General features: G+C 37.6%; 1 pseudogene; it reads left to right on the forward strand.

The window, feature by feature from the left end:
- Positions 1-7,424: 7,424 nt before the first annotated feature.
- LOC143680529 (palmitoyltransferase ZDHHC3-A-like) lies at positions 7,425-54,372 on the forward strand (annotated as a pseudogene).
- Positions 54,373-72,089: the final 17,717 nt, after the last annotated feature.

The raw sequence follows: 72,089 nt of genomic DNA on the forward strand, positions 1-72,089 counted from the left end.
TCCACCTGGATAACATGTCACCCATACCATGCCATACCCTAACTGGGACCTGAATTAGATCTTGGCAATGAAAAATCAGAGAATCTTTCACTGTTATTGAGGGCTAAACTGTCAAAATTCTGTTTTCTGCAATTCCCAAAGTCACCAACCTCTTTAGTCTCCACTACTTTTTTTTTTTCACTTCTCTCTAACAACTTTTTTTGCTTAGTATTGAAACAATGATGAGTTGCTTGGAATATTGCCTCCTTGAAATATTACCTGTTTGATACAACCTGCTAAATGCCCTGGGCCTACTGACAAACTAAAATTATTCCTAAATCCTGTACCAGGTCTGTTTCTGAATGCATGTCATATCCTAATAATTGGAGCAGGTGCAAAGCATCAGCACATTGCTCTCTCTCTCTAAACTTCCTAATTAGTTCAAGCCCAGTCACAATTTATAGTTTCAGAAGTCAGCTCTGGCTGCTGGGCTACAGTTTATAAAAAATCCTGTCTGGTGCTTTTTTATGGTGGATTAATACTTTCTCTTGGTGTTGAGGCTAAGACTTAAAATAACCCAATCTGACTATGATTGTCTTTGTCCATTGCACTACGCCATTTTACTTGTGTCACATAGAGGAAGTGAGACCATTTGCTTGCTCAGGTCCTGAATTTCATTGTGCTATTTTTTTAAAGTGATTAATTGTACAGGGGTCTAGAACCTGTATGCAGACTAGCCTTGCCTCTCTTCTTTTTCCAGGCAAAACTGAATATGTGAATTCAAAGTTAGAAATTTGGCAATAAGAGGTAAGAGACTAGTTTTAATGTTGAATCTAACGCACATATTCCAATCAAGCTTTTGCTATAGCTTTACTCTTGACCCAAAGGTTTTTTATTTCTAAATGCCTTTGTTTGAAAACTTTTGTAGGGGAGAATTCTTGTTTGGCACATAAATTCCAAACCACAGCAATACTTAGGAAGACTGCTGTGTATAGAACATAGCTTGAGGATTGATAGTAATACTAATCAGCAAGGACAAATGCAGGATACAGATACAGGGAGAGCAGTATTCATATTGGGGTTAATGTTTTAGAAGAAAAATAAATTCAAAGCCAAGACTTTAGCCAGTTTTCTGAATTACATTTCAAAATAAAAACAAACAAAAATGACTGCACATTTAAACTAAAGTTGTGTAAAAAATTCCATGACTAAAATACCACAACCGAAAAATATTAAGCTATAGCGATGCAGCATAAAATGAATATATCTGCGGTCAGCAAAATCATGTGAGATGTTGTTGCTAAGCAGATTTCTTGTAGGAAAGCAACAGGTCTAATTCAATTTGCTATCTCTAATTCTGTACATAAGAACTGGCATGCTGTAGGATTCCACAAACCTCCTACCTCAAAAACCAAGCACAACATTGTCAAAAGGAAGAATGTTAGTCAATGTTTATCAATATTTATGTAAAAAAACATTTTGCTAAGTGGAGGAGATGCAAATTTTAAAAGTCATTGTTCTTTCCCTAAAGTCTTCCAATTTTACTGGAAAAATAAAGAACAGAGGTACAAGAGATAAGTATTGAATGAACATGATGTAGAAGTAGAAGTGAAGCATGAGAAATGGAGAATGTGTGATAGGGCAGCAATAGCAAAACTGATAGGAAGAAAAGGGAAAGAAACAGGAAGAGAGGAGAAGATCCTCAAAGAGAAAGACAAATAAATGCAAGTGGAGAAAGAAGGCATAGAGAAATAAAAAAGAAGAACATGAAAGAAAAAACGGACTGGAAAGGAGGAAAAGAGGGCACAGGAATAAGGAGCACAGGAAAATGCTCCTAACTGTGTTGTAATAAGTTCATTACAATAGATAATATATGGTTTTACTCCAATATGTTTAGTAGTAACTGATTGAAATTTAGATACGTACTTTCAAATTTTTTTTCAGCATGTAAGGTTGTTGGTGATAATCACCATGTAGAGTAATATTGGTCAAAATAAAAGGGAGTATATGCTTGCTAGAAAATTGCTGCAATAACAATTTTTACTTATATAACAAACACAGACCTTCCATTAACTCCAATTTAAATCAAACTGACAGATTTCACTAGCAATTTGTTAGTAACACTGAATATTCTTGTAAAATTATATAAGAATTAAATCATCCATTAAAAAATAGTCACCATATATGTGAATAAAACACATATACTAAAATTTTCCCATTAGGATTTGAAATTAGTTCAAATGTACGTGTACATGTATAATAATGTGATTTGCATTTATAGATACATTCTGTCTTTCCCACCGTCCCTCTCTTTCTCTTTTATATACATAATATATGTGTATATATATATATATATGCATACACATAACACAAACACCCCTAGACACAGATACACAGCTATTGCGTCTGGATAAATTAAATTGTTGCTACTCTTTAAATTGCCATTACCTTTATTTCTTCTTCTCAATGACTAATTGCTCCCCACTATTAGAATGTAATGAGGTCTTTTAATAAAAAAGACCAATCTCCAAAGTTTCTCCCCCTCATCCCTCATCAAAATCCACTCGAGGTTCTAACGGTAAGGAAAACTGATTAGAGAGCTCCTCTGTCTCCTGACTGCAGCAATCTGCGTTGAGCATTACACAGTAAAAAATATCAGATTGGCCCAGTCCTCAGCCATGCTTATTTGTATAGCCTTGGCCTCCAGCACTGAGTACCAACTAGCCCCAGGTATGATATTGTCCCAGGTGGATTCAAGTGTACCTGCTGAATTTTAAGAGATTCTGAAGTTAGAAATGCCTAGTGAAAAGGAAATTCATGAAATCTAGGTCATTACCTTTAGTACATTGTTATTTCAGAATGCTAAAGCATATGGAATGAATTGTTCATTAATATCAAGGATTGACAAAGTCTGGAAATGTGCCTATAAATCCAAATCTATCATAATGTTTCTATAAAAATGAGGACAGGAAAATAATTAATATTGTGTTGAGAAAAATAAATGCATATTATCATTTGCTGAATCTTAATCTGAAGTATTTTATAAATAAAAATCTATTGACTTGCAAATGATTCTTATAATTGTAGGCAAAATCCACAAATTAAATTATATTGATATGACCTGAATCAAGACAATGGGCTAATTATGATATACTTATTACATGTCTGTCTCTGTGCATAGTATATTCATATATGTAAAGACATAAAAAAGACAATAGGATAAGCCAGTATATGTTCATCAATACAGTGATAGAAATGCATTTTTTTGGTTTCTCAAGATTTGACTGAGTTTGCTAAATAACCATTTGGAGGTTTTAGGCTGCAAAGAGGGATAATACAGGAGGAGACTAACTATGTACTAGCCCATATTAGTATCCTATTCCATATTATCCTTGAAAATCCTGAAAATGAACAATCACTATGCTCACTTACACAGATATCTAGCCCATATTGGTTAACTATTTTTACAAATTTAGAATGTAATAACAGGGGTTACAAGGGTAGATCAGTGGCAGAATTCTTGCCTGCCATGTGGGAGATCTGCATTCGATTCCTGGTCCAAGCACTCCCCCCCCCCCAAAAAAAAAACAAACAAGCAAAACAAAGAAAGGAAAATTCAACAAAGAATACTGTAATAACAGGATATTCACTTGGAAAAAATAATGAAATGTGAACCTGACATATAGCATACAAAAGAAAAGAATGCAATATCAACATGAATATAACACACACTTCTCTGTCTAAAAAATAATTTAGCCTCTCTCTGATATTTATCTCCTCAGAATGTGGTAAACATGCATTTTCACCATCTAAAAAATAATTTAGCCTCTCTCTGATATTTATCTCCTCAGAATGTGGTAAACATGCATTTTCACCATTCTTCTTCTCTATTTACCTGAGCTGCTAAACCATAAACTATTGCCTGTTTCCTGAGTATGCCTCTACTTTCTACCCCTGAGTCTTTACCAAAATTGTTCCCAAATCCTTAGAATAACTCATTAGTGTCTATGATACATGGATATTTCTTACTCCTCCAATCTTGCAGCATCCATTCTTTCTCATAAATCCTATATGCTTAAATTTTTATAAATCTTCTATTTTTCTACAACCCTGACCACAATCCTGATTGCACTTGGTGTTCACTATTCATAGCATCAAATTGAATATGCATTGGGCATATCAGAATTAAAATGGACAAATCTGTAGCTATAATTGAAAAAAAATAGAAAAACTTCCTTGAGAAAATTGTATTATAGCTCTTTGAAAAAGTGTGTGGGTATTGTATATAGTGGAAAGAAGTTTTGTTTGCTATTGATTTTTATTTGTTTGATTTTCCTAATGTGGAGAAGAATTTATAAGGCATGTACATGAGTGAAAAACTAAGTACGTAAAGGAATCACAAAGGTGTCATTAGCAGATTAGATGAAATGTTCAGGAAGATTAGGAAAAGAAAGGCCTTTTTAATAGAGAAGTAACAACTGAAATTTGGTGATTTTGATATGAGAGAGGAATAGGTAAATATGAGATCCTGCTTAATTCTAAATAAAATTTGAGAATGGAGGATCAAAATAAAATTTAGGCTTCCAGAAGAGACATATAAACTGAATACTTGCCTTGCAAGTTATATTGGCATCTTTATGTTCTATGTGATGAATAAAGATGAGAATGTGCAGATGACAACAAAAAATATCGAATTAAGAAATATATGTATCATATATCTATATCTATTCATATCTCTCATGTATATTTCTATATTCACACATATATAATACATATAAATTCACAGTATGTATTATATAATATGGTATACACATACACATTAAATATCATATGAGGAATATATATCATTGTATATCTTTTTTACTCATTATACATTTGTTTGCATGTCTTTTAAAATAAAAGGAAACAATGAATTATGGTAGATTATATATAATATAATGTAATCTGTATTAGTTATAAAAGCATGCTAATTTATAAGAAATTTAAACTGAGAGGTATTACTTTATCTCCTAAGTGTTAAAGAAAACATGATGTGAAGGCATTAATGAGGAAGATCAAATTGTAAATCTAGCCTCTTACAATCTTTCTACCAAACTAATTTATAAGTGCTGTGTTTTAAGGAAACATCATATGCAGTGACCAGAAGTTTGAAAGTAGTCAAAAAGAAGGTCTAAAATACCAATAAAAAATAAACTGTTGCATATTTACTTAAATGTCAAAGACAGTTGAATGTGATTACAAAGGTCAATAGAGTGATTCAATATGAGAATAAAATAATACGAAAGATTAAAGAAATAATTAAAATGTCAACAGAATATTTGAGAAATGGAGGCCCTTTATGAAGATCCTTCATAGGTACATACTGACCTATTTTACAGAACCAAAGAGTGTAAAAATATAAGGAACAAACTAGTATAAACAAAACTGAACACAGTTAAAGGAAAAGAGTGTTGTCATATTTTTATCTTATATCATGGTGCTCAACAATTTCTTGTGTTGATAATAGTGTAAATCTTCCTATATTTTCCAGGTATTCTTCAATTTCTAGCATAAACATAGATGCCATTCACCACTTCTTAAATAACAGAAAAAAAAATACAAAACTTATCTTTGTCTGGTTGAAAATAATGTAACTTCCATTTCTAGGCTGAAAAAGAAAAGGTCTACCATACACTTGAGCACAGTGGAATTCTAGGTGAATCAGGGTCAGAGATCAAGTAAACATGCTTAGAACAGTTAGTTCAATCAGCCTTCTCAGTAGGCTGCACTCTTCCTTGTTGAAAAACAGTTTCAAAGATCACCTCAAATCTTTTCATTTGCTGAGAATTGCACTTATTACATATAGAAAATATTCTCCTACCCTGATAATTAACACATTTCTTGGTAGCAGCCCAATAAGTAAAAACAGTTTCTTCCTTTATTGTACTGTGGATTTTATCTCAACAGGATGTCCCTCCCTGCCCACCCTAATTAAGAAAACTGGCATATGAAACTTTCTGCAGATGGATTAACAGCAGGGGCTGCATAGATTTTCTTCCTGGACTTAATAGTTCTATCTGCTCTCCACATCACTTGAAAATCAGTAGTGCTATCTGCACTCTGTAGGTCTTCCTTAGCTTCCAAGTTTCCTGTCAATGCTTCCGCTACAATCACTGCCCAAATTCCTCTCAAGGTTCTCCAGAACATTTTTTCCATATCAATTTGTGTGTATGACACCATTTTCTCCTATTTTTGTTTCCCCTGGCTCCCCTGCACTGTTTTGAGCTTGCCAAAACACTATTCCTAAATCTTAGTACCCATACTTCAAAATTACAAGCCACTAATCAAAGAAAATGAGCAAAATGGAACAATGTCTACTAAAAATATTCACCTGGTTCATATCTGATTTTTTCAGTATTAGAAAGCAATTAATATACTTCTGTTTCTTATTGGGAATCAATGTATATGTTTCTCACTCATGCAAAATTTACCCTGACTTAGCTCTACCTAATTAATTTATATTTGTCTCTGTTTTAGTTCCCAGCTGTTACAACAAGTACCGTATGTGCCAGTTTGAATCTGTTGTGTACTCCAGAAAAGCCAAGTTCTTTAATCTTCATTCAATATTGCTGGGTGGGAGCTTTTTCATTGTTTCCATGAAGATGTTACCCACCCAATTGTGGGTGGTAACTTTTGATTAAAATCGTTTCCATGAAGATGTGTCTCCACCCATTCAATGTGGGGTTGCTTACTAGAGCCCTTTAAGAGGGAGCCGTTTTGGAAAAAACTTTAGAACAACCAAAACTGAAAGAGTCACCAGAACAGACAGGGCAAACAGAATGGACAGAACCCAGGGGAAGTCTTTGAAGAAGCCTTATGAAATGAGGAGAGAAAGCTAGCAGAGGTCATTGTGTGCCTTTTCGGCTGAGAGAGAAACCCTGAACATCGTCAGCCTTCTTAAACCAAGGTAACTTTCCCTGGATGCCTTAATTTTCACATTTGCATAGCTTTGCCTTAATTTGGATATTTACATGTCCTTAGAACTGTAAACTTGCAACTTAATAAATTCCCCCTTTAAAAAGCCATTCCAGTTCTGGTATATGGCAGTCAGGCAACTTACTAACTAGAACACCATACGATGGGTTGGCTTAAACAATAGGGATTAATCCACTCACAATTTTGAGGTCAAGAAGAAGTCCAAAATTGAGGCATCAGTAAGGCAATGCTATCTCCCCAAAGACTGTGATTTTTGGTCCCTGGCTTTTCTGTCACATGGCAATGCACATAGCCTTGTCTGCTCCTTTCTCTTCAGTGGTCCCCATTGCCTTTGACTTTCTGTCTCTAACTTTCATTCTGCTTATGAAGGATCTAGTAATCCAGATTAAAGCCCACCCTAACCACCCTGTACCTTAACTGAAACAACCTTTTGAAGAGCTCGTAGGTACAATGGGTCTACACCCATCAGGATGCAGGCCAAGACCAAGAACATGTTCAGACTGGCGTACACAATTCAGTCCACCACAGCGTACTACGAGAAGGTAGCAAAAAAACCCAAGTGTCCCGATTTCCTTCCAGCTGCTGGGTATCTCATTCTTCTCTTCCCAATTTATTTGTGAAGACCGAACAAATGCATGCCTACTCTGGTTTTCTTACCTCTTGCTTATGTGTGGGGCCTGGTGGGCGGACCACGGTGGCTCAGCAGGCAAGAACGCTTGCCTGTTGAACCAGAAGACCAGGATTCGATTCCTGGTACCTGCCCATGTACAAAAAAAAAAAAAAAAAAAAAAATGGGGCCTGGTGTACGATAAGTAGAAATGGTGAGAGCACAATACTTATGGACCAAACTCTCATTGCCTCAGTGGCACTTTCTCTTCACTTACAAGCTGTAATACAAAAAAAAAAAAAAAAAAAAATTAAGAGAAATATAGATGTAAAGATCAATCCTCTTTATTTACGTTTTCATATATCAATAACAACCCTTAGAAAATCTTGAAAGGCTTCTGCAAACAATGTATGAGGACACATTTGCAGTGATTATAGTTGGAGGGAAACGTCGTTTAGGAATTTAAAATAAATTAAGAGGGTGGTGCAATAATTGCTCAGTGGCAGAATTCTTGCCTGCCATGCGGGAGACCCGGGTTCAATTCCTGGTGCCTGCTCACGTAAAAAAATAATAATAATAATAATAATAAAATAAATTAAGAATATGTAAGGTGATATCAGACAGAACTCTTCAAAAAGAAAATATATGCTAATTGGCAAAAGAAGAAGTTTTAATGCTCACAGATTCCAGGAGGGCCAGAGAACTGGATTTGGAGATTGCACAGCATGTATAGATATGCAAAACCCGCAAGTATAGTTCTTGTGTAGTGGAAGGTCCGATTCTCCCTCTCAGAATCAGTTGCCAGCATTGTTGGATGCAGAAGCTTCAAAGATGTGTCTTTCCCAAGGAATTGCCCTCAGTTAAAGGGAGTGCTCTTACCTAAGTTTATCCTTACAATTAGCCCATACCCACTGCATGGTTACTATAGGATAGAAAACTTGGCCCTTTTATCTCAATTTGGAAAAACGCTGAATTGCCTTCCCAGCTTCTGTGCCCAACAGTATAGGCTGAGGGCATTGCTGCAATTTCATGGCAGTTCACCTTCTTTTGAATCCTGCATCTTTCACTCCTTTCACTCCTGTGGTTTCTGAAAGTATTCTCCAAAAAACTTCTCTGTCTCATGTTTAGTTTCCCATAGAATTCCACTTAGATTCGGAGGGATTATGCCACCACTGACTGCACTGATATTGTGTTGAGACATGATGGCTGGCATCACTACACTGCTCAGTGGATTCCAAAACCTCCACCACTGACATGCCAAAAAGCCACAATTTTCACTAAAAAAAATAATAATAATCACATGTCACTATATTCCCAGACTGCTAACTTCTAAATAAAAATCTCCACTAGGATTTTAGGAATTGTTCCATCCATTTTCTTTCATGGGTATTGGTAACATGCATGCTTTGTGGTTTGCCACTATTTTAAGGTACACTTCCCTTTGCTGGGAAATTTACTACATATAAATCCTTCTTCTCAAAGTTATAAGCCAGGACCCTACTTTTCCACCCTCCCTTGCTGCTAAAGGCACAGAAATATGACGTATACAACAGTAGTTGAAGATATTCAAGTGAAATATTTCTTTTAAGGAGCGGGTATACTGCAAATTTCAATCTATAAGATTTTAAATTAAATTTTGAAATATACCTAAATCATAAAGATGAGATACCTATTTATTTTCTATTATATTATATTAAATATGATTTGTATAAAGTAACATTTGATCATTACAGAATTCCTGTAAGCAAAGAAAACTAAACTAAATGAAATCCTACTTGTGCTTTACTTGGAGAGTGTTCCTTAATGGAATTACTGTAGAAATGAAAACATTCATATTGGACCAAGGTAGGGCTCTGGCTCCATTTGGTTTCTAAATTCATTTCAATTTGAAAAGATGATACAAGAAATTTACAACTTTCTGTCACTTATAAAGTTTCCAAGATTATCTATATTTGGTCAAACTAGCCATTTGTTTTCCATTCTAAATACAATAATATCACACAAAACCAAGGGGATTTCTTACAGGAAATACCTCCTAAGAATAATAGTAGTTATGCAGTACAAGGAAATTTAAAGATACCAGATTTGAGTAAGAGTTTCTACACTAATTGTTAAGCAGCTATGAGTAAGTAAAATAAAAATTATGGGCAAGTTTATTCTTTGGCATAATGTGAATACATATAGTATCTGCATATATATCTGTTTCTAATATTTCTCCATCCTATGATTCCAGATAATGTTGTTGAATTTATGTAAACTTCAGGTGAAGCAACAATATAAACAAGTCTTCAATTTCCCCAGCAACAGAATATAAGATTCTTTCAAGACAGAAGGAAAAACCAGCACCCTTTAAACAATAAATATTGACAAATTTGCTTAGCAATAAGAGAGGTTAGAAGCAACATTGAAGGATCTACAGCACCTATCTGGCATGCCTTCAATTCTTCAGTTTCTACTTATCTGCTCCAGCATTTTGGTCAAAATAATCTTTCCAGCTCCAGGCTTAATCATATCCAAGCTTCTGAGTAAATTCTGACTTCAGAAAATCATAATTATACCCAAGAAACTGACTTGTGACATTGCATCTTGTCCAAAAGTCCAGACCCAAGTATGGATTTCTGGACTCCGGCATTGTCCCTTTATTGTCATATACCATTTATGCCATTTATCTCTGAAACACAGCACTCTTTCCCTTCAAGTATCTCATTTCTCAGGATTGGGTTTCTGTCTGTGTGCATTCTCTCATTTACCTTGCTCTTTTTTTCCCCCATCACAGGGATTCATCTGTCTATTGATAGAAAACTAGCTGTTATTTTTCTCCCAACTCGCTATTCTCTAGAGAAAACATTTAGAAGTACCTACATACTGAAACATCACAATAGTCACATTTTATACAATATCTGATCTAAACATTACAATTCTTCTATAATGTATGAGTTTCATTCTCATGAGCCAGATAAGAAATATCTTCAGAGAAACCAAGTAAGTAATCCAGTGGTTTTTAATGTTAAGCTTGGATTAAAAATATATATATATATTTCTGATTCTCAAACTATATTCCTAAAACATTCATTAGTGTCACAATTACTTATCTTTTTCCCCTACTGAAACAAATTGTTTTAATTTTAGCTGAGACCACCATGGTTTGGATATTGTGATTGATAGGAAGTCTCCATAGCTGGACTGTTACCTCAATAATTGTGCTGCCCAAATCTTGGTAAACTTTAGCACTTCCCTTTCACATCCCAGAGCAAATCTCCTATTAGTCAATCTCAGTTGATAATGTATATTAAATTCCAGCCTATGTAAGAATCACCCAGCAGCCTCCACACCAGTGGTCAGGCATCACTCCCTAGAACCTCAGACATGAATGATTTTGTCAGTTGCCTGTCCCGCCCCTCCCACATCCAACCTCCTTTAACATCTTTCCTTCCCCAGGACGTAATCTTTCTCTTGCTATTCCTCTTTTGTTGTTCCTCCTTGCTCTTATCAGTAAAAAGGAAACAATTACTTTAATTTTTAGAGGAATGTTGGAATCCTTCCTTAGGAATCCTTCATTAAGGATTAAGAATGTTTAAAAGATGTTAAAATAGCTGAATTTAGATTTTATTACAGAAACTTTAAAGCATATACAGAAGTGAAAGGATAGTAAAATGAGCCCTGATTTACTCAACAACAAACTTCAAAAGTTGATTAATTCATCAGTAACATTGTTTCATGTTTACTCCCTAGGATTATTTTGATTCAACTCCCCCAAATCATAAAATTCATTTGTAGATAATTTGGCACATAATTCTTTAGGATTTTTTATAAAATATAAACACAACACCATCATCATTCAAAACGTTAATAACAATGCCTTAGTATTGTAAATTAACCAGTGGTGGCTTTTGCTCTATTATGTCTTTAATTTATTTCCTTATCTTTTTGTAAAGTTGGTTTGTTTGTATGAGTATCCAAATAAGTTCACAGATTACATCGGATTTAAATGTTTAAGAATATTATTTTATCTATAGGTTCCTTTGCCTTTTATTTTCTCTTGCCTTTTTTTTTAAATGAAACCAAATAATTTGTCTTGTATGTATCTCCTATTTTTCATTTTGCATCCCCTTGGTGACAATTTGTTTTGTCAATTGACTGCACTTCTAATAAATGATAGTTTGGTTTATTGGCTTCATCAAATTTAGATTTTTGGGGGGAGGGGAGGAGGGCTGTAATATGCATAGGTTGCATTGTTTATTTCCTGCAGCAGGAATATTGTGTGTGGTTCTTTCCTTCTTTCATCCTTTCTTCCCTTTCTCCCTTTCTCTCTCTTGCATCTCTCCTAACAGTCTTAGCAACCATTGAGAACCATTTGCTATATCTATGATTTCAATAGTGATTCCAATATGATGATATTGAAATTTGATTATTATTTTGTCCCTTTATTGGCTGGAGCACCTAGTTTTAGCAATTCCTTCATCGATTATATAGTGGTAGTCTGTACAAAACTGCTGGGGTTAATGCTTGAGATTTTCCCCTTATTCTCAATTTTCAAGATTGATTGATTACCTAGTGCTTAGCAAAGGTGAGCAAGGTGTCTTTCTTTTTGAAGTGTTATATACCAATTCTTACATTTATCATATATCATTAACCTTAATCAATCGAATCATATTCGTTTCGCTTCTCAGATAGCCGCATTCAAGGGGAAAATGGGAATCTCATCAAACTGGCCCCTTAATTCTCTTGAAATGCTCTAGGTGTTTTTTTTTTTTAAGCTGCCTTGCTTTTTGCAATGATAAGATGTCTAGGGCTAATTTTGTACATTTTTTCCTTCATATCTAGATTTAGCCATTTCTTTAAGACCCTGATTCACATTAATAGAAAATGCTGTCTAAAAGACCACACTCTCTTTGCGAAGATGCTCACTGCTATGGAGTTGTCATTGTTAGCATATAAGACTGGGAAATACATGTTTAAAATGGAAAAATATATTTTGAATTCATTCTGATAGCTCCATTTTCATTATAATTTTCTAATTTAAGGTTTTTACTTTATTTGATTTGATGTTTTCATCTGCTTTCTCTTTTTAATGCAATTTTATTGAGATAAATTAGAAATTCACATACCATATAATCATTTAAATTGCACAATTAGTGGTTCACAGCATCAACATATAGCCATGCATTTGTCATCACTTTGAACATTTTATTACACCAAAAACTAAAAATGAAAATAAGAATAAAAGTGAAAATAAAAAGCAAAAAAGAATACCCAAAACATCCCATGTCCCCCCTCCCTATTATTTATTTAATTATTGTCTTTTTTTTCTTATTCATCTGTCCTTACATGGATAAAGGGAGTGTCAGTCACAAGGTTTTTAAAATCACACACTTTAAAAGCACTATAATTATTCAATCATAGTCAGTAATCAGGCTATAAGATTACAGTTCAACAGTTTCAGGTATTGCCCACTAGCTACTCCAATACATCAAAAACTGAAAGGGGATATCTATATGCTGGATAGGAATAACCTCCAGAATGATCTCTCAACTCTATTTGAAATATCTTACCCACTGAAACTTCATTTTGTTTCATTTATCTTCTTCTTTTGGTCAAGAAGTCTTCACATTCTCACCATGCCAGGGCCAGGCTTGTTCCCTGGACTCACATCCCACCCACATCCCACTTTGCCAGGGAGAGCTTCACCCCTTGGAGTCATGTCCCATGTAGAGGGGAGGCCAGTGAGCTCAGCTGCTGCCATAAACACCATGTACAATTGCCCATTCATGCCCAGCTCTCAGTTCCTCCAAGTATACACCTGTGTTGCAGGATTATATGGCAACCCCACCCCTACTCTCCTGTGGAGTCACCACAGAGGGACTGTTGCTCTCTGCTACCCTACAAAAGTGAACAGATTAATCTTTTCCCATTTTCTCCAGCACTTATATCTCTTTTTTCATTGTTAAACTGTTTTATTCAACATGATACAATCCATCCTAAGAAAAAATCAGTGGTTCCTGGTATGATTACATAGCCATGTCTTCACCATTATAATCTATATGAGGATATTTCTATTTATTTTGCAAAGAATCCCATACCTCTCCACATATTCCCCACTCATTGACATTTAGCTTTGGCATATTGCCTTTGTTACATGAAATGGAAGTCTAATACAATGTTCCTGTTAATTACAGACCCTAGTATGCATTGATTATGTATTTTCCTTTATACCATCCAATTTTCATTACCTTGTAATGTTGTCATTTATTTGTTGTCCCTCATGCAAAAGCAATCTTATATTTATACATTTAACCATCATTGTTCACTTTAGACATCGCTAAGTTATACCATCCTAGTCTTTATCCTCTGTCTTTCCTTCTAGATTCAAGTATGCCCCTAGCCTTCCTCCCTCAACTATACCCATACTCAGCTTTGTTCAGTGTAGTTAGCATGCTGTGCTACCACCAGATAGTATTGTGCTATCCTTTTCTGGATCTTTACAATCACTCCTGTAAAACATTCTGTAATCCTTCAGCATCAAATGCTCAATCTTTGCTCTCTTTTATGTCCTGATAAACTGTGTTCTCAAATTTAACATTAAAAATTCACTCAATGTTAGCATGTATTAGTGAGACCATAAAGTATTTGTCCTTTTCTTCTGGCTAATTTCACTCAACATAATGTCCTCAAGGTTTGTCTACTTTGTTACATGCTTCATGACTTTATTCTGTCTTACATCTGGGTAATATTTCATTGTATGTATATACCACAGTCTGTTTATCCACACATCCATTGATACACATTTGGGCTATTTATATGTCTTGACAATAGTGAATAATGCCACTCTAAACATTGATGTGCAAATGTTAATTTGTGTCCTTGCTTTCGTTTTCTCCAAATATATGCCCAGTATTAGGATTACTGGATCATAGGGCAATTCTATACCTAAGCTTCTTGAGGAATCACCAAACTGCCTTCCAGAGCAGATGCACCATTGTACATTCCCACCAACAGAGAATAAATGTAACTTTTCTCCACATTTTCTCTAGCACTTGTTGTTTTCTGTTTTGATTTGTTTTGTTTTGCTTTAATAATGACCAGCTTGGTAGGTGTGAGATGATATCTTATTGTGGTTTTGATTTGCATTCCCTAACAGCTAGTGACATTGAGTATCTTTTCATATGTTTTCGAGCCTTTTCTATTTCTTCTTCTGAAAAGTGTCAGTCCATGTCTTCTGCCCATTTTTTAAATGGGTTGTTTGTATTTTTGTTGTTGAGTTGTAGGATCTCTTTATATATTATGGATATTAGAATCTCATCTGGCATGTGGTTTCTAAATATCATCTTTCATTGCATAGGCTGCTTTTTTACTTTCTTGGCAAAGTTCTTTGACATACAGAAGTGTTTAATTCTGAAGTGGTCCCGTTTATCTAGTTCTTCTTTCATTGCTCGTGCTTTGGGTGTAAGATCTAGGAAACCACTGCCTATCACAAGATACTTAAAAAAAATTTCCTACGTTTTCTTCTAAATGCATTATGGTCTTAGCTCTAATTTTAGGCCTTTGATCCATTTTGAGTTAATTTTTGTATAATGTATGAGATAGCACTACTCTTTCATTCTTTTGGATATGGATATCCAATTCTCCAGGCACCATTAGTTGAAAAGGCTGCTCTGTCCTATTGACTTGACTTGATCAACTTATCAAAGATAACTTGGTGATAGAAGTGAGGGTCCACTTCTGAACACTCAGTCTGATTCCACTGATCAATACACCTTCATTTATGCCAGTACCATGCTGTTTTGAACACTGTAGCTATGTATATACTTAAAATCAGGTATAGTGAGTTGTCTCATTTTATTTTTCTCTCTCAAGACATTTTTAGCACCTACTCTTCCAAATGAATTTGATTATTTGTGTTTCTATTTCAGTAATGTAAGTTGTTGGAATTTTATTGGGTATTGCATTGAGTCTACAAATCAGTTCGGGCAGAATGGGCCTCTTAACTATATTTAGCCTTCAAATCCATGAACACAGTATGTCCTTCCATTTCTTTAAGTATCCCTTATTTCTTTTGGCAAAGCTTTATAGTTTTCTTTTATGTCCTTGGTTAAAATTATTCCTAAATGTTTGATTTTTTAATTGCTATTATAAATCAGTTTTATCTTGATTTCCTCCTCAGATTACTTATTATTGGTGTATAGAAATACAACTAATTTTTGCATGTTGATCATGTATCTTGTCACTTTGCTTTTATTACCTCTAATAACTTTACTTTAGTTTTATTTTTTTACATACAGGATCATGTCATCTGTAAACAGTGAATATTTTACTTACTTCTTTCTTTCCAATTCGGATGTCTTTTTATTTCTTTTCCTTGTCTAATTGCTTCAGCGAGAACTTTCACCACAACCTTGAATAGCAGTGGTGACAATGGACATCCTTGTCTTTTTCCTGTTCTTAGAGGGAAAGAGTTCAGTCTTTCCCCATTGAGTATGATGTTAGCTGTGGGTTTTTCATATATTCCCTTTATCATGTTAAGAAAGTTTCCTTCTATTCCTATCCTTTGAAGGGTTTTCATCAAGAAACATTGCTGAATTTTAGCGAATGCTTTTCTGCATTAACTGATATGATCATGCATTTTTTCTCTTTAATTTATTGATACGATGTATTTCATTAATTGATTTTCTTGTGTTGAACCACCCTTACTTACCTGAGATAAAACCCACTTGGTTATGGTGTATGATTCTTTTCATGTGCTGCTGGATTTAATTTGTGAATATTTTGTTGAGGTTTTTTTTTTAATCTATGTTTACTAAAGAGATTAGTCTGTGTATAAGTTAGGGTTCTCTAGAGAATCAACAGGGAGCCCTCGCAAATAAAAAATTTATAAAAGTATCTCATGTAACCACGGAAGCACTGAGTCCAAAATCTGCATGGCAGGCTGTGAAGCCTATGATTCCGATGGAGGGTGTGGACAAATTCCACAGGAGAGACTTGCTGGCCGAAGCAGGAAGAGAGCCTGTCTCTTCTGAATCCTCCTTAAAAGGCTTCCAGTGATTAGATTGAGCATCACTCATTTCAGAAGACACTCCCCTTGGCTGATTACAAATGGAATCAGCCGTGGTTGCAGCTGACGTGATCATGACCTAATTCTATGACATGTCCTCATTGCAACAGACAGGCCAGCACTTGCCGAACCAGACAAACAGGTACCACCACCTGGCCAAGTTGACACATGAAGCTGACCAGGACAGTCAACCCCTTGTCAACTTGGCAGTTATATATATATCACCTTAAACCATACCTAATTTCTAAATAAAAAACATTAGAACACATTTTTTTCATTCACCTAACAATACTCAACTGTCCTACATATAAATGGAAGCACAGTAACTCTCTCCAGAACAGGGTGCAAGTCCTTGGGTAATATTCATTCTTAAACTTGATATCTTACAACTTAAATAGTATAACAGGAACACAACAGCATCATAGTCCTCATTTCTGTAACTATTCACGTGGTCATAGTTCATATTTATCACTACCTTCTTCCATTACCCATTCCATGTTCCCTTTGCCCTCAGCAAGCGCTTAAGCTGGCCATGGCTCCTCACCCGGTGGGGTGATTCAAACCTTCATTCCTGAAGTTTCAGACCCTTTGATAGTTCTGCCTGGATTGGGCTGTTGCAGTTTTCCATTGATTTTAATCACAGGATATGGTAGTATTAAAAGATGCACTAGAGAATCTCCTATATTCCAAGAAAACACTTCTTTACCTCCATTGTATAGTTGCAGTCCTATTTCCCCCTGATAGTCAGGGTGAATCACCCCAGACTAATGCAATCCCCTTCTTGGCTTGTTGATCCAGGGGTATGAGTAGCCCAAAGTGACCAGGTGGCAATCTTAGATTCCAGTTCAATGGAATCATTGTTGTTTGTGCTGGTGGAAGCACTCTCCCTTTTGTAACTAAAACCTGTAAACCAGCAGAGCTCAGGGTCGCAGGGATAAGAAGCAAAAATGTTCCTAGTGGATCACTAGGGGTAATAGTGAGTGGTGCCACTACCATTTCCACCCCTTGGTTCCTTGGTTTCCACCCATGGATCCTGGCTATGGGAGAAACAGCACCATATGGTGGACACTGATTCAGAGCATATACCATTTCCTGGAGAAAATTACCCCAGCCTTTCAAAGTATTGCCACTTAGGTGGCACCGTAATTGAGTTTTCAAAAGGCCATTCTGTTATATCAATCCAGCTGCTTCTGGATGATGGTGAACATAGTGAGACCAGAGAATTCCATAATCATGTGCCCATTCCTGCACTTCATTTTCTGTGAAGTGTGTTCCTCGATCAGAAGCAACGTTATGTGTAATACCATGATGATGGATAAGGCATTCTGTAAGCCCACAGATGGTAGTTTTGGCAGAAGCATTGCATTCAGGGAAAGCAAACCCATATCCAGAGTATGTGTCTATTCCAGTTAGAATAAATCATTGCCCCTTCCATGAGGGGTGTGTTCCAATATGATCAGACTGCCACCATGTAGCTGGCTGGTCACGTTGGGGAATGGTGCCATATCAGGAACTGAGTGTAGGTCTCTGCTGCTGGCATATTGGGCACTCAGCAGTGGATGTAGTCAAGTAAGCCTTGGTGAGTGGAAGTCCATGTTGCTGAGCCCATGCATAACCTCTATCCCTACCACCATGACCGCTTTGTTCATGAGCCCATTGGGCAATGGCAGGAATTGCTGGGGAAATAGGCTGACTGGTATCCACAGAACGGGTCATTGTATCTACCTGATTATTAAAACCTTCCTCCTCTTAAGTCACCCTCTGGTGTGCATTCACATGGGATGCAAATATGTTCATATTTTTAGACCAATCAGAAAGGTCTATCTACATATTTCTTCCCAAGACCTATTTGTCACCAATTTTCAAATTATGGTCTTTCTAAGTCCATGACCATCCAGCCAAACCATTAGCAACAGCCCATGAGTCAACCGCACCTCTGGCCAGTTTTCCTTTCAAGCAAATGAACAGCCAGGTGCACTGCTTGAAATTCTGACCACTGGGAGGATTTTCCCTCATCACTAACCTTCGAGGACACCCCAGAAAAGGGTTGTAGTGCTGCAGTTGTCCGCTTTTCGGTGGTACCTGCATATCATACTGAACCATCTATAAACCAAGCCCAAGTTTTCTCTTTCTCAGTCAATTCACTGTAAGGAACTCCCCAAGATGCCATAGCTTTGGTCTGGGAAAGAGAAGGTAATGTGGCAGGTGTGGAGACCATGGGCATTTAGGCCACTTCTTCATGTAACTTACTTGAGCCATCAGGATCTGCTCTGGCCCTATCTCATATATACCATTTCCAGTTTACAGTAGAGTGCTGCTGTGCACACCCAACTTTATGGCTTGGTGGGTCAGACAATACCCAGCTCGTGATAGGCAACTAAGGTCTCATGGTAACTTGGTGGCCCATGGTTAAGCATTCAGTCTCTGCTAAGTCCCAACAGCAGGCCATAAGCTGTTTCTCAAAAAGAGAGTAGTTATCTGCAGCAGATGGCAAGGCTTTGCTCCAAAATCCTAAAGTTCTATGTTGTGAGTCTCCTATAGGGGCCTGCCAAAGGCTCCAGGCAGCATCTCTAGTTGCCGCTGACACTTCCAGCACAATTGGATCTGCTGTATCATACTGCCCAAGTGGCAGAGCAGCTTGTACAGCAGCCTGAACCTGTCGCAGAGCTTCCTCTTGTTCAGGTTCCCACTCAAAATTAGCAGCTTTTCTGGTCACTCAATAAATGGGCCAGAGTAGCACATCCAAATGAGGAATATGTTGTCACCAAAATCCAAAGAAACCAACTAGGTGCTATGCCTCTTTTTTTTTTTTTTTTTTTTTTATTTTTAAAGGAAAGACAGAGAGAAGGAAGGAAGGATAGAAGGAAGGAAGGAAGGAAGAAAGGGAAACATCTTTAAACATTTTCTTGTTTTATTGTATTTTGTTTTTCCGTTTTTTGTTACATGGGCTGGGGCCGGGAATCGAACCGAGGTCCTCCGGCATAGCAGGCAAGCACTTTGCCCGCTGAGCCACGGCGGCCCGCCCTATGCCTCTTTTTTGGTCATAGGAGGGGCCAGATGCAGCAACTTATCCTTCACCTTAGAAGGGATATTTCAACATGCCCCACACCACTGGACACCTAGAAATTTCATTGAGGTGGAAGGTCCCTATATTTTGTTGGATTTATCTCCCATCCTCTGACACGCAAATGCCTTACCAGAAAGTCTAGGGTAGTTGCTACTTTTTGCTCACTAGGTCCATTCAAAATGATATCATCAATATAATTGACCAGTGTGATGTCTTATGTGAGGTACAAACAATCAATTTCCCTGTGCACAAGATTATAACATAGGGCTGGAGAGTTGATATACCCCTGAGGTAGGACACTGAAAGTATATTACTGACCTTGCCAGCTGAAAGCAAACTAATAGCTATTGAGGAAAAAGCTATTATTATTATAATCCCTACTATAGCTATTATTATTATAGTCCCTACTAATAGCTATTGAGGAAAAAGCATTTGCCAGATCAATAGCTGCATACCAGGTACCAGGGGATGTATTGATTTGCTCAAGCAATGATACCACAGCTGAAACAGCAGCTGCAATTGGACTTACCACTGTCATCCACTGTCATCCTCCAAGATTCATGTATTTTCTGCACAGGCCAAACAGGAGAGTTGAATGGGGATGTGGTGGGATTCACCACTCCTGCATCCTTCAAGTCCTTAAGAGTGACAGTAATCTCTGCAATCCCTCCAGGAATCCCGTATTGCTTCTGAATTAGTACTTTTCTAGGTAGGGGCAGTTCTACTGGCTTCCACTTGGCCTTTCCCACCATAATAGCCCTCATTGCATGAATTAGAGAGCCAATGTGGGGATTCTGCCAGTTGCACAGTATGTCTATACCAATGATACTTTCTGGAACTGGAGAAATAACTACAGAATGGGTTCCAGGGGCCCACTGGACCCACTGTGAGACGGACCTGAGCTAAAACTCCATTGGTCACCTGGCCTCCATAAGCCGCCACTCTGACTGGTGGACCAGAGTAAAGTTTTGGGTCCCCTGGAATTAATGTCTTTTCTGAATCACTGTCTAATAATCCTCAAAATATCTCATCATTGCCTTTCCCCCAGTGCACAGTTACCCTGGTAAAAGGCCATTGGTCTCTTTGGGGAAGGCTGGGAGGAAGATTAATAGTATAAATTTGTGGCAGTGTAACAGGGTTTTCCCCCAAAGGGACCTGGCCTCCCCTTCATTCAAGGGGCTCTGGGTCTGTAAATTGTCTCAAGTCTGGAAATTGATTAAGGGGCCATGACTCTGTAATGTTTTTGTAATTCAAGTTAGACTTCTGTTCACTTGACCTAGAATTCTTTTGTTCATACAGCTCGAATAAGAATTTCGTAGATTGCCCTTCTATTGTATTCCTAAGTACCCCATGATTTACTAGCCAATGCCACAAATCTCTGAGAGTCATATAATTTTGACTCCTTCTTTGAGTTTACAGTCTATTATACTAGCCACGCCTACCCTGTCTTTGGCAATTAAGTGCTGCCACCTGGCTTCTGCCAACTCAGGATCCTATCATCCCCATTGTGTTTAAGGGTTCCAGCTCAGTGACAGCAGTTCCTACAGTAATATCTGACCTACAGAGAAGTGCAACTACAGAGCTCTTCAGGGATGATGGTGCTAGTCTCATAAATTTATTTCTCACTGTTCTGGTAAAAGGTGCATCCTCTGGACATTCCTAGAGTGTAAGAGCAGGCTTTGCATGATAAATACACTCTAACACTCCAATCTCTCTAAGCCTCTGGATCCCCTCATCTACATTATACCAGGGCAGTTCTGGCATTTCAACCTCAGGTAATGTTGGCCACCTTTGATCCATGTTTTAAACAACCACCCAAACAAACTGTTAACACCTTTTCTAACCTCTTGCGCTACAACATTGAATGCAGAATCTCTGCTTAGTGGGCCCATATCAATAAATTCAGCCTGCTCCAGCCTTATATTCCTCCCACCATTATCACACACCCTTAAAATCCATTATGATACATATTCCCCTGATTTCTGTCTATATAAATTGGGAAACGCACCCAGTTCTTTTGGAGTATAATGTACCTCCTCATGTGTGATACTTTGTACCTCACTTTTAGGGGCCCGTTGGGACTTCAGTCTAGTTATAGGTTTGGAAGAAATGAGGAGTGGTGGGGGTGGTTCATGAAAAGAATTAGAAATATCTTCCAAGCCATTTGCTTCAGGGCCTTCATTTGCAGTTTCATCTGGTGAAACAGGATTAATCACTCTAGGGCTAATCCCTTCAGGAGGAGGTTGGGTGGCCAACTCCTCAAGACAGGCTGGAATTGGGGTGGCTATGTCTTCTGGGCAAACTATTACAGGGTTATAAAGAAGACTCAGCACAACCTAGGGTTTCAACCTCACCCCCGACATCATTATCAATCCATATGTCACCATCCCATTTTTCAATGTCCCACTCCTTTCAAATCAATGCCCTCACTTTAATGGCAGACACCATGTAACATTGAGATTTAAGTTTATGTTGTGAAGTTGCTACTCTAACAATAAGATTCTGAGTCTAATTTTCAGAGATCTCAAATCTACAGCTACAGGAAATAACATTTTCCTTCAGGATATTCATAGAAACTTCTACATCTGTCAGACAACACTTAAGCTTCTTGTTTGAAGCCTTAGGCCATCCCTTTCACTCCTTAATGTAGCCAGTGTATCTAACAACAACAAGTCAACATCCCTATACCTCTTATTTCCACAAAACTCTGTAAAAGTGTCAAAAACATTATCCCACAGAGCCTGGCTTCATGCAAGCGAAGCATTAGAAGAATCGAATGTTGATATTTTGACTATTTCTTTTGCCAACTCACTCCATGTATTGGGAGTGTCATTCTGATTATGGGAATCAGAGTCCTTAGTGCCTTTGAGTCCAGTCAGAGTAGAAAACCATTCATAAAAAACCATTTTTAAGATTCTGTTTCTTAAGAATCACTCCTGGTATCAAGGTATATTAGTTAGGGTTCTCTTGAGAAACAGAATCAATAAGGAACACTCACAAATATACAATTTATAAAAGTGTCTCCAAAATCTGCAGGGCAGTCTGTGAGGCTGACAATTCTGTTGGGGGGGTCTGGACAAATTCTTTAGGAGAGGCTTGCTGGATGAAGCAGGAAGAGAGCCTGTCTCTTCTGAATCCTCCTTAAAAGGCTTCCAGTGATTAGATTGAGCATCACTCATTGCAGAAGACACTCCCCTTGGCTGATTACAAATGGAATCAGCTGTGGTTGCAGCTGACATGATCGTGACCTAATTCTATGACATGTCCTCATTGCAACAGACAGGTCAGCACTTGCCCAACCAGACAAACAGGTACCACCACTTGGCCAAGTTGACACATGAAGCTGACCACAACAGTCTGTAATTTTCTTTTCTTGTAATAGCTTTGCCTGGCTTTGATAATAAGGTGATGTTAGCTTCATAGGATGAGTTAGGTAGCTTTTAGTCTTCAATTTTCTTAACAAGTTTGAGCAAGATTGGTACTAATTCTTTCTCAAATGTTTGGTAGAATTCACATGTGAAGCCATCTGCTCCTTGAATTTCTTTTAGAGTGTTTTGATGACTGATTCAAATTTTTACTTGTGATTGGTTTGTTGAGGTCTTCTATTTCTTCTTGAGTCAAAGTTATTTGTTCATGTTTTTCTAATAAGCTGTTAGAACCATAAATTTGCAATTTAGCAAATTATTTGTATAAAAGCCAACCTGGGTGATGCAATTGTGGCTCGGTGGCAGAATTCTTGCCTGCCATGCCAGAGACCTGGGTTCAATTCCCATAGCCTGCCCATGACGAAAAAAAAAAAAAAAAGCCAATCCATTTCAGGTATATCGCATTCTGGTAGCTTAACAAGCTAAAACAGAGTCCATCTATTTTATTGACTTTTCAGAGAACCACTTTCTGCTATTATTGATTTTCTCTATTGTTTTCATGTTCTAAATTTCATTTATTTCTTTCCTCCTGCTTGCATTTTAGTTTTCTGTTTTTCTCTAGTTTCTCCATGTGAGCAGTTAATTATTCAATTTTTATTGTTTCTTCTTTTTTTAATATAGGCATTTAACACAATAAATTTTCCTCTCAGCATTACCTTTGCTGCCTCCCACAAGTTTTGTGTTCTCATTTTCATTTGCTTTGAGATATTTACTGATTTCTGTTGTAATTTTTTCACTGACCCACTGGTTGTTTAAGACTATATTATTTAGCTTTCAGAAATTTATGAATTTTCCAGGCTTCTGCCTCTTATTGACTTGCAACTTCATTCCATTATTATCTGAGAAAGTATTTTGTTTAATTTCAATATTCTTAAATTTACTTTACGCCCCCAAAATGTGGTGTGTTTAGAAAAATGATCCATGAGCACTTGAAAAAAAATGTGTATCCGACTCAGTGCATAGCTATTTATGGTTGTTATATTTTGCTAATGAATTGTCCCTTTTATTAATGCATATGTCCTTCCTTATCTCTTTTAAGAGTTTTACATTTGATGTTTCATTTTTCTGATGTTAGTATGGCTACTCCTGCTTTTCTGGTTGTTGTTTGCATAAAATATCTTTTCCACTTTCAGTCTGTTTTTTGTCATTGGCATTTAAGTGAGTCTCTTATGCCCAGCATATAGATGAATCTTGTTTTTTTAATCATTCTGCCCATGCATATCTTTTGACTGGGGAGTTTAATCCATTAACATTTAATGCTATCACTGTAAAGACTGTATTTTTTCAAATATTTTTCTTCTAGATTTTTTCTGTTGTATCATATGTTTTCTCTCTTTTAATCCTATTAGTTACCCTTCCTGCTAATCTTTATTTCTACACACTTCTTCAAGCTTCCCTCACCTGCTTTTACTGTTTGCCTTAGTGCTCCCTTTAGTATTTTGTTCATGAACTCTCTCAGTGTCTGTTTATCTCTAAATATTTTAAACTGTCCCTCATTTTTGAAAGACAGTTTTGCCAGATATAGAATTCTTGAATGCCAGTTTTTCTTTCAGTATATTGAATATATCATCCCACTGCTTTCTTGCCTCCATGGTTTCTGGTGAGAGATTGGCACTTAGTCTTTTCAAGCTTCCCTTGCATGTGACAGATTGCTTTTCTCTTTTTGATTTCAGAATTCTCTGTTTCTCTTTCATATTTGACAATCTGATTAGTAAGGGTCTTGGTGTAGGTCTCTTTGAAGCAATTCTGTTTGCTATATGCTGTGCTTCTTGGGCCTATAGTTTTATGTCTTTCATAAGAAAAGAAAATTTTCAAATGGAAATTTTCATTGATTATTTCCTCCATTATACTTTCTGCCCCTTTTCTCATCTCTTCTCCTTCTGGGACACCTATAACACATATATTCATGTGCTTTATGTTGCCATTCAGTTCCCTGAGACCTTGCTCAAATTTTTCCATTTCCCCTTATTTGAACTTTTGTGTGTAGGATTTCAGATGTTCTATGTTTAGTTCACTAATCCTTTCTTCTGCCTCTTCAAATCTGCTGTTTTGTTTTTTTTTTTTTTTCATCTCTTATATGGTGCTTTTCATTCCCATAAGTTTTGCCATTTATTTTTTAAGCTTTCAAGTTCTTCCATATGGCCACCCTGCATTTTCTTTTATTCTTCACATCTTTTTCCATAATTTTTTTCAGCTCATTGAATTGATTTAGAAGATCTGTTTTAACATCATTAATTAGTTGTTTCAATTCCTGCATCTCAGTTGAGGTATAGCTTGTTATTTTGTTTGGGCCATTTCTTCGTTCTTCCTGGTATGAATCATGATTTCTTTTGCTGGTGTCAAAGCATTTGTTTTCTTGTTTAGTTTAATTAGAGGTCATTTTATCTCTTTTGCCTAGGGTTTTCCCATTGGTTGGATCTGTTCTCTATCTCTTTATCTCTTTCACTGGCAAGTTGTCAGATTTGTTCTGCCCACCAGTCTCTGTCAAAACACAGGCACCTACAGTAGCCTACCTCAGGAATGAGAGTAGGCATTAGACACCACAGCGATGTCTCTGTGAGTAAAACATGTCTACTTTCTCCCAATGGTGGTTTTTTTCCCCGCTATTCTGAAAGACCGAGATTTGTTATATGGCACTGCTTTAACTGTTGGGTCATACACGTTTCTCAGCTAAAACAGAGTCAGGTTCCCATACAGGGGGGTCTAGAATCACTCCAGAAAGCATAAAATAATTTTCTGGATAGTCTCTGAAAAAGCCTTTCAATTCTCTTGCACTTTCCTTTGCTCCTAGCAGATGGCACTGTCCAATAACTTAATCAACTTCAGAGCTGTATGCCTTCATTGCACAGGCTGTATCACCAGGCAAGGCTGACTGCAGGGTTCTTGTTCATTCTCTTTGCAGGCCAAAATCTGGCTCAATACGGGTCTGTGCCCCCCACTTTATTTGTGGCAGAGTACACCCCCAGCTCTCCTAGTTTTTAGCCTTTCCTGAGATGGGGATCAGGTCTCTCGCTGTCATTTCTCACAGGAGTGAGGGGAGGACATTTGGACCCAGAGCTAGAAACAGAGCTTCCATCCATGTTTTCTCAGACTCTGGGTCTGTCACTGACCTGGTGCCTTGAAATGCTCTCCCTTGTCCTCCAGGTCTCCAAAGATAAAAGTCTGCCCCAATACTGTAAGAGAATATGTATTCTATATCCCCATTTGAAAAGGTCCCTGCTGCTCTTTCTCTATCCATCCCACACTGTGAGACCCAGTGAGAGGGAGGGGAGAGGACTGGCCAGTCCAGAATGGAAATTTCCTACCTGATATTCTTCGACTTCTTCAATTTGGGATTGCAGGGACTCTCTCCAGTTCATATCTTTCTCCATATTTCAGAACAATTCAGACAGGGAGAGCTTTTCGGTAGCAATTTATGTGGCCGTGTTGGTGATGTCACCCCTGCAGCTGTGTTTTCTTATGCTGAAATATTGGTTCCTTATGATAATAACAAAATTCATTATTTTATCTTACTATAAATAAAACTATTTGCAATAGAAATACCAGCATAGCTAATAATATGATTCTTCATGCATTTTACTATTACTCTATTTTGTTTTATCCTTTTGGAATATCTTTTTCTATGTTCAAATAATCATGTTTAAAATTCTTTGAAATATTTCCTCCTTGGGTTGCACCACCAGTCTTCTATGCAGTTAAGTTTTTTTCAAATTGATTATATTTTTAGGCTTTTATTCATTTTAATTCAACTGTTTTTTATATTTATGTAAAACACTAACATCATTTCAAAATCAAATCTTTACAAAATATCTATTCAGAAAATTTTCATGTTTTTTGTCCCTATTTTCTGCTCCCTCCCTCCTCTTTAAGTAATGAGTGCAATTATTGTTTGACATTATATATATATCTCACACTAGCTTATTTTGTCTCAAAAAATGGTAATATGTTTTAATCCTTTTCTTGAAAGAGCAGACACTGAAGTAAAGGAAAAAACACTCAAGTCTTCAGAGAGGGCTTGATGTAGTGCCCAATAAATCATTTCTATTATAATCTACTTCAGATTCAGAAAAAGCAGCACTGAAAATCTCCTATATACTTGTGTTTTAAGTGTATTAATGATTATAGCTAGTCCATATCGTCTATATGTCAAGAACTGTTAATGAATTGAAGTTTAGAGGACCTAAATGACTTACACACAGCTGGTAAAACATGGAGCTCAGATCTGAACTCTGCATGGCCTAACTCCAAAAAGACTAATTCTTCTCTAATTGTTTACATGATTTGTACCATCAAATAAATAAATAAATAAGTACTTGACATGTGCCTACACATTTATAGACAAGAGATTAAAAAGGAACCTAAAAGAGAAAATAGGTACTCAGAGATTTCTGGCAACTAAATTAATTATCTGTGCTGGCTGCTCCTCAAGGATCTGCCCTTCAGAAGAGCAGTCACTATTTTTAGACCTTGGAAATATCAAACTATCTAATGTTGATTTTCAAATGATGAGCACTATCAATATTTGTTGACATTACTTTTGTTTCCACTGCCAAAACTGAAATAATAAAACCTTACCATCAATAGAACTATCAGAGCTATTAATATAGTGCTTTGTGATGATGAGCTAGTCTTTTGCCTTTTGAACTAAGTACTTTTACTGACTTTTTATAAGTTGTTCTTTGAGATCTTAGCTCACTCATTTGTAAATCAGGAAAAGATACTTCTTTTTATCCATATGACAATGTCATAATGATACATTTATAAAAATGTGAAAGTATTCCAAAAATAAAAAAGCTGCAGTCAGCTTTCAATCATCAGTAGGCGACCTACTCTCTGGTGTATCTTAGGTTTCAAATTTATTGACAGACACTGATAAATGATTTACTTTATTGGCAACACTTTCTGGAAATGGCTCAGGAAAGAAAAAGAATACACAACAGCTGTAGCTATATTAGTACTCAAAAAGTTTGGTCACAGCAATCAAAGTGAACCAATCACTGACATCCTGTTTGTCTAGGTACAAAGGGAATAATTAAGGTACCTATTGAATTCCGTTGCAAAGGCATAAAGCAGAATATATTTTGTGCATCAGAGTACAGCCTAAGACCTATGACCTGTAAAGACTATTGTGAACAATGACACCATCTCTGGAAGAGTGTTTGATGACATTTTTGAAGCATCTGTGATGAGATGGGTCACTCACCTAGATTTCAACCATCTCACCCTCACCAGGGTTCAGTGGAGAAACTTTGAAGCAACCCAATGAGTAGCTGCTATTGACATTTTCTAAAAATAAGACGTGAGCAAAGAAAGTTTCAGCAAACTTCTTCAATTCATTTCAACTCAATAAACATGTTTGAAGACTCACTAATGTGCACTGTCTATGCTGCTCTTTGCATCTCTCCTTTCTATTAAATGTTCATCCTGCTTCAGTCCCCTGTCAGATCTATCCTTCACGCTGCTGATAAAGTAATCTTTTTCAAACACATGCCTGATGGGGTCACTTCTCTATTTAAAATCCCCAGGATAAAATCCAATAACTAAAGCAAGACACAAAATATCATTAATGATACATCCCTTCCATCTCTGCTCATATCTCTTTCTTATCACCCTGCACCTGACATGCAGAGCTATTTATATTGCTTCTGGTTTCATGCTCATGTGTGTCTTTTATGTAGTGTTTAGACTTTCTTCTTCTTGGAAAGGTTATTCTGTCTTGAAACGACCATATATTAATTGGTCATTAGGTAACTCACATGCTTTATACCTAGAATCATCCATATTTATTCAAATTTGGCTTTTTTTTTGCTAGAATGTGAATTCTTAAAAAGTAGGGTTCTAAGCCATATGTTTCTGATAAAATCTTACACAAAGCTCTGCCACAGTTCCTGACATATAGTTGTTTCTTAATAAGTGTTGTAAATATCATAAATTTTAAAATTTAAGTAATTTATTTAATTACTTAATTAATCCTACATATATCAAGCAGCTGCCATTCTAACAGAGAAGAAACATTTTTATAAAAAACTTTATGTCTGTCTGAAAAAAAGCAAATAACATATTTGAAGCATGAAATAGATTACTCAGAGAAATTTTATACCTGCGAGAAAGAAGAGATTGATTAGCTTTCCAGATCTTCAGAGTGGCAGTTCATTATTTTATTGGTTTCTATTACATAGGAGATACCCACATTCAAATCCAAGTAACAAAGGGATTCCACAAGCAAATACAAATTGCATTTGCATTGACAGGGATTGTCTAGGAAGGATGCCGAGATATCATTCAGGCTGTGTCCTTATTCATGACATTGAAAAAAAAGCACAAGGCTTAAGAATTAGGTGATTTTCCAAAGTCAAATAGCTGGTTTGTGGCAGAACCTGAAGCATATCTCACTTCTGAAATCATAATGTGTTTTGTGTTTTACTATAATTAGTGCCTAGCACATTATAAACAATATATCTATCACAGTAAAGCACTCTTATTAGATATTTTTTAGTAAAAAGATAATTATTGACTATAACAATTTTTAGCTTTAGTTAATCAAAATTATTTACATTTATAATTTTCTTACATTCATGTTTTAAAACCTACTCAAAACATGTTTATTTTCTTTAATTGAATAATGGTATTTTTTTTGTTTTTTGTTTTTTTTTTTTTTTGACATGGGCAGGCTCCGGAAATGAAACCCGGGTCTCTGGCATTAATTGAATAATGTTTTACACCTTAACTTAGGAAGCTTTACAGCCACCGTGTTTAATGTCCATGTTGAAAAGTTTTATTTGTCTCACAGTGTTGAGTAAGGTTAGTAAGTTATGGACAAAATTAATGGGGGTGGGGGGTATTGGAGCATTCTTTTCTTTTCTTTTTGCGTGGGTAAGCACCAGGAATCAAACCTAGGTCTCTGGCCTGGCAGGAGAGAATTCTGCCTGCTCAGCCACCATAGCAATGCCCGTTTTTTTTCTTTCTTTTTTTTTTTTTTAACATTCATTCCTTATACAAGAGTGGGAATTATTTCAAGGGCTGTGGGATTTTCCCTTCATTTGTAATTATGCACTTGTGATTTAATTCTATCATGAAAATGGTCTGTAAAATTCATATCATTCTATATCGTTTCCCATTAAAGATATCACTCTGATGACTCTCCTGTCCTATTACCTTGCAAAATAATCAGCAATTTTAAATCACATGTCATCTTCCATGATAGGGTGTCCCCATCTTTGTAGCACTCATACACGATGGCTTAATATAGTGATTCTCTTCCCATGATTTCTATGACTATTAGTTGGTTACAGAGGCTGATAATTCACCTTTCCTCCATTCCAATGAAGTCTTATATATCCCTAATGGCAAGCAATTCCTTCTAATAGGGGAATGTTTTACTCACTGCACTCTACTACTGAATATTAAAAATCTTTTTCACTGGAATTAATAATCATCCCTTTCTTTTGCATATTTTGGAAAATTAATGAAAGCTATTTATTTTTAAGATTGGGCTTAATGTCATGTACCTCATAATAAATTTCCCAAATTTAATGCATAAAAAATTGAAAGACAGAGGTATACTTTAATATGGTAAGTTTCTCTTTGCAAGGTCTATTTTATTTTTAAGCCAAATTCTGAGAGTAAGCTGATGTAAAATTTTATGAATCTTCAAATAGTTAAGTTAAAATTTGCAATGTACATGAAAATAAGAAGTTCACATTAGAATATTGAAAGGTAATATAGATTTTTTTCTTATCAATATAATATTAAACTATTTTTGGAGGGATGAATTAACTATTTGTATGATTTCCGTGATTTTCTTCAGTTTTTCATTGTTATACTTACTTTTCTACATTGAAATTGAATAATGGATTGTTACTAAATGATCAATTTACCAAAGCCATTAAGAAATTTGGTCTTTTTGGTGAAAGGTATTTTCTGTTTCAGTGGAACTTAACTAGAAATTATTAACATGTTTGTAAGAATGTAAATGCACAGATTTTCTTCCAAAATTTTAATATAATATGCATATTATCAATTATATACATTATCTCCTGAATATAAATGATAGCTCTAATACAAAATTTGAGCATATTCATGAAATAAAAAATTTCTTTTATTTTTCATTGGATTTATTTTAAACATAATAAAGGTGATTTTATGTTTAAAAAATAAAGAGACTTTTTGTAAAGAACAAAAACATTTCATTTGATAGTTTATCATCTTTCATATTAGACTACAAACTCTGGATTTAGCTATATCAGGACAGGATTTATGGCATGTTGGTTCACTTGCAAGTCACCAACACCTAGAAGAGTGCCTGGCATTTAACAGTTGTCCAAAAAACTTTTATAGAATGAATTTCTAAAAGTGAATGAATTAGTAGATATTGATTTACAGCAATTTAATCTCCACATACAATTCCATTTTTCAAATTTGAGTTTTTCTACCACAAGCAGAACACATGGTAACTGCCCTCAAACATCTCAACTCAGACTTTTCATTGAGTTCTAAAATCTTAAAATCCTTGAACAAAATGCATATGAAGACCCCAATTTTCAGTTCACTATTGGTCACCAATATCCAGCTGAGAGGTTTAAACAAAGACTCAACTACACTGACCCAGGCCATGAGCCATAATCAATCACTGTTCTCATATCCATCAGGTCCGGAGCTACTTTCACCCGGAGCTTAAAGCCAGTGGCAACACCCCGCTACCCTGGAGGTGTGGGGTAGTCCTCCACTCCCTGCTACCCTGTCATCCAGTGCCACACAGCACGTGTTAGTCCTCCACTCCCCTCCACAAGTCCTATTCCCATGTTATTTCTTAGGTCCTCAATTCCATATTTTTTCTTCCCCTGGTCAGCTTCCCTCAAAATCTTTCTCCTCCACTCTCTGGAACCATATTTTCTAAATGAAATATTAAGAATCTCTTCTTGAAACATGTTCATTTATCTGATTGCCTTCCAGGTACATTTCAAGCCTTGGATCCTTTACAGGAACAATCTTCAATTTTAGAAATGCTTACCCTAGGTCACGTGATGAAATTAAGGAGTTGGCTGCTATTAGGTTCTTTGAAATTGACAATGCTGAGGAGTGGAGACCTTGTATGTGAGCTACTATGGGACTGAAAAAGAGTTTTCAGTGGCACTCAAATATCCTTTATCACTATTTATTGATTATTCATATTTCGATTTTTATCAGTTGACTTTCTTGGCTTATGGTTTGTAAGTGTGTTTGTAAGTGTTATTCTTGTCCTGGGAATTCCCTTTGCCCCTTTCTTAGATTACATATTTATTACTCAGGGTAAAGTCAGGAAAAGAGGATCACTAGTTAAATCAGTAAGAGTGACATTAATGCCAAGCATTGGATACACAAGTGATGGAAAGATTGAAGAGCATCCAACCAGAGATGAGGCAACCAGCATTTAGCAACATCCAAAAACCTCTGCCATTACTTTTCTTCATGAGACAATGGAAAGAGGTAATTTTACCTGTGCCTAGAAACCAACTAGAACTCAGTGATAGAGGGTGAGAAGGATTTCCCTTTGGGAGAGAGATCCACAGAGGAAGTAACTATCTTTTGAAATTTGGCACCAAAAGAGACAAATTTGCTGCTTGCTATAGATATCACTTTAGACAAAGCAAGAGAGAGGGAAATACTTTGACTTTTTGGTCTTCATGCTCTCCATTCTTTTTTCAGTCCTCCATTCTTCTTTCAGGAGCTTCTACTGCCTGTACCTCCTGAGAAGCCTGTTTTCATGGAAACCTGTAAATTGTAGATCCCTACCATATGGAGTAAATTAGAAAAGGGACCTAGAAGAGATCTGAGAGCAAACAGGAAAATGAACAGCACAACAGTCTTCCTTGATAATTCTTCTTACCAAATATTTTGCTATTTAAATTTTTCCTTTCCTATTCTTTCACTTGTTTTTTTTAGCTTTTTTTTTCCCTTGCTCTTAATGCATTGGTTCAAACTCCCATTTCAGTAATGGAAAGAAATTGTGGCAGTAATAGATATTCATGTTTGTTTTTTATTTTTTTAAAAAAATTATTTAAAATTTTCCCCACTAATAATGGGGTGTATGGTTGGTTTGCTGTAGATAATCAATTTAAGGGAGCAACCTTGGATTTCTAGTTTGCTAGGAATATCTATCCAAATGATCACTGAATGCCTATACTTTTATGTGTTTTTCATGCATCTGTGAAAATTATTCTAAATTGTCCCTTTAATCAGCAAATGCAGTAAATGATATTTATATATTTTTATTACTAAATCAAACCCTGCATTTGTAGAATAAAATAAATTAATTGACATAATATTACTCTCATATGTGATTGAATTTAATGCTTATTACTAATTTTTTTTAAGTTTTCATCTTTGCTTATTGGCCTGCTTTTTCTTGTTCGTATTGGTATCTAGGATAACATTAGGTTCAATAAATGAACAGAACGAGTGGCAGAATATAGCTCATATTCTATTACCTACTTTTTTCTTTAATATTTGAATGATGTACTTACTGGAATTTTTATAGAAATAGCTTATAAAACATTTTGGTGCTAATGCTTTCTTTTTATATTACTTCAATTACATTAGTAAGATTTCTACCTCTTCTTGACTTGGCCTTAGTTAGATATATTATTACAAAAATTTGTATATATATGCCTATAGTTTATATTTATTCAATTAAAATTGTAATGGTGTCCCCTTATATTTTTCTAGTCGTTTATACTGTCGTTAAATCCATTTTTATTCTTGTTATTTATTTTCTAGGTAACATTTGTTTTTCTTTGATCAGTCTGAAGAAAGGTTAATGAATTTCATTAGTAATTCCAAAAGAACTAACTTTTAGTTTATTGATCCTCTGTATTGGCTCATTTTACATATCTTATTAATAATAACTTAACAATAATAGGTTATTATTATTTACTTCATTCTACAATCACTGGTATTATTTTACTCTTTTTCTATAAACTCATAAAAGCTTAATTTTCTTTTCTAATTTATTCATTTAAGTTATACATTCTCTACTACATAAAGCATTTGCTGCATCTCTCCAGTCTTGATATATAATATATACCTTTTATTTGTTTTTTTTTCTTTGCTTATTTGTTTGTCTGTTTGCTTGTTTTGGTGTTTTTTAAACACAGTTCCCAGAATAGACATAATTTAGAAATGCAGTATGGGCAGCAATGCAAAGTAAAATGTGACTGGACAGAGGAGTTATAGAAGATTTGTATGGAAAAAGTTAAACCTAGCATCAAGAAATAATAATAATAGACATCATCACCTATTGCATATTTGAAAGTAGACTTTATGCTTACTAAGACTGTAAAACTGAAGAAAATTGTAAGAAATGTTAAGAACATTCCATGTGGTGGACCCTCCCTGCTATTTTCAGTACAGAGCTGTAAGAAAAAGATTAATTCAGGTATAGCTATCCAGGATAAAGCAAAGTTGAAAGGAAATACTGTTACATAAGAGAGATGACCTTTACCTCTGCCCTGCAATCAAAGTTCACTGAGGGTCTTGTGATTTAGAGCCCTGCACAGGGAACCAACCAACTGTAACTGCTTCTACTGCCCAAACTGAAGCTCCTCGAGCAGTGATTGTAAAAAGGTAACCTTACCAGGAAACAAAACTGTATCTATCAGTTTTAGGCATTTTTCATGAATAATAATTGCAGAATACTGAGATTAAGCCTACAATGGTGGTATTATTAAAAGCAGTGTATTTTTAGCTATATGGTCACAGAGTAACTGCCATTTCATGGCTTGAGATGATAAATGAAACACACTTTCCAATGAGTAAAGCCCAAGACACTTTAAGCATAAAACCATATCTCTGCAAGTTCTCAGTTGTAATTAGTCACCCAAGGGATTTCGAAGAAACAAAGAAACTGGGAACCTGATAGGATTTAAAGAGAATGTTACTACCAAATATTTAACATCAGGCTGCCTGTATAGCCCTTAGAATAATCCCCAGGCCCTCAAAACTGTATTAGTCTGTACAGTGTTCTTTGAAACCTCTGCATTCCACATAGGAGATGCTTCCCTCAGAATGAGTCAGAGAAGATAATGAATGGTGAAGTGACACATTTAGAGGTAAGTCAAGGGCCTCAAGAGAGACACATGCACAGTACAGAACCGAAGAGTATGTGAGAGCCTTATTCTACTGCAAGGGCAAGAAATCTTCCTCATAAAAATGTGCTGATAATTGTTCTCAGTGCCTGGTATGTGTTTCTGCTTTCCACTTCTCTGAATGAGAAGATTTTGTGTGTATGTGTGTGTTTACATGACTGTGTGTGTGTATGTGTGTGTGTGTGTGTGTGTGTGTGAGAGAGAGAGAGAGAGAGAGAGAGAGAGAGAAACTGATTTTCCTCTCCTTTGCTATTATTCTGTTTTAGTTGTGATGGGTTCAGATATATTTTCCAGTAGTTTATATGTTCCTTCTCCTCAGAAAAATAACATCTAGACCAGATGGAGAGAACTATGCATCACTCAGAGAACTGGATTTTGAATTGAGATTTTAAGGAATGGGTGACTTAATGAGATTTGTCAGGCGGGGATGAGAAAGATGAGACAGAGGTCACATGCTTGCTGCAGAGCTAAAACAAAGCAGTCTCTGCAAGAACAGGCACCTGATGTCCTGAAAAGACTAAAGTGTTGCAAAGCTGCTTGAGTCTGGAGCTGAAGGACGCCTTGGGAAACATGTATAACTTTTGACTCATCCTGCTGCAAGGAAGCAGATGGTTCAGCTAGTGCTTCTTCCTTCCCTATTCTTGAGTTACATTTTTGACTTTCTTTACATGCAGCCCTATAAAATAAACAGTGCCGAACCACTTGAGGTCTTAGAGTCTCCATCCAAGCTCAGAGTCCCACCTGGTCCCAGCTTTAACTATATCTTTGTCTCTTGTGTTTCTTTCTCAATTCTCAGTCGCCTCCCTGTTAAGTATCACTAAAGGCCATCTGAGTTGTCATGAATTTAAATTGAAATTTTTAGCAAATTTGCATGTTTTTCACCTGCCATCATTAACTAGAGTCTACAAAGAATGCAATTTAACATCCTATAGTTTTGCCAGGCAGAGAGGAGCAAGAATATAGCTTATTACTAATTGCTCACATTGTACATGCATTACATTAAAAAATCCTAAGAATTTATATCTCATGGGATGGTGACTATTATTACTTTTGAGAAAACCTACTCTGCTGGTCTCTTAAAAGTTTGCTGCTCCTTATGAATGACCTATTTCAACTCTGATTAACTTGGGTTAGAATAATTATGTAAGAAGTCAGTGGTTTATTTACTTTTTCATCAAAAAAAAATAGAAGCATGCTAGGTTCTCATGTCATAATCATCTTCAAAGCAACTATTCATGCACACATTATGCTTTATAAAATATAGACATAGCATTTACACTTAGGATTGAAACACTTATTAACGTTGCTGTTGCTAGAGCAGTGATCTACATTATAATGAAATTTGTTTCAGAAACATTAATCAAAGGCTTCAGTGAAAACAGCCATTAATCTACTTGCTTGCTTCCATTTTGCCTTATTTGGTTGTGACATTTTTACTTCCTATGTTCAAACTTACATCTATTCCAAATTGCATATGATTCATCAATTCTTACATAGGGATTTGATTCATACCCTTGTAATTAAAAGTACATGTTTAAGTGATTCTACAAAAAAAATACTTTCACGCAATTTTCAGATTGGCAGAAAAATTCTTATTTTTTAAAACATTTCCCCCATTGTTATTATTTTTTACTAGAGAAGTTGTGGATTTGCAGAGCAATCAGGCATAAAATGCAGTCATATATTTCACTCTTATTAAAACCCTGCCCTAATGGGATGCATTTGTTACAACTGATGAAAGCACATTTTTATAATTGTACTGTTAACTATTGTCTGTGGTTAGCTTAGGGTTCACTGTTTGTGTGGTGTAGTTCCATGTAATGAAAAAAAAATTGTATTCTATTTCTCCTTTTAAACACATTCAGCTATATGCTTCAGTTCTGTTAATTATGTTCACAATACTGGGCTACCATCACCACCACCCATTACCAAAACATTTTCCCTTTCTGAGTAGGAACTCGGTACATTTTAAGTTTCCTTAATTCAGAGTAAAGCAGAACTGTGCTTTTTAAGAAACATAGTATTCCACAGTGCCTATAGCACTTAACTAGATTGGAGACAACTTAACAAACAAAAGCACTGGATTTTATTGCATGAGTAAGTAAATGTTACAATAGAATGAGGTTGATAGCTCTTAAGCAGCAAGATTTAATCAGTTGCTGAAACAAACAAGAAAACAGGTCAATGTAATTGAAACAGAAGGGAAAAGTTAATCACATGGCTGATTCTCAATAAATATTTACTAATTTATAATAATCAGATTTGGAATATAAAAAGTACTTTTCAAATGCTACTCAAAAGTTAAGTTTAGAAAATTATCCTAAAATTATTGTATACACACACACACACACACACACACACACACACAAACACATATATATATTTAATCCATCCAAAGCAGGGGTACCCATGTTTATATTTTTAGCTGTGAATGTTTTCTGAATTGGTGTATAAAAATGCAAAAAATCAAAATATGATTTGATTTTACTGACTATAGCTAAGAATATAGGAATGATAGCCTCTCAGCAAAGTGGATGAATGTAGTTGTAGCTCGAAAACCAGTAACAAGGCCGCAGGCCTCCAGGAATGTTTTGCATAGTTAGACCAGGCTGAGATTAAGGATCCGTAGTTTCGGAAGCAGGTTTTATTCGCTATGGCCATAGGGCTCAGCCGAGTAGCCTCTGAAAGTCTGAGTGCTGAACAAAAGGCAACCTTAGCTTTTATAGACTCTTTGACATGTTAAAGACAAGGTAAACAATTGGCTGATTTAAGTTGAGAATGGCCCAGTGCTGAACCTTTGAGTGGCCCCCACCCCAGGAATGTCTTGTCTTGCCCACGTGCATCTTCACCAGTTCCTGAAGGCTAGGGGAGGGTCTTTCTATCCCAAGAAATGTGCCCTATCTGGCTTGCCTGCAAGGAGAGGGGTTTGGGGATTTTCCACAGAAAGCACAGCTAAACCAGAAAGAGGGGAAGGCCTGCCTGCTACAAAGTAACATCTATAAATTGTAGAATATATTCATCTAACATTTTGGTTAAGAAAATTTAAAGGAGTTAAATATCTGAGATGTCATTGCTTAGCAATAATTATTTTATTTTTAGTAATAATTCCTTAGAAATAAATATTTTATGCTTATGATTTAAGAATTTAAAATCTCTGAAGGTTACTAAAAGATGATCAGTTCATATTTGTAGGTTTTCGGAGGATTTCTAGACTTATTGGGTAAATATCATACCTGAAATTATATAACAAATTTAATTAATCTAAGTCAGATGTTTACATAGTGTTTTTGTAAAGAGAAAAAAATAGGTTTCATAATAATCCAAGGCTGATGATAAGTGAATGAATTTTAGTCATCTGTAGTGTGGAAAATAATACTCGGAATTTGGAGTTTTATAAATTAGAAAATAAACTTAGTCTCAGGTTTAAGTTTGCAACATTTTAATTTGCCATTGAAATAAATTAGATATACTTTTATGCACACATGCTAAAACATGTTAACTCATATCTATATAACTTTTACTGTACATATCATTTAAAATTGGAAAGTATGTGTAATTTCACAAAAACAAAAAAAAGAAACAATCTTAAAATATAATGCAGTTCTGAAAATAAAAATCCTTAACTTTATTAAACCTCCATTTCATTGTGCTTTCTTTGTTTTTCTCTTTTATCTGAGGATTGTGGGAAGATGGTAGAGTAGGGAGCACCAGGATTATTCTTCCACCAGAACAACTATTAAAACACCAGGAACTATTGGAAACAGCTATTTTTTTAAGTTTTAGAGGCTAGAAGAAACTATACAACATACAGAGAAGAGCAAAAGTAAGAAGCTGATAAATTATGCTAAAGAACAGTAAATTCCTTTCTCCATGTAGGGTCTATCCCCTACTCTAAGGCAGGCGTCCATGGATACTAGCTCTTGGTTAGTTTGTTAGTGACAGTAAAAGATGTAAAAATCTTCTTCCATAGGACAAAGCATGGGCCTGGTCATATATTGATCATGGCTCTGTTTCAATCTGCCCTAGGTAAAGGCTGTAGCAGTGAAGATAAAGATTGTGCTTATGCAGGGCTGCAGGGGACAGTTAGTTGAAGGGCTGCATTTATTAGGCAGGCCAAGAAATCTCATCCATGGGAAGCCATGGGAGAAACACTTGACAGCCCTCCTTTTCCTTCTCCAGGGCGCTTTGGAGCCAGTCTTTGCCCACTCCACTTGCTTTGGCTGGGAAAGACTGACTTGGGAAATTTCTCTTTAGCATGTCCCTCCTCCCAGAATTTGGCCCACCCCCTTTCCCAAGCAAAAGCAGCTTGATACAAGGAAAGGAATATAAGTAACTATAGAGGTGGACAGTCTGAAGCAAAAGCTTACCAGCATCAAACACAAGTTCAAAGGAAATCTGTCTCCTGGGAAACAGAGGGGTCAACCAAAATCCTGCAAGTAAGGGACCTATAGAACAATTAATATGCAAAAGCCCAGGTGTGGTAGTTAGGTTCAGGCGTCAACTTGGCCAGGTGAAGGTGTCTAGTTCTATTGCTGTGGACATGAGCCAATGGCATGTGAACCTCATCTGTTGCTGATTATATCTGCTGTCAGCTAGAAGGTGTGCCTGCTGCAATGAATGATGTTTGATCTAATTGGCTGGCAGCTTAAATGAGAAAGGTCAACGTAGCACAGCCCAGGCAGCTCAGCATACCTCATCTCAGCACTCACAGCTCAGCCCAGGCTTTGAAGATGCAGAAAGGAATCACCCTGGGGAAAGTTGTTGGAACCCAGAGGCCCAGAAAGAAGGCCAGAAGAGATCACCATGTGCCTTCCCATGAAGCAAGAACTCAGTTGAAAGTTAGCTGCCTTTCCTCTGAAGAACTACATGTTTTTAATGAAAGAAATCCCCTTTTATTAAAAGCCAATCTATCTCTGGTGTGTCTGATTCCAGCAGGTAGCAAACTAGAACAGTAGGGCAAGACACTGACCCAGAAAAAAAATGGGAGAACTCTGAATACTACATTTGCCTTGGGCAGAACTCCCTGATAGGAGGGCTGGAGCTCAAGAAAATCTGTCTTATCGCCAACTGGTTACATCATCATGAAATAAATATTTCAGGGAATAAACCACAAGGTAACATTTTCAAATATCAAAATGTACAGTGTACAACCAAAGAGCACAAGACAAAGAAATAGGAAATTATGGTCCAGCCAAAGGAAGAAGATAAGAATCCAGAAAATATTAATGAAGAAGGCCAGAATGTGCACATATCAAACAAAGTCTTTTTAAAAATGATCTTGAAAATACTCAAGGAGAAGACAAAAAATACAGAGAAAGGATATCAGGAAGACAATGAATCAGGACTATGAGATCCTAAGTAAAGAGACAGAAATTTTTAAAAGGAATCAAACAGAGCTACTGGAGTTGAAGACCACAACAACTAAAATGAAAAATGCCCCAGAGGGTTTAAAGAGCAGATTGGAATTTGTAGAAGAATAAGTGAACTCGAAGATAAGATACCTGAAATAACTCAGACTGGGGAGCAGAAAGAATATGAGTGATAGAAAGTGAAAGCATCCTAAGACACCTCTGAGAATATCAATATATACATTATGTGAGTCTCAAAAGGAGAAGAGAAAATGGGGTGGAAGTTATATTCAAAGAAATAATGGCAAAGGACTTCTCAAACTTAGAAAAAGATGTAAATATGCACATACAAAAAGCCCAGAGAATAAAAAACAGGGTAAACATGAAGAAAAATACACCCTGTCATGTATTAATCACCCCATTGAATGCAAAATACAAGAAGAGAGTTCTGAAAGGGTTGAGAGAAAAGTAATGTGTTATATACAAAGGAGTCCCAGTTAGACTGAGTGCTGATTTCTCATCAAAAATGATGGAGGCAAGAAGGTAGCCAATTAAAATAAAGTGCAAAAAGAAAACTGTCAACCAAGAGTTTTGTATCTACCCAGACTTTATTTCAAAAAATGAAGGGAAGGGATCTGGGTTCTGGCATCTGCTCCCTCAACCTGCGTAGGGAGATCAAGCTGAGCAGCATCCACTCAGGTTGGCCACATGATGCATCCCTGCCTCAGTTGCTTAGATCACTTCAGCCACTTCAGTTGCTGTGCTGCATGGGGTAAGCCCGCCAGAGCCTCGGCCATGATTGTGCAGCCATCAGCCTGTTCCACAGACTCCAGATGTGGACCAACCCCTCTCCCCCAACTGAGAGGGACAACTATGACTCTTCCTCATCCTCCTCTTCCTCTGAGGCTGACTCAGCTCACAGAATCTGGTTAATCCCGGATGCTTGCGGTATGATCTAAACTGTGAAGTCATGGTTGCTGGTCACCTCTGCAGAGTTCACGGTGATGTCCATCATGTTGCTGCCTTCCAGAGACTTTGGTACTCTATGATCAATGGAGTCATTTTTAACTGCCTATCAGTCCTTGCCTTGTCTTCTCACCTGAGAATGATGCTCACCAACCCCGGGGCAGTACCCAAAGGAAATGCTACAAATGAATGCATGGAGAGTCTGCAGCTGAAACCCTGAAACCCAGCAAAGTGATCTACAAGTACCTAAGGTGCTGCTACATCAAGCCCAAGCCACAAATGCAGTATCTGGCAAAGACGCATTCAGAAAATGGATCATCACTGCCCCTGGGTAAACAATTATGTGGGAGAAAAGAATCAGAGATTTTTTTGTGTTCCTTCACTATGTACCTAGCTCTGCTTTCAGTCCGTTCTCTGATTCTCTGTGGATTTCATTTTAATTCCTGTGTCTGAGGGGAGTGGACTGAATGCAATGATTTTTGACCACAATAATTGTAATCCTGCTGCTCTTCTTATGCCTTGAGGATTTTCTGTTTTTCACTTTACTGCAGTAGTGTTTGGCACCCATTTCTTCTCAATATGAGTGATGAACTGGAGATCAAGAAACTGAAAAGAAGTCAATGTGGGAGTGGAGACTGTGGTGAGAAGGGATGTAGTCTGTCTCTGGGGATCCCCCATCCCTCCCCTGGATGAATTCCTTCATAGGGTTCTGATTTAGGCAACTGCAAATGCAAGCCCAGAAAGGTGGCCCAGAGTTCTCCATTTGAGGCTTCTCTCATTCTGGAACTTGCTGACAGTCATTAAATTTATATGGAGTCTGAAAAATATCGATGGCTCATCTGTGTCCAATGGGGCAAACTGGACCTACCCAAACCAATTGCTTGCAGCAAGCAGAGTTTTATATATTTATGGTCACAGATGCCAGATTTTACAAAACTAATAACTGGATGGCGCTCTAATCAGTTTTCACCTGGACAACTAGTGAAAGATATGTGGCCATTCAAAGAAGCCAAATGTCACTATATTCTTGCACAGTTAAGATTTTTGTTAAGAATACTTTGCATTTTATAAGAAGTTGTTTGGGATATTACTTAGGTTATTAAAATTCTATGTACTGAGCTGCATTTTTCAATCATGAAGAAAAAAATGTGGTGAACAAGAATTCTCACACTAGTGTTTCAGGACTTCCTGTTTCACTGGTGATTTCTTAGTGTTCCCCCTTGATCACCAAAGGGGCATTCACTTAGAAATATGCTTTGGTCTTGATTAGCTTTTACATATACTTTGCAATGAAGTTGCAAATGATCTGCCAATATATAAACAAGAGACAGTCATAGGATGCATTTCCATAGACAGAAACTTGAAGGAACACTGAGTTCACTGGACCCATGTAGTTTCTGAAAATTGCAGGGCAAACTCCATTGGATTTCAAAGTCTGAGAGCCATTTATCCTTGGGGCATTAGGAAGCAGCAGTCTCATCCTTTCCAATGGCCAAATGCTGGTGTGTAGTTTGCTACCTTAGAGCATAATGTTGGTGTGGGGTTTACAACCTTAGGAGAAACTAAGGAGACCACTCTTTTCCTGGCTCCACTCTCTCCAAGCATTGGGGCTGTACCTGGGATCTCTGTCAACTCTAGAACACACTGTGAACCCCTCCAGAACAATAGGGTGGCAGTCAGTCTCCCCCCAATCCATGGTTCATGTGCTCCACCTTCTCCGAGGCCTCTAGGAGGAATGACTCTCAGACTTTGACATTCAATGGAGTTTCTCCTGCACATTTTCTGAACTGTTTGGGTCCAGTGATCCCTATTTACCTTTTGATTTCTCCTAGTGGCAATGGAAACACGTATCCTATAAATATGTCTCCTTTTTATATTGGCAGCAGATAATTTGTTCTAAGTTTTACAGGATACTATGAAAAATCGTATGCTAATAAACTAGATGAAATAGGCAAATTCTTAGAAACATACAAACTATACACATTGACTCAAGCAGAAATAGAAAATCTCAACAAACAAATTACTAGAAAAGAGATTGAACTGGCTACCACAAACCTACCAGGAAAGGAAAGCACAGGACCAAATGACTTTCCACAAGAATTCTACTAAACATTTAAAATAGACTTAACTCTAATTCTGCTAAAATGCTTCTTAGCAATTGAAGAGGAGAGAAAACTCCTAATTCATTCTATGAGGCCAGCATCACTCTTTTAACACAGTAAGATAAAGTTCCCACAAGGAAAGAAAACTACAGGCTAATATCTCTTATGAATACAGATGAAAATATTCTCTACAAAATACTAGTGAATGGAACCCAACAGCATACTGAAAGAATTATAAAACATGATGAAGTGGGGTTTATTCCTGGTATGCAAGGTTGGTTCAGCATATGAAAATCAATTCATGTAATATACTGCAATAACACAATGAAGGGAAAAACATATGTTCATCTCAACTGATGCAGATAAGGCTTTTTGGCAATAACCAGCACCCATTCTTAATAAAAACACCTAGAACTCCAGGGAGGGAACAGAACTTCCTCAGCGTGATAAGGTACATATATGAAAAGCCTATAGCTAAGATTCAACTTAATGGTGAAAGACTGAAAACATTCCCATTAAGATGGAACAAGACAAGGATGCTTATTCTTACCACTATTATTTGACATTTTACTGGGAGGTTCTGCCAGAGCAATTGGGCAAGAAAAAGAAATAAAAGGCATCCAAATTGGAAGGGAAGAAGTAAAACTTTCCTTATTTGCAGATGACATGATACTATTCAGGAAATCCTAAAAATCCACAATGAATTTTCTAGAGTTAATTAATGAATTCAGCAAAGTGGTAGAGTACAAGATAAACACCCCCAAATTCAGTAGTATATCTAGAAACAAGCTATGAACAATATGATGAAGAAATAAAGAAAAAAAATCCACTCACAGTAGCAACTTAAACAATCAAATATCTAGGAATAAATCTTACCAAGCATGTGAAGGACTTATACACAGAAAGTTATAAAACATTGCTAAAAGGAATCAAAGAAAACCTAAAATAAATGTAAGAACATTCATGAATTGGAAGACAAAATATTGTTAAGTTGCCAATCCTACTCAAAGCTATTTATAGACAATGCAATCTCAATAAAAATTTATCGAAATTGAAAAACAATTCATCAAATTTATAATGATGTGTAAGAGACCATGAATAGCTAAACCTATCTTGAAAAATAAGAATGAAGTTGGAGGACTCACATTTCCCAATTTGAAAACTTATGATGAAGTGACAATGATCAAAACAACATGCAGTTGGAGAGGGTGGCTTATGCCCTGAAGGCAGTGGGCAGGCCATCTGCCTTGATGTTCTGGAGAGTTGTGGTGTCCCAGGTCTTGGAGATGGTGGAGTTCATAAACCGGGGATTGGTGGGAGCCTGGCTGCCACCCCATTGTTCTGGAAAGGTTGAGTCTGTACCCCAGAGATAGCAGAGATCCCAGGTACTGCCCTGGTGTTTGGAGTGGGTGGATCCAAAAAAAGGTGACATTTCATTAATAAGGCAAAGATGGCTGTTTTAATTAATAATATTTGGATAACCAGCTAGTCATCTGGAAAAAAAAGGATGATGTGGATCCATTGTTCACTCATATATCAGGAGAAATTATGAATTTTGAGTGACTCATTTAATAAATGCAATAAAACAAACATAAAAAGTAGAAAAATGAGTAAATTGTTTTTACTATTGAAATAATTTAATCTTGAAGTGAAATATTTTTAATTTTTAACCTTGAAGTGAATCTTGACTTTTAATCTTGAAGACTTTCTATTTACCAAAAACCCTTCAAAATCAATATTGAAATGATAACCACATAACTAGATTTTAAATCTCTGAATGTTTAAATAATACATAAAATCAAAATACTAATGATGCTTGCAACTTGCATCAAATGCAGTGGATAAAATACTCTTATATATATAAAGATTCCCTAAAATTTAAGAAGGAAATATACCCACAAGCAATGTGAAATGGTGAAAAGAAAGAAACTGTTAACAAATAATCACCAATTATTGCATAAAATTACGAGATTTTTCACTTCATTCATAAAAGCAAAAATGTACTATAAACTGCACTGAGATATTTTTCAGCTCCTAGACTGGCAAAAATCCAAGAGTTTGCAAACATTCAGATGCAGTAGCTACTGGAAAATCTGATCTCTAGTGTGTTGCAGGTTGGAGTGCAAATTGATGAAACCTTTAAATATGATAATCTGGCCATATCTATAAACATGATTAACACATCTACCCTTGGACTTTGCACAATTTCTTTGGGGAAATTTCCTCTAGGAACTCAGAGAAATAGAGGATATGTATATTTATGATAATATTGTTTGTAATAGCAAAGACCAAAAACAATTAAAATGCCTGTTTAGGCACTTTGGGTTTACAATGCTATGGAGTATTCACACAAAGGAAAAGACACAGCAACCAAAAGGAAAAAAAAAAGAAACCCAAAGGAAAAAAGATACAGCAGCCAAAAGGAGAAAAAAAAGTTTCTAATGAATAAATTGTATTGAGAGTTTCAAATGAAAAAAGCACGGTTGAGAACTAAATTTGGTTGTGTTCTTTATTTTGTGAAAGGGGAAAATAAAGACAAATATTCATATTTGCCTAATGAAATACTGTAAAGATACCCAAGGAATAATATAATTGTTTACATTTATGGAGGGCTAAAAGGGGAGAAAATGAGTTAAAGAGGAAAAGGGGTGTGATCAAAGCTTTTCAATGTATGACTTTGCATATTGATCTAATTTCTGAACCAAGTCAATGTGCTATCTATAAATATAAATTAAAATGTTAAATGTTCATTAAAAATTTAAATTGAATGCATTTTTTATTTTATTCCTTGCTTGTATATTTTAGACCATCCTAAATGATCCTGAACATACTGAAAAATACCCTTACTATCACCAGAGAATTAGCATAAAAAAAGCTTCAGCATTGATATTGGATCTCTTCTTCATTCTTTTAAATATATTAAAATAATGTTTTCTTGCAAATGCTTTTAAGAATATATCTTAAATTTAAATAATGTTTATTCTATAATTTAAAATTCCAAAATGATGCATCATATATTACCACATTAAATGTGCATCCACTGAAAATTTAAAAATAGCTAATTGACAAATAGTTAAATTTCATACCTGTTTAATAGATTAAGGGTAATATCATTTTATTGGTGATCACATAAACTGTTTGCTACAGTAGGTAATATTGATTCTCCTGGCCAAGTATTAAATAATGCTATAAAATGTCAGTTTATATTGTCTTGATAAGCAACTTACAGAAAAATCAAGCCTAATATATTGCAATGGTTTCTGAGAAGATTTTAAATTACTTACTAGTGAACCATTCCTTGAAATTTAGGTCATCAATAATAACCTTTAAATTTATCTAAAAGTTAAGGAAATCACTTTAATTCTTTACATTTTTTATATACCTATCCAAACTTTTGAGAGTGGATTTATTCAAAATCTATACCATAGTTATGCCAAAAAGGAAAGATTTTTTGAAGCAAAATGTTAGTCATCCTTATGGAAATTAGTTTCTACCAACTTCTAGAGTTATCAATATGTGGTTATAAAACTTCTAGAGAAGAATAATATTCCAAATTTAGAAAAGCATTAAAATGTATACAAAAGAAGAACTATTATGATTACTATGTAAACATTATAAAATTATATGCAACAAGGTTTACACACAAATATTTTATCCATTCATGTTATTTTGGAGTATAAGGTATATAATATCCTTCTGCATGTAGAAGTCAGAGTATTCATGACCTGGGTGCTTTTTAAAAACATAACACAAACATTCAATTGAATAGAATGAGAAACCAAAACCTGAGGATTGAAAAATATGTTATAAAAACCTGGCTTAGAAAAAAATCTAGTTAAGTACAATATAGAGAATCAGGTTTCAGAAAGATAATATGTTTAACACTCGATCATATAAATTGATGATATAACTGTTGAAAATTTGGGTGTTGAAACAGAGCAGTTGGCAGGAAGGCTAAGAGCCCCGAACTTATTACCTATTGTAATAGAGAATCAATATAAGCTGTGTAAAATTGATTCATGTATATAAAAGAATATTTCTTTTAAAATATTTAAAATACTGTCTTAGTTTCCTAGGCTGCTGTAATCAAGTACCACAAATTAGGTGGCATAAAACAAGAGAAATTCATGTTCTCACAGTTCTGGAGGCTAGAAGTCCAAAACAAGCTGTTGGCAGAACTATGCCTCTTTTAGTGTAAAAGAATCTGTTTCATGCCTCTTTCCTGCTTTCTGCTGATGCCTTACCAGCAATCAATGCTGTCATCTCCTCAGTTGTCATACAGCAGTTATTTCTTCTTATCAAGACACCACTCATATTGAATTAAGGGCCCACTCTAATGAGGTTTGACCTCCTTAATTAATGACATTTTCAAAGACCCTATTTCCAAGTAAGGTTTTATTTTGGGGTACTGGTAATTAGAACTTCAACATTTCTTTTGGAAGGGCATAATTCTATCCAGAAAAATTAGTCTACCTAGTGTAATTATCTAGAGAAAATCTCTAGTTGTTAAGCCAGTGTAGCATTGCTATAAGGATATACCCAGAGAATAAAACAGCAGGATCGAATCTATTATTCTTATTTTTGACTATTTTATGCTGTCTTTACTTCTTTTATATCTTGTATTATTTTACACATATATACACTAGATATTTTAACATGATTCATTGTTACAATCTAATACAAATGATTACCTTTACCGCTTCTGCAATTGTACTAAATCTTAGAAAATAATATTCCCGCCTGCCTTTTGAAGAATAGTTTTCATACATTTTAGTTCTACACATATTTTAAACTTTGTAGTATATCATTATAAAATTATTTTCCTTATATACACATGATTATTTCTTCATTTCTTGTGAAATTTTTATGTTCCCATATGAGTTCATTTCTTATTGACTGAAAAATTCATTTTTTTAAGCACACTAGACAGTGGAAAAATTCTCAATTTTGTTTTTTCTGAATATGTCTTGATTTGTCTTCATTTAAAAGTATATTTTCACTGAGTATAGTAATCTAGCTTGACATTATTTGCTTTCAGCACTTTGATGATGTTATTCCATTGTCTTCCAGCTTCTATCATTTCTAATGTGTAATCTTCCATTGCTTTTTGAAAATATTTTATCTATTTCCTCTGACTGCTTTTATGATTTTTGTCTTTCACTTTGATTTCCATTACTTTTACTAACATGTGTTCAGGTTTGATTTTCTGTGCATTTTTCTAGTGGGGTCTGCACCTCCACCTGAATTTGAGGATGGATGACTTTATTCAGCTTTGAAATATTCTAAGCTCTTTTCTCTTTGGGCATTGCTTCTGTCCAAACTTCCCATTCTTTTCTTCTCAGAGTCCAATTGCATATATAGTAGATGTTTGAGTGTAGCCTATATATCACTTACATACTTATTTTTTCATTCTTTTGACTTTCCAATTCATTTTGGTTATTTTTCTGTTGATCTGTTTTCTAAATCACTACACAATTTTGATTATAATCTACTCAAATATTTAGTTTTTAATTTATGACATTTGGTTTTCATTTCCACATTATCCATTTAATTACTTTTATGATTATATACCCCAATATTTGGTGAAATTATCCATTATTTTATTCAACATTTAAATCATACTTATTTAAAGTTTATGTCCATTACAATAATATCTGGATATGTGTCTGCTTCAACAGTCTTTTAAAATTGTGATGATCTGTCATATTATCTTTGTTTGTCCTGTTAGTTTTAAGTACATGCTGGACATTGTTTATAAACTGACTGTAGATGCTTTGGATTCTGTTATATTTCACCACAGAGTGCTTCCCCTTCTCTTTGTCAAATAGATAATAAAAAGACTGATTACCTTAATCCAAGCAAGATTTGAACTATTGAATTTTTGATGAAACTCAAGTCTATTTTTGTATCAACTTATATGAGGTTTGGACTTCAAGGTCTTTCATTTTATAGTATAGTAGTTATTTCTTTTCTCAAATCCTGAAGGTCATAGGAAATTTTATTCTGCCCTTTTAAATTTTAATCTTATTTCTTTAGCTGGCCATCTTAAACAACAGAAGTTCTGTATTTGCATCTTTTCAAATCTTTAATTTGTCTTTGTATCCCCACACCAACATCAAAATCTCTACTGGCTGCTCACTCACTCATCTCCAGCCTTCTTCCAAGCCTGAATTTTCTACCTCTACCAGTACCAATAACTAGTAAGAGTTATTCTGTGAAAATTAATTATGGATAAACTCCCTCTAGAAGTTTAATCACTTGTCTCTGATTTTCAAGTCTTTTTTCTGCTGGCAAATTTTTGTCTTATCCTTACGAGACTGCAAAAATTTTACTACAACTTTCATAAGCTAGCATACAGTCTCAGCATTAATCAAAAATATTTTTTGAGAGGAAAACTAGCTGTTTATTTGAAATCTCTCATATCTCTTATTTTTTCATTCAAGCCAGGTACAACTGCCAAAACCTTTGATGGTTTCTATTTCTACATTCAAGATCCTTGCTTACTTGTAGTCAATTTTCAGCCCATGTCCAGATTTAGCAAATATCTCTATGAGGAAAGAGAAATGAAACAGGCAAGCATGTAATTGCCTACTTAACATTAAACACTATTGCTCCCTCTTAAATTCTATTCAATTTAATCCTTAATGCTGACATAGTTCTCTGAATCCTTTAGAAATGCAGTTTGTAATTTACCCTGATTTTTCTATTTGTGACCAATGGTAACTCTGGCTTTTCTAGTCTATTATATGCTACCTACAATTGGATTTCAACTTTTATTTTGCTTGTTCACTCTAAAGCACTAAAATACATGTGTTGTAGTAAAGAATTTGACCTTGCTCAAAGAGGGGTCTGGGAGTTGATCTATACCCTACTTGATAGGAGTGTCTTTGTTAAATGGGGTTGGCCACATCAGATCATAAAGGAGGGTTGGCCACACCTGACAGTCTTAGGTGTGGGCTGGTCACAAATAAATTAACCAAGTAATTTGGGGTGGGACTCAGGGTTATGCAGTGTCAGTTGGTCTGAAGAGTTAGATTAATCATGTGTGCAACCAATTAATCATGTCTATGCGGTGAACTTCTAATAAAAACTCTGAACACCAAAACTTGGGTAAGCTTCACTAGTTGAAAATACCCCTGCCTGCTGTTGAGAGTAGCATGTCTGAACTCTATGGGGAGAAGACACTGAAATGTTGCATATGGAACCCTCCTGAACTCTGTCCTACATGCGTTTTTCTTTGAATGATCTTAATCTGTATCTTTTCCCTGTAATAACTTGTAACCCTGAGTATAACCATTTTTAGTGAGTTCTTTGAGTCTGTGTAGTGCACTTTTGAAACTGATGGTGGATCAGGAACCCTTGACTTGCAGATGATTTCAGATGTGAGGGTGATTTTGTATGGAAAGTGTGCCACCTCACTTCTCGATTTCTAAGCTTATCTTAATATGTGTTAATAGCATTAGATTTGTTTTCTCATAATTTGAAAGTGTGCTTACCAAATATCCCAAAATTTTATTTCCATTTATATAATCCGGGGTATCTCTTCCATAGGTTAGCATACAAAGTTTCATAAATATAATGTTGCTATTAGTGCAACTAATGGCTGCAGTATTAGTTGTAATAGTTAAGGATAGAATCAACACATACCCATCATTACAGTAAAGAAAAAAATAAATTGGCTCATATCATATAATAGAATGCATTACAATTATTAAAATGAATAAATTAAATCCACATTTATCAACATGGTTTTGTCTGAAAAAAATGATTTAAGTGAAACAAAAAATAGAAAAAAATCTTTAAAATTACTTGTTTTCACAGTGCAAACTGCCATTGCATCTTTCTTCTTATAGGTTTTTCTATTTTCTGCAATATTTTTTGTGGCCAAATGGCTTAGAAATACAAGTGATGTATGGTCAAGGAAAGCCATATAAATCACCATAGAACAAAATAAGCACTCCTGTTTGACAGTGATTAGTTTAGGGATAATACCAAATACTAATCAGATGTTACTACCTTGGACATAAAAGAAAATCTATTCTGGAATTTTAAAAATGTAACATGAGTGATCTATTTCTTCTCAACACCAAATATTGTGTGAAAAAGGTGAACTGTTAGAGATATTTTGACATGATAAGAGACAACATTAACAGCTAGTTCTCAAACTTTTTATTCTCAAGAAAACTTTTACCCAATTAAAAATTGAGAATCCCAAACAGCTTTTACTATACATGTTATGTTTATCAATATTTAATATTCTATAATTAAGACTGAAGAAGTTATAAAAACACTTATTAGTTCATTTTAAAATAGCAATAACAAACCTATTATGTAATAATACAAATTTTTTAATAAAAAATAACACTGTCTTCAAAAACAATAAAACTTAATGAGAAAAATCCATTGTTTTACAGTTTTGCAAATCCTTTTAATTCCTGGTGTTGGAATAAATAAATATTAACTATTAAAAATAAAATATGCTGTCAATCAAAAGATCCCCTCTATATAAATACATTACATGAGAAAAACGATTTTTATTGAATGTAATTAGAAATAGATGAGTGAGAGCCTACATTTAGGATAAAATCTCATGTAATTTATACAGCAAAGCAGAAATAAAAACAATGGTATTATTTATCTCCATAGAAACAAAGGTTATGTACCTTATGAATGTCTCCTTTACATCTCTTGGGAGATCCTTCAATTAATTCAAGGCATGTGTTTACATATCTAGAGATTATTTAGCCCATGACCTTATGTAGCAGACAGCCCCTTTTCCCCAAGCCATTTCCTCTTGCAACAGGCAGGCCCCTCACCCATCCTTGCAAATTTAAACTACCTCCTCTTTAAAAATTCCCCAAATTCCTCTGAGCAGTCAGAACTACATGTAAACAGGACAGGAGGCTTATTGAGAATGGGTAAAATTGCAGGTAGGCAAAGTAAGACAAATTCCTGTGAAGAAACTCCTCCTCTCACCACTCATCCGCTTCTGTAAACCCAGCTTCCCACCTTTCCCAATTTAAATCAGCCATTCATTTTCTTCCACCATCACCAGTTCACACCTTGTCTTTAATGCATCATCCCAAGTAAAAAAGCTTTTGTAACCTTTCACTCAGGGCTCAGACTTTCAAGGTGACTCAGCTGGGCCCTTGCCCAGGACAAATAAAATCTTGCTTCCTGAAGCTGCAGATCCTCAGTCCTTTCAGTGTTTGTGCAGCATTTCTGGGAGCTCGTCTGGGATCGAGGTGATATTATCATCTCCCTCATCCACAGCAGCAACGTCGCCCAGACCTGAGACCTGTCAGAATCCAGTGTCAGCACGGGGACTTCCCTGTCTTTCGGAATTTCAACCTCCCCAGCCAGGGCACTGATCACTGCTGGAGCAGTGAGGGGTCTGGGACAGCTTCAGGAACCAGATCCCTGGGAGCACTGCCCATCTGACTGGTAAGCAGTCAAGTGTGTCAGGTTATCAGCCCACTCATAGAAGGCCAGGGGCCTGAGTGAAAGGGGGGTCTGATCAGCCCCCAATACTCTTCAAGTATCAGTCTCTATCCGAAGGACCAGGGGAAATGGAAGTCTTCAGTTTTGGTTTCGGGAAGGGTGGTGCAGGAGGAATGTCGATTGAATGTGCGTGACGGTGTGAGTGAAAGGAAGTCCTGGGCTACAGGAGCCGAGCACCAGATCACAAGTGAGTTCAGATTCTGTGATTCTGTGGTGATCCTCATACAGTTAAGGGTAGACAGTCCTGAAAAGGGGGCAGCCAGAGGTTTATACTGGATCACCAAAGCCAAGAGGAGCCCAACATCCCCGCTAGGGGAGTGACCAGATCGAATGAAGTGCTAGATTGTCTAAAATCCCTTCATTGTTTGTCTGCAAACCCTTCCCATAACCGTTGGCTCTGCTGATATGGGGGGTGGGAATCTAATAAGACACTGTTGCAGTGCATGAGTCCAACTTTAAGAAGGCTTTTACCGATGACTGGGGAGTCAAGCTGACCCCCGGCCAACTCAGGAAATTCTGTATGCTAGAATGGCCCATCTTTAGGGTAAATTGGCTGTCTGAGGGAACTTTTGATTTAGAAAAGGTAAAGGCAGTTTATTGTATAGTGTCAGGGACACCTGACCAGTTTCCCTGCATTGCCACCTGGCTGGAGGTCACAAAGAAGAAGCCAGCGTAGATAAAGAACTTGCCTAGATGGACAGTGCCAGGTATTTCTCACCCAAGTGGTGAAGTCCCACAAGGAACCAGTAGCAAGTCCAAGGTCCCGGTTTTATTCAGCGCATCAGAAGAAGAAGAAATCCCCCTGTCTTACATCACCCCACCAGCACCAGCGGCCCTGCTGAACTCCTCCATAGTGACCCCTGATTCCTCCAGCAGCCCAGATATATCGCCTGATGCTCTGCTGAGCCCAGCTGTCCCTGGACTCCCTGAGCTGCTGCAGCTGCAGCCCCAGCCAGGAATGGCCACGCCACCCACAGCCATGCCCTTAATGTCTCTGAGGGAAACCCAAGGACCTCCCTATGTTGATGCCCATGGAGACTTTCAGGAAGGGAGAAGAGACTTCATATATATTTCCTTCACTTCTAAACTGGACCTTCTAAACTGGAAGAATCATACATTGTCCTACAGAGAGGCCCCAGGTGATGATCGACCTGTTCCAGTCCATTGTCCAGACTCACCAGCCCACCTGGCCCAACTGCAACAAGCTACTAGTACCTCTCCTTGGCACTGAGGAATGTCAGTGCATGGTAGTGGTGGCATGGAAGCAGCTGGAGGAAATCACCCCCAAATAGTACCTTAGACCCAGCCCAATACACTGCCTGCAGTTTTCTGGGAGATGACCCAGAGTGGGACCCAAGCACTGATGTGGGGTTGTAGTCCCTTCAATGGTAGCACAAGGCCCTACTCCAGGGCCTCTGGAAAGGCAGCCAAAAAGCCACAAGCATGACCAGGGTCAGAGGTTTGCAGAAGCCAGGTAAGCCCCTGAGTGAATTTCTTGAATGATTGATGGAAACCTTCCACCATAATACACCATTCGATCCTGAGACCCCAGAGAGCAAAGTGTTGGTAAATGCCACCTTCATGGAACAAGCAGTCTCTGACATTCAGTGTAAGCTCCAGAAACTAGATGGATTTGCAGGCATGAACATGAACCAGCTAATAAAGGTGGCCACAAGGGTGTTCCATCAATTGGGACCAAGTAGGGGCCAAGGAAAAGAAATGGGAGTTCAGGAAAAGGCACAGATGATTGCTGCTGCCTTTGAGAAGTGAGACCAAAAGCCCTTGCCAAAAACAACCTGACAGGCCCAAGCACCCTTGGGGTGAAACCAGTGTGCTTTCTGCAAGGAGGAGCATTGGAAGAATGAGTAACCCAATAAAGCCATCCCATTACCAGGCAGAGGAAGGCGGGACACCAACCCCAGACATCGCCTTGGCTGTTGATGAGCTCTCTGACTAGGAGAGATTGGGTTACATATTTTTAGGCTCCTGGGAACCCATGGACAGAGTAAAATTAGGGGGCTAGACAATGGACTTTAAAGTGGATACCAGTGCTAAACACTCAGTAATAACCCAGTCCCTGGGGATGCTCACCCATTTTCCAGATGGGCAATAAACATAGTGGGTGCCACTGACCTAGTGTGGAAGAAGCCACTCCTGAAGGCCAGAAAGTGCAGCACTTGGGGTCACTTGTGTCACATCAGTTCCTGTACATGCCCTAGTGCCTGCTGCCACTACTGGGATGGGATCTCCTCAGGAAACTGCATGCCTAAATTACTTTTGGCCCAGAAGAAGAAGCTTTTTTTGAAAAATTGATGACCTGCAAAAGATCCTACTCCTAACCACACCAGATGGTGAAGAGTGGTGGCTGCATGAGAAGTCTAAAGTGGAGTGGGAGGTCTGCCCTAGCCTGCCATTCCCAGACATTCCAAGTGTCTGGGCTGAGCACATCCCACCAGGCCTAGCCAAACACTGGCCTCCAGTCATAATTGCCATGATGCCCACGGCATGTCCTGTGGTGGTGCAACAGTACCCGATCCCTCAGAAGGCCCTCGTGGGGATTCAAGGCCATTTGGCATGGCTGGAATCTCACCAGATTATTCAGCCCTGCAACTCCCCATGAGACACCCTGCTGCTACCTGTGAAGAAAGCTCAGACAGGGGAATTTCATCTGGTCCAAGACCTGTGAGCAGTCAATGCAGCCACAAGGAAGCCATTCACACCATGATTCCTAATCCATGTACCCTCCTCAGCCTGGTCCCAGGGAAAGCCAAATGGTTCTCATGCTTGGACTTGGAGGATGCCTTCTTCTGCATCAGTCAGCCAGGAAATATTCACCTTTGAATGGGAAAGGCCCTCCATGGGATCCAGAAGACAGTATACTTGGACTCTTGCCTCAGGAGTTCAAAAACTCCCCCACTATTTTTGGGTAAGTGCTAGGGAAAGATCTTCCATCATTCCCAGCCAAAGATTACAACTGCATTGTCTTACAATATGTAGATGACCTCCTCCTTGCCACCAAATCCTTTGGTGACTGCAAGTGAGGGAGGGAGCACCTTCTCCATCACCTGGACCAGGCAGGGTACCATGTGTCCTAGAAAAAGACCCAAATCTGCCAGCAGCAAGTCAAATATGTGGGTTTTTACCTACAACAAGGGACCTGAAACCTGGGACCAGAGTGCAAATGAATAGTTTGTGCCATTCCCACATGAACTTCCAGAAAACAGGTCAGGGAGTTTTTAGGGACAACCAGTTTTGCAGTGTCTGGATCCCAATCTATGCACTCCTAGCAAAACACCTCTATGAAGTCACAAAAGGGGGTGGCAAGAACCCATTCCAATGGGGGACCAGACAAGAGCATGCTTTCCAGTGTCTAACGGCGGCACTCATGCAGGCCCCAAATCTAGGCCTCCCGGACTTTGAAAAACCCTTCACCCTGTTCATCTATGAGCAGGAAGGGGCAGCCATTGAGGTCTTAACCAGACCCTTGGATCATGGAAAAGGCCTGAAGCCAACCTTTCCAGTCAATTGGACAATGTAGCACTAGGATGGCCTTCCTGCCGAAGAGCTGTAGCTGTGACCATCCTCCTAGTCCACGAGGCCAGAAAGCTCACATTTGGACAGGAACTGACTATGCTGGTTCCCCATTCAGTCAACAGCCTTATGGAGCAAAAAGGGCACCTCTGGTTGTCAAATGTAAGACTCACCAAGTACCAGGCCACTCTGTGTGAAACCCCAAACTTGTACCTCAGTGTCTGCCAAACCCTGAACCCTGCCAACCTACTGCCTATTGGGTTGGGGGCCCCAAAACATGACTGCGTAGAGACTGTGATGAAATCTACTCCAGTCACCCAGACCTGAAAGACCTATTAAAATGTCCCAACATTGAACTGTTCCCCAATGGAAGCAGCATAGTAAAAGATGGAATATGTTATACTGGGTATGAAGTTGTCACCTAGCAGACATACTAGAGGCAGAGGCCCTACCCTTAGGAATATCTGCCCAAAAAGCCGAGTTCATAGCACTCACCTGGGGTCTGCAGTTGGCAGCAGGATGAGAAGCCAATATATACACCGACCCAAAGTATGCCTTCACAGCTGTACATGTGCATGGGACATTATACAAAGAGTGAGGGCTGATAATGGTGGGGGAAGCATATTAAGAATGGGCCAGCGATCCTGGCCCTATTGGAGGCAGTCTGGGGCCCCTCTGCCATGACTGTTATCCATTACCACAGCCACCAGAAGGGAAACTCCTTAACTACAAAAGGCAACTGCAAAGCAAACTCAGCTGCCAAACAAGTGGCACAGGGACAGCTGGTGTTCCTTCCAGAGTACAAACTGTTCTTTGTTCCCCTCACCCCCCACCCATTACAGGGGTGGAGAGAAAAGCCAAGATATTCCAAGTCAGAGGGTGACTGGCTAGTGAGGGAAGGGAAGAGATGCATGATGGATGGTGGGTCCTGCAGGATGGACATATCACCATACCTAAAAGTCTAACCTGGCCTGTAGTGAAAAATGTTCACTATCAAACTCATTTTGGGGAAAAGGCCCTCACTGCTAGTTTGGGAACTCACCTCTACACACCCAAGCTCTCCTCTTGGGTAAAGCTAGCATTTGAGAGGTGTGTCACCTGCCAGAGAAACAATGCCAAGCAGCCCAGTGCCAGGATGAGAGTTCTGAGCAATCAGTTAGCAGGTCTAAGTCCATTAGAAGATTTACAGGTAGACTCCACAGAGCTATCATGGGCCCAGGGATATTGCTACCTCCTGGTATTTGTCTGCACCTTTTCAGTTTGGGTAGAAGCATACCTGACCCCCTCGGCAACAACCTAGGAGGTGGCTTGAACCCTTTTAAAAGACATCATTTCTTGGTATGGAATACTATGGCCCTCCTTTTGTAGCCAAGACCCTCTGAAACTAGCAAAAGCCTTGTAGATAACTTGGAAGTTCCACACTGTCTACTGACCTCAAAGTAGTGGAAACAGAATGGATGAATCACACTTTAAAGGGGCAATTAAAGAAAATCTGTCAGGTGACAAAACTGACCTGGCCAAAGTTGCTTCCTATAGCTCTGTTTAGAATTAGATCTGCCCTGACAAAGAAAATAGGCTTCTCCCCATTTGAACTAATATATGGAAGGTGGCCATCCCTTACCAGAGTTTGGCAGGGAAACCTCAGAGAAATTGGGAACTTAAGCTTAACCCAACACTTGGTTCAGTTGAGACCGGTTCTAAGTTAGTTGAAAGGGAAAGCATTAGAAGCAGTGCCTGAGCCTTTCACCAATTACTACCCCCACACGTGAGTCTGCACCAGGGGAGTTGGTATGGGTTAAGGACTGGATAAAAGCTCCCTCCAGCCTCAATGGAGAGGCCCTTACTATGTTGTTTTAGTTACCCTAACAGCTGTCAGAGTTGCAGAAATCATCCTGTGGATTCATCACTCTCGGGTCAAGAGGGCCACCACAGACAACTTCTAGGAGTGCACCCCTGATCCTGAACACTGACGTGCATCATTCTCTAGAAGCCACTGCACCCTTCTTCATCGCAGCTGAGATCAGGTGACCAGCCCACAACTGAGGACTGAATGACCATTGATGCCCTGCTCTAGTTCACTGGAAGCAGCTAGTTAATGTCTGGCTGAAGCTTGAGGAGACCTCCAGCCCTGCTTCAGTCACCCTGGAAGCTGACTGATCTATGCACAGCCGAAGACTGAGGAAGAGATAAAAAACACCGTGGCATACTATCGTCATGACACCTGCCCTAGTTGGACTTCAATGTGCATGTTTAACACCATAAAATACACTCTCTGCCTAGACACCTCAAAGTGCTTTGATTCCCAGTCACCAAGTACAGCAGCAGAGTATTTCCTACGTTGGCAAGGAGTGCCTACATCATCCAGCACTTCACCCAGTGCAAGGATCACTCTAAGTTTTAAACACCCGCATGTTAAAGCTTAGAATACTATATTGTCATAAGTATCTCTTCCCTAAGGATAGGAGAGCACCTCCAGTTGCAACCAAACTTCACCACGGCTGACCCCCTTATAGTCACTATAGCTACTCCTTTTGATTCTACCAAATACACTGGGAAGCCAATCGTGGCTCTCACCATAGCCCAATGTTTCCACTAGGATGAAACACTGAGTGGTTGCCATGCACTAGTAACTGCAAGTTTCCTTACGTTTCACAAAGAAACAAAAACCCTCATTGAAACCCAGATGGAGGCCCCTACTACATCCATTGTCAGTCAAAACAAAGCACAGGAGCCCCAGAGCAAAGTGCAAAGATTCCAACTTTCCCCAGTCGCCCCAGAGCTAGACCTGCAGAAAATCTGTTCATTGAAGTAGTCTAGCAGATTGCCTCCTCCCTCAATATAATGTCATGCTATATTTGGGGGGATATGGGTATTGGGGATCAGTGGCCTTGGATAGCCTTGGAGCCCTTGTTTCCCAACAGGGGGAACCCAACCCTCTAAACTTTAATCTTCCAGACCTTCCCGAGCCCCAGGGCAGCTGGTGGAGCCTGGCAACAGCAATAATAGGAAAATGCTGTGTGGTCAATGGGGCTGATTATTCTCCATCCCCATTGGGGAATTTGTGTGCTCAGGAAGGCAAGTTCTTCATGAGGGTACAGACCAGACAGTCTGGGAAGGGGATGAAAATGCCAGTCAAGCTACCCCTTATAAAATGCTTAATCTGACCAGGTATTGGAACAATGTAAATATCCCTGGCCCTTGGCAAGCCCTGGCCAGATTTTACTGGATGTGCGGGAAAATGGCCTAGAAATGGCTGCCTGCCAGGTGGACAGGGTCCTGCACAATTGGGACCATTTGCCCAGCTTTCTTCTTGTCCCCCTGTTCTGGGGTAGCCAGCTCGGGTACCTCTTGCTGACACTCATCAGAGAAAAGCAACATCCAAATAAGGAGTTGGGAAGATAAGAGTGGCCCCCAGAATGAATAATCCAATATTATGGGCCTGTCACCTGGGCTCAGGATGGGTCATGGGGATATCGAACCCCCATCTACATGTTCAACTGTATCATCCACCTCCAAGCAATTCTGGAACCAATACTTAACAGAACTTCACAGGCACTAGAACCCCTAGCTGATAACCAGGGCAAAATCCAGGTGACTATTTACCAAAACTGGCTGGCCCTAGACTATCTTTTAGCAGATGAGGGCTGAGTCTGTGGGAAATTCAACTGGACTGACTGTTGCCTCCAAATAGATGAACAGGGAAAAGCTATTAGAGAAATAACCAATGAAATGAGAAAACTAGCCCATGTCCTCATACAAATGTGGAAAGGGTGGAATCCAAGTGATCTGTTTGGAGGATGGTTCTCTATATTCAGAGGGTTTAAAACCCTAATTGCTAGTGTCCTAGATGTGCTAAGCATCTGTCTCTTTGTCCCATGCCTCCTGCCACTCTTAATAAGTAGCTTATGATGTTCAGTTGAAGCCCTAATAGAAAAGCAGACCCTTGGTAAAAATCCTGGCAATATGGAAGCATCAATACTGGCCCCTACAACTAGAAGAAAATGAGATATAAATGCTGCAGCTGTCTACTACCAAGGAGAAACATCAAAGGGGGGAATGAAGCAGACATCCCCCTGTTTTCCCAAGCCATTTCCTCTTGCAGCAGGCAGGCCCCTCAACCCTCCTTGCAAATTTAAGCTACCTCCTCTTTAAAAATTCCCCAAATTTCTCTGAGCAGTCAGATTCACATGTAAACAGGGTGCTTATCCTGAGAACAGGAAAAATTGCACATAGGCAAAGTAAAACTAATTCCTGTAAAGAAACCCCTCCTCTAACCACTCATCCGCTTCTGTAAACCCGGTTTCACACCTTTCCTGATTTAAGTCAGCCAATCATTTTCCTCTAACACTGCCAGTTCATACCTTTCCTTTCATTTGTCATCCTGAGTATAAAAGCTTTTGTAACCTTTTGTTCAGGGCTCAGACTGAAGTAACTTGGCTGAGCCCCATGCGCATGGACAAATAAACTCTTGCTTCCTGAAGCTCTGGAGCCTCAGTCTCAATTCTTTCGGTTTTCGCACAACACTTGAGATGCCTCTATATTGTAAAAACTGGAGAATTGATGCACTGGATTGAATAGTTTACTCCCCAAATTCATGTATACCCAGAACCTCAGAATGTGACCTTATTTGAAAACAGGGTCTTTGCAGATCCAATTAGCTAAGTTAACATGAAGCCATACTGGATTAAAGTGGACCCTAAATACAATGACTGTTGTCCTTATAGGAAGGCCATGTGAAAACACAGATGTACACAGAAAGAATATGGCTATGTGAAGAAAGAAACAGAAATTGTAGTAATGAAGCTACCAGTCAAGGAATACCAAGGATTCCCAGCAGCCACCAGAAACTAGGAAGAGGCAAAGAAAGATTTTCTCTAGAATCTTCAGAGGCAGCATGGGTCAGTCCACAGTGTGACTTTGGACTTCTAGTCTTAAGGACTCTGAGAGAATAAATTTCTGTTGTTTTTTATGCCATCCTATTTCTGGTACATTGTTACATCAGCCTTGTGAAATTAATACACAGAGCTTAATAACTAGAAAATTTTATCTTATTACAAAAATTGGAGTAAGAACTAAGGACTCAGCTTCACTATGTTTCCAAGGAAACATACTAAGAAAATAGGGATGGAGAAAATTATCTCTTTGTCCTTTCTAAATGGAGAAACTTATGCTCTCTTACCTTTATAATGGCTTAAAAATATTTGAGGACCCCAAAGAGTTTTTCTTTAAAAGGATTACATATATATTGTCATTTACTGTGTTTGGAATTTTAACTCAGAAAAATGTTAAACACTTACTTTTATACATTAAAAAGACAATAAACCATTACATTTGGGTATGTTCCATTTTCTCAGAACACCCCTGCAGGTCAATTTTGTTTGTTTGTTTGTTTTTCTTTTGAAAAGCCTTTCTCAAAAAATGTCATCTGACTAAACTCAGTGCAGGTGGCCATTTTACTTTACTTAAGAAGATTAACTGAGTTTAATGAATTTATCTCCTGTCATTATTTTAAACATATTACTCTCTCAAGGAACAAGTCTAATAGCTGGATATTCTAAGAAAATATGTGATGCATTTACTGGATAATTGAACTGACCTAAGAATCAGGAGAACTGATTTTTTCAAACTTTCACATACATCTTTCAGTTCTTGTAGATTTGCAAGTTACACATTATTTTCTTTCTTTATAGAAAAAGAAGGTATTGAAAGGAAAAAAGGGTTGGTACAGAAATTTCAATTTAGAACAGGAATATTGAGAACTACCAAAGATTAGAAGATACAAGGACATTGATTCATAAATGATTGAAAATGGGCAAGACATTTAGATTTGATCCCTTCTTTTTAAGGCATAATAGCAATAGATTGCTTTAAGTGGTGATACATTTATATAATGTCATTCTTGTGATTTCTTTTTTTTTCTAACTGCTCCAAATAATTGTTTAAAATCATTCTGTTATTTAATATAATCCTTTGACATGATCCTACATAGTATCAAATGTAGCATTTGATAATATGTGATCTTTAAATCACAGAGACAAATATATTGCTAAATATGTTAATCTCCAAATGTCCATGGAAAACACCTTGACTTGATGTCCCTATGATTATGGGTTTCCATGGTAATAGAAGTATTTGTAAGAGGAAAGATATTGAATAAGGTGTTATTCCAGGTTATAAAATCTCCATAAAATAATTTTCTTAGTTGTTTATTTATTTTCTTGGTGATTAATTTTCTTGGTTGCTTATTTATTTTCCTTTCTGGAACAAGTGTGGAATAGTTTAGGAAAAAGAGGAAATGGTACAACTCTAATTGTGTTGTACACAGCATATAGCTGGTAAAATCTCTCTTAGTTTCATGAATTCATATCAATTCAAGTTTGATTAATATGTCTGACTTAGTGCAGCCATTGGGTGGATGGGGTGGGACAAGAATTAAGGATTCTAAGTGACTATAATATGCTGGAGGAAAACTGTGAAGTCAGAGATTCAGGTCCTCCGTTTACTCTTGCTTACTTGATGAATGAACTCATTAATTAATAAGGATCAATTTCCTAATCAGTTAAATGGAGAAAATAATATATTGCTTTTTCTGTTTTTGCAAGAATTATACAATAATTACCATAGCCGTATAATAGATTCCCAATAAATGCAATAAACCACTGCAAACACTTGAGTTGTAAAACAAAAAGTTTAATGTATTGATATTATTTCATGATCCACAGTGCAGAATTTTTTCTCCTAATTAAAACTGCAATTATACCTACAACATTGTTGTCAGAATTACATAAGAATAACACATATATACATTGAGGGCTTACTATGTAACAGAATGCTGCCTTGGAAACAGAAACAGAGTTGGCAACAATACAAAATCCTCTTTTCAAGTAGTTCACATTATTGATAGAAAAGCAATATACTTATTAACAATTACATATACCACAATTTTAGGTGGTAATAAGTGATACGAAGAAATAAAGCAAAAAAAAAATGAGATCAAGTACAAGGAGATGCTAATTTAGGTAATGGGGTTAAGGAAATCCTTATTGAGAAGATGGCATTTAAAAAGATATTTGAGGGTGAGGCAGTGGTGGCTCACTGGCAGAATTCTCGCCTGCCAAGCCAGAAACCCAAGTTCACTTCCCAGAGCATGCCAAAAAAGAAACAAGCTATGTGAACGCATGATTGGAGGAGGGAAGAGCAAGTGCAAAGGTCCTAAAATAGGTCTGTATTTGTCATGTCAATGCCACGCAGTTAGCAGATGGTAAGAGAAAGAGATGAAATTAGAGAGTGAATTGCACATCAGATTATTTATAATTTTAGAGGCCTTCAAAAAGACTTTTTATTTCATTCAAAATATGGTAAGTCGTTTGTTCTAGTTTGCTAGCTGACGGAATGTAACACACCAGTGATGGATTGGCTTTTAATAAAAGGAGATTCATTTTGTTGGTTCTTCAGAGGAAAGGCAGCTAACTTTCCACTGAGGTTCTTTCTTACGTGGAAGGCACAGGATGGTCTCTGCTGGTCTTCTCTCCAGGCCCCTGGGTTCCAACAACTTTCCCCAGGGTGACTTCTTTCTGCATCTCCAAAGGCCTGGGCTGAGCTGCGAGTGCTGAGATGAGGAATGCTGAGCTGCTAGGCTGTGCTACATTGCATTCTCTCATTTAAGCACCAGCCAATTAAATCAAATGTCACTCATTGCAGCAGACATGCCTCCTAGCCGACTGCAGATGCAATTAGCAACAGATGAGATCCACGTACCATTGGTTTGTGTCCGCAGCAACAGAACTAGGTATGCTCACCTGGCCAAGTTGACAACTGAATCTAATTAACACATTGTTGGAGGATTTTGAACCTAGCATTTATATGATATAAATAATGGGTTGAAAGGATGGCACTGCTTGTCTGTTCCAACCCAGCTTTTGAAGAGTTCAGGGCAGTACATCCCTAAGACCAAAGAACATGCTAGCTAGAGAGTTAGGCATGGATTTTATTGGGACTTACAAACAGGAGATCTTTCCTGGTGGCAGCCATCTGGAAAATGGGAGTCAGTGTTCTGCAAAGGGCAGAGAGTAAAGAGACAGGTTATAAGGGTTGAAGACAAGGGTGTAACAACAACGCTTTAGCAGAGTCTTGCGAAACAGTTGTCTAGAGTTTGCTATTAATGATGATCAGGGAGGGAAGTTTTAATGCTATGTTTACTATACTATCTGCACGTTCTTCCCACTCCCTCTCTGAGGAGATCTGATGGTTTTTAACTTCTGTTCCAGTCATTCTAGGTAGTTATGAGCAGTAACATATTCTCAATATGGAGGGGGTTGTCTGGGCCCTAGGTCTCCACAACCCAGCCCCATGCAAAAGACCATAGAACAAACATTGCATCTATATTCCACAACAACAGTATAAAACACTAGGATCACCCCCATACATATACACACACAATATAACCCCATAAAGAGATGCCACCATGGTCAAGAAAGGGAATTAAGCCATTTATACAAGGGGTCTACCATTAAAAGTTTCTGCCATCAGCCACTCTAAGACATCATAGACAGCATACTCCAGGTTGGAACTTGCTCATCTGTTTCCATACAAGGGAGGAGATATAATCTCTGTTCCCATTATAGGAGAGTAGTTAGATTTCAATATTAAATTAGAGGATTCTTTTCCAGATTTTCCAATGTACTGAATTCTGCCAGGCCATCAGGATATTCCATGAACTCTGATTTACAGGGGTCACAGTGCAAGGAAGGCTGGTAAAGCCTGAAAATGGCAAGTCTTTGCAAACCCAATATTGGGTTTGATTGGGGGCATGAGTTACCCCTGAAGCCAAGGAAGTGTTTGCTAGGGTTATATGGGCAAAAAGAAAGATGTTTATGGGTAATAATAAGGGGTATACCAATTCACATTCTACAGTTCCATTGGTTGACAACAAGGTACCAGGCAGAAGAATATTATGGGGAGGTTTTAAATACCAGATATTCTTCCCCTGCAAACCTTAAGAGTCCTCTACCATGGCATCAGTTGTTAATCTGGGCATAAGAATTGTTCACATAGTCATGTATGATTCCCATGGGAAGCCCCTGAATAAATTTTACCAGGCATTTTTTATATAAATGATAGTTGGGTTACAATATTTTGGGTGACCCCTATTCACCATAGGCTTAAGATTCCTAACCAGCACAGCTGCATAGGCCAGCATCTAGGCCAAATGGCCACATTTTCTCCATTTGTTGTGGTCTGAGACACAGGTAACAGCAAATCATTATTTCCCCTTGTTGGCCCATTTAATTTGTATTCTCAGGGCTTGCATGGGTCCTGCCATTAGCGTTCCAAAGGGGGCAGGTACAGGAGCCCCTGATCCAAGATCCAGGATTGGGCTATTTGCCCAGTGAAAGAGGTCCCCTGATCATTGTATATCTGTGTAGGCACTCCATACACAGTGTGCACTTTCTCCAAACATTAGAGGGTGGACTGTTAGTTTGGCTTCCCCACCAGGAAAGCTGACAACAGTTTGGTAGCCATGTCCATGGCAGTAAAAGCATACCTTGCCTCCTTCTAGAGTGGAAGGGGACCAATTTAATCCACTTGTCATCCAGTAGCTGCGATTTGTGACCAGCTGATATGCTCCATCTGGGGTAGTAGCCCACATGGTGAATGCAGGAGGCAAGAACCACACTTTTATTGATGTCATGTGATTGGCAGCTGGAACTACTGGGCCAGACACCACAGGGTTCGATACCCTTAGTGTCCACTTTTCTAATGAAGACAGTCCATTGCTTCTCTGATTTCAGCTATGCTGCTCCAAATCCATATGAGTGTATCTGCTTTCACATTCCCAAGAAATGTGTAGGAGGTGTGGACAAGGACAAAAAAGATAGTTACTTTTCATTATTGGCAAATGTCCCAGATGTATTTCCATAAGTCTTGTTCCCAGAGGGGGTGATCTATGGCTATCCATTGCTCCTGTTTCCAGGTTGTCATCCAGATCCTCAGTCCTTTATAAACAGCCCGGCTGTCGGTACAGACAGATAGCATTTGCTGTTTCCTGCTTCATGCCCTATTACTATCCATATTGCTCTTAAACTCAGCCCATTGACAGTTCTGCATTGCACTAGTCTCTCACCATATAGTATCAGTACCGGGTTGTACTGCTACAGCTGTCCATGTGGGAAGCAGCCCACTAGCAGATTCGTTAGTGTACCAAGCAGACTTGGGAATGGTACCCTTGCTTTCTAAAGTGGGATATTTCAACATGTAATTCAGATGCAGCAATATATAGGACAAGGTCCTAGAATCTTGTGCATTTCTGCACTCGGAGGGCTGGTTCTAAGAATGCTGTAGTGTAGCAGGTAGGCTTTCCATTTAGTCATGTTTCTCAGTTGGGCACTGTCAGAGCATGGCTTAGAAGCTGTGTCAGTTATCCACCTCTGAATAGGGAGGATCATTTTCAAGGTGACTGGGCATCTTTGCATCAGTTTCTCCACTTGCAACAAGGTATTAGATGTAGTACACAGTTGCTTTTCCAGAGGTCTGCATTTCAGTTCTGCCCCTTTCCATAATTGTGACCAAACACCAAGGGGTATTCATTTGGAATATTGCCTCTGCTATAGATCTTACCCCAAACCAACATCAGTGCTGGCTACATCCAATTCATAGTACGGGTTTGGATCTATGGACTCCAGTGCTTATGCCCATATGTGTCAGTTAGAAAGGATTTACATACCCTAGAAATCTATGGGTTAAATCCTGATCTAATCTAGTGGGAGCAGCCATTTCTTTCAATCTCTATTCAGTATTGTATTGGGGACTTGATTAGGTTATCTGTATGTAGATGTGGGTCACCCAATAATGGGTATTAAACTTGGAATAGAGAGAGATGTGACTCCACCCATTCCAGGTCGGTCTTGATTAATTTTCCTGAATCCTTTAAAAGAGGAAGCATTTTAGAGAAAGCTTCAGAATGACAGAGAATCAGAGTTATAACTGAGCCCATACAGCCAGAGACCTTTAGAGATGAAGAAGGAAAATGCTCCTAGGAGAGCTTCATGAAAGAAGAAGCCTTGAGGTAAAGCTAGCAGACATCACCATGTTCACCATGTGCCTTTCCAGTTGAGAAAGAGAAACCCTGAACTTCATCAGCCTTTCTTGATTGAAGGTACCCTCTTGTTGTTGCCTTAATTTGGACATTTTTATATACTTGCTTTAATTTGGACATTTCCATGGCCTTAGAACTGTAAAGTAGCCACTTATTAAATTCCCATTTTTAAAAGTCATTCTGTTTCTGTTACATTGCAGCTAGCAAACTATACCACCATGCTATTGACATTTTGCCTTTTCAAAAGCTGCTTGTTGGAGGTCCCTCCCACTTCCAAATATGACCTTTTATAATTAGCATACACAAAGTTTTTAACATTGGGCTAAATGAGGAATAAAGTGAGGAATAAAAGGTTTCCAGTGCCTGAACAAATTCAAGAAAGATATTAGTTCTTTTGGCCTATGTAGCATAGGAAAACATTGTGCCTACTGCAGAAAGAATAATTTTTGTCATACCCAACCATACAACACCCAAGAATTTGACAAAGCAGCTAAAGCATTGCAGTTTGTCATGATTACTTGCCCATTCCTGACTCTCAAGGTAAGATAACAATGAGTCTGAGGCTTTTTTTAGTCCTGGAAGAGTTACTGGTTAACATGACATCATCAATCTACTGAAATATATGATGTAATTTAGTAAAGAGGCAACCTTTGGAACCACTGCATACAAAGTGGTATTTATTATCCTCTACTCTGTCTGCAGTAATGAGATCCACTCACCTCTATTTACAAGATACCTTTTTATGGTCGTCATGCTCACGGGGATCCTTTCCCAATGCTCTCACTCACACCACCTTTTTCCACAGCCTCTCTGACTCTCTGAGGTTGGTGATAGCCCGAGCAGTAAGGAAAATATGCTGTCCTACTAGCAAGCTTAGGATAGACATGAAAGGCCCCTAGTAATAGTTGGGAGCAGTATTCAATACTGTGCCTTTCATTCTTGCATTAAAAGCTTTAGCATCTGGACCTTGAAAGCCATCACATAAATGGCATGTTTCATTCCCAATTCCTTGAAAACATCTTATAGTTCCTCTATGTTTTGCCAATGGTGGGGGGTATTGTGTGGTATATCCGCTTTTTTCAGCTATGTAGCCTTATACCCATCCATAAGCCATACCAATGAGGAGGCGGTTTTCACATCATCTGATGTAGTAAATAAGCATTGTAGCAAAGGGTGGGTGATAATAGATGCCAATTTAGTCATCTGTTCTCCAGATAGCACTAACTCCTGTTTCAATGTCCCAAAACCTCAGAAGCCGATTGGGTAGGAACGCCCTAGTTTTTGTCTATAACACTGCCCTAAATCACCCAACTCACCCAGTTTGGCAGCGAATATCTTATAGTAGTTTAATAAAGAGGTTGGAATTGCTGAGCTCCAGAGGGTTGATCTTTTGGTGCCTTCCATTTCTGTTATATTGTCTGGCACACCTGTCACGGCTTTGCATACTCCTCCCGTTCCTCCTCCTTTTCTTTTTCTGTGGAGTCTATGGGGTCACACACTTTGGGATTCCCACCCCAGATTAGCTAAAATCCTCTGGACTCAAACCCAAGATAATTTATAGTCTCTGCTTCAGAATCTGCATGCCTGAGTCTAACTGATCATCTACTCTGTGCAGGCCATCAGTTACAGGGTCTTTCATTTCTGTCAGGGCAAGATGCATATCTCTTTCTAGGTTTAGTTTCTTCTCAAGATGGAAGGTTGTTGATTTTGCTACTTGTTCTGATTCTGTGGTCATAAGGGAGGCTCCTAAATGGGGCCAGGCTATAGTCAATACTACATGTCATAAAAAAATAAATAAATAAAAAATTAAAAAACAAAAAAAAACTTTTGCAAAAATTCAATTGTCTTACTATTTTAGTACATAATAGTTAGCAACTCTACCAGATTTTTCAGGGCATCTTATATTCTTGCAGCAGTCTCCATTCATCCAGGAAGGAAGCTACCCCTCCTTGCGTGATCAATATAGGCAAATTTGGTATTTCCCCCATGGGGCCTCCCTTCCCAGAACACATGTGCACTATAGCCTGCAGCTCTTTAGTCTTCTGGCAGGCTTGCCAATTGTTCCAACCCAGCTTTTGAAGAGCTTGGGTCAGCACTGCCCTAAGAGTCAGGCATGGCTTTTTTGGGGTCTTACAAACAAAAGATCTTTCCTGGTGCAGCCATCCAGAAAATGGAAGTAAGTGTTCCTCAAATGGTAGGGAGTGCAAGGGACAGCTTATAAGGGTTTAAGACAAGGTGTGACAACAGAGTTTCAGCAGGGTCTCGTGACACAGTGGTCTGGAGATTTCTTATCAATAGTGATCAAGGAAAGGGAGTTTTTACGCTTTGTTTATTATGGTATCTGTACATTCTACACCCCACCCCCCACCCCCCAAGGATGTCTGATAACTTTTAACTTCCGTCTTGGCCATTCTAGGTGATTACGTGCAGTAGCTTATTCTTACTATGGGCAGGGGACCTGGGGCCTGGGCCCTGGGTCTCCACACCGTTTAATGAAAATTAGATTGAAATCGGGCAAGAATGCAAGTAGGGAAACTAATCAAAATTCTACCATAATATCCAGGTAAAAAATTAATGATGATATGAATAGTAAATGTGTTAAGAATTGCTGGTTTAGTGAATTATTTTGTGGTTTGAGGCAAATGCACTTGCAGGAAAGTTAAATGAGCAGCATCAGAGCAAAACAGAATTTAAATAAGACCTTGTGGATTTTGACCTAAACAACTAGATGCATTTTAGAGCCATTTATTGAGTTATGGACAGAAGGAGCAGCAGCTTTGGGGTGAAGATCTAAAGTTGGATTTTTTTGCCATGCTAATTTTGAAATGTCTGTTTTATATACCAGCCAGTTTAGAAATATTGTAATTTTAACCTGGATAATTAGAATTACAAATTTCCTAATCTGAAAAATTATGTGAGATTGATCACTTTTTCATATTTTGCTATTTTCAAAATGAGTAAAAAAAAAAAACTTCTAAATGTAAATCATTTTTCAGGAACATACATCTATTACAGAGAGCCCATATCTCCTAAGAAAGGGCATTTCCCACTTTGTGCAATACGTACCCATTTTTTTTTAAGGAACATGAAATATGAGAAGTGAAAGGGATTCTGAGCTCCAAATTCATTACCAACATGCACATTTTTGTGGATTAGAAGTTTCCACGTTTATTTTCATTTTTGGAAACATTCTAAATGACTCAAGTACAGACAGAAAGTATAATGAATCCTCTTATATTAATCTCCCACCTTCAATTCTTATATTCATTTCTCAGCTTCAACAATTTTTCCAAGTTTTATTGCTAAAATTTTCTGATTGCATATTAGATATTGGGTGTACAGGTCAAGATTCTCCAGAGAAACAGAAAACAGAACCTATTTATTTTAAAGAATTGACGGACACAATTGTGGAGACTGGGAGGTCCAAAATATGTAGGGCAGAACATATGCTGGAAAATTAGGTAGGAATTTTATGCTTCAACCTTAAGTAATAATTTCTTCTGGAAAACCTCAGTTTTCACTCATAAAGCCTTCAACTGATTGGATGAAGCTCACCCACATTGTCCAGGGCAATCTCCTTTACTTAAAGTTGACTGATTTTACAAATTAACCACATCTACAAAATGCCTTCATAGCAATATCTCGATTAGTGTTTGTTTTAATAACTGGGTACCAAATACTAGCTCATTTGACGTGTATACTTAACTATCATGCCAAGTATCTCAGTAAAGATTATCTTAAAGTGAAGTATCACAAGAATGATGGTTATTACTTTACATTTATTTTCAATATAGATTACATATAAGAAATGGTTTTCCCAAGGTTAAATAACTAACTGGCTTCCCCAGTCTCCAGCACATATCTAATTTTAGAAGACAGCTTACAATTTTCTAGATTACATTATAACATGTTTGTAAAATATGCAGGGGTCCTTGTGTATCTGTGAATATAGACAGGGGAGGAAGAAGAAGGGGGAGTGGAGGAAGAGGAAGGAGGAAGAGAAGGAAAAGAAGAATGGCAAAGAGGAGGAAAAGCAGCAGTAAGAGGAATAGGTTTAAAATTTTATAAAGATTGTAGAGTAGAAATTTATTTTTCACTTGAAACTTTGTCTTTTAACTTCAGCATCTATAAGATAATCTATGAACAAATTAAATATAAAATATCTATTAAAATTCTAAATGGTGTTATTGGAAAGATTAAGTACCATTTTAAATTTAATTTTGGGATAGAACAAAGAACTACAGCATAGCTAACATTGACAAGAATTAACTATGTGTACTTTATTCATCGTATTAACTTTGAAAATGACTATATTCATTCTT

Source organism: Tamandua tetradactyla, chromosome 4 (genome assembly GCF_023851605.1).
Source record: "Tamandua tetradactyla isolate mTamTet1 chromosome 4, mTamTet1.pri, whole genome shotgun sequence".
Taxonomy (NCBI): Eukaryota; Metazoa; Chordata; class Mammalia; order Pilosa; family Myrmecophagidae; genus Tamandua; species Tamandua tetradactyla.